The 60948-nt window shown below is 42.2% G+C and overlaps 1 protein-coding gene across 1 annotated transcript; it reads left to right on the top strand.

Annotated features, from left to right (window-relative positions):
• The first annotated feature begins 466 nt into the window (after nt 1-466).
• On the top strand, nt 467-36518 carry stk17a (serine/threonine kinase 17a). The gene is made up of 7 exons (XM_041961752.1): nt 467-648; nt 14465-14677; nt 31418-31565; nt 31877-32003; nt 32445-32493; nt 34064-34243; nt 36137-36518. Exons 1-7 carry the CDS (start codon nt 467-469, stop codon nt 36516-36518), a joined length of 1281 nt encoding a protein of 426 aa, XP_041817686.1.
• The last annotated feature ends 24430 nt before the right edge of the window (nt 36519-60948 follow it).

Raw genomic sequence — 60948 nt, 5'->3', positions numbered from 1 at the left:
TTTTTTAACAGATTATTGGTTCACTGTAGTTTTATCAAATGCATTCATGAAGTCAATCAATCCGTTGTCCGTCATGCCACAGAAAGCACCACGCTCTTGCATCGCGCCATCTAATTGGCCAGTCGGTCTGTCAATCAACGAGAGCTCCCATGGTTACTGAAAGCATAGCTCCAGAGTGGTTTGTCAGTGAGGAGCAAGTTCAGGACCGCTCACAAACGAAAAGCGCCGCACGGACCGAATAACTTCAAAATGAGCTTGTCAGTGGCGATATTTGACAGAATATTAAACTTTCCGGACGCTCCTAACACTTCCGCTGCCAAACAGTGATACTTTCCCGTCGCACGAATGTTTTTCGGAGTTGTCGCCCAGCGTTTAGTCAGCTGTGTAGTTTAATATCAGTGTGCTGCTGTTTGTAGAAGTTGTCATCTGGACTTTGGCTAGCCAACGGCTCCGATTCAACGACGCCATGATCCCCGAATGTCCACGCGCCGGGGACTCGAGGAGCCGGAGCCGCTGCCAGCACGGCCCGGCAGCCGAACCGAGCCAGGCCCGCAGCGTCGGCGGCTTGTTGTCCCAGATCAAGACCGACGTCAACAACGAGCCGTTCACCGACCACTACACCATCATCCCCGGCAAAGAGCTCGGAAGGTGAGTCCGGCTGTTGTTAACGGTTATCACCAGAAAACCAACAATGTTGGTCATGAACTTTGGTAACTGTGGTTTGTGTTAAGTACCACTCGTAAAGTAGAGCAGATTTGTGGCTCGCCTGCTCAGCCTGCTCCGGGTAGATGAACATGTTCTCGGTGCAGGAGGCGGTGGAAGTGTCTCCGCTCGCTGATGTTAACGTTAGCTGACAGGGCAGCTCGGGCACTGAGCAGGGCTGCCTCTGGCTGCTGTATCCAGAACTTACCTAATTACTTTGACTGGGCTGTAACAGCAAACAGAGATGTTTGGGATTCATTTTTTCACTATAGGACGACAAAGTCACGTGTTCCATCTAAGAAATGAAAAATCAAACCCTCTCTGTTACTTCTACCAACTCACTTCTCTTATCCTACCAGGTTTCTTAAAAGCAGTTTATGCTTTGCACAAGTGATGGATTGCTTTGATTATTATCTGCACCTGATCAGTGCATTAGTGCTGGCTGAAAACAATTTCTGAATGCAGTTTACACATTAGAAGGTGAATAAAAGTATTGTCGCAGATCAAAAACATACCAGCCCATTTGTCTTTGGCACTTGGTAAGGCAAATCCAGTCCATTGTTGGACCGGGGATCTGGCAGCCATGCAGCTTACTCTTTTGAACAGCTAGTGTTGCACAGGATTTCTTATTAGAAGGTTAATTATTAGAGGAAAAGCCCTCCATCCTGTTCGCTAAACTGATCTGGGATATAGCCTCTAACAAAGTCACAAGGCCAATCCCTTTTTGATTAGAATATGCTTTTGCCATGAGTAATCACCCGCAGAATGACTTAAGTCACATTGTCAAGTGTGAATTGGTTCTCTGTCAGCTTTTTGACAAAGCTAACAGTATTGTGCATGAGTGTGTTGACCCAGGTACAACCTTAGAGATAAGAGCTGGGTTCGGACTTGGCTGAATGAGTTACTTCAGCCACACAGTCTCCTGTTATACAGCTATATTAGCTGTACATGCTTGAGTTGTAGAGAGCCACAACAACAAAGGCTGGGTGTGTGTGTGTGTGTGTCTGCATGTGTGTGTGCGCGTGTGTGTGGCTTTGCATCGCATGACCTGACATTGTGACTGAGATTAGTTGCCGCAGAGCAACATGAAAGGTTGCATTAATCTGCATCTTCTACTCTGATCTGCAGCATTGTGGTCAGCAGATCGGCTCACATTAATTCATGTGTTCAAGTTCATGTCCACCACGGTGTTACACTGGATCAAGCCTGTTGGCTTATCATATTGTTTGATGTAAGCGCCCTCATAACTGTGGAGCCAGTAAGGATCTCTCTGTTTCTTTCTCCCTCTTATACATATTTATATGTCATAGAAATGTATCGTCCATAATTTCCAGATTTTCTTTCCATGATCTCAAATTTCGTTCAGTGGTCTCATACTTTCATTCCACATATTCTCATTCAGTTGTCTGTAATTGTGTTTAGTGGTAAGGAATGCACACATTTCAAGATTTTTGTGTCTCAGTTTCATTGCTTGTATTGGTATTGGTAACTCAGACTCCTCCTCATATAATAGGTTTTTGTACAAAATGACTGGAGTCTCCCATGACTTAAAACTTGTGTTGGAAGTGCATTAATAGCCAGCATGAACAGGAGGAACGATTACAGCAAGCAAGGTTTGATATAATCATGTGATTTGCTTAAGCGTTTATCTAACTCTCACAGTTTTAACTTTCCACCAGCTGACAGTTATTTACAGACACTTTTTTCAAACATCACCCATGAGAGAAATGAGGTAATGGGTTGTGATTCTTCTTCCACAAAACCCTCTTTGGCTGACCATAAATGTCCAGTCACCAGCATGCAGAGTGAGAATCTTCACCAGGCTACAAGCAGTTTCTTTTTTCTTCATTGGTCAACTCACAGAACACAGTTGTGAGGTAGGAGGAGCTATTTTGAGCGTCCCTGGTTCTAGAAGTAAAAGTCCCATTCATTTTTCTTATGGACGATGTTATGTGACTCACTGTTGGAGCAGTTCTATGGCTTGAATCAGTATTAAAGTCTGCTGGGCCCTGTTCTTCAGATGTGGTTTAACTAATCCAGGCTAACATGCTGTTGTCAGGCTAAAATAATCCTGCTAATTCTTATCCAGCGAATGTGATTTTTTGAATTCTGTTTGAGGGTTGATTTGTTAAGTTACTGTATCTTGAATAACGGTGTGGTCTTATTTTGAAATAAAGGCAGCATGAGGAGAGTATTGAAACTATGATCATCATTCGTATGAGTTTTGATCATGTGATTGTGGTTACATGAGGTAGGTGTGGATATACAGTCATTCATGTACACAGAAGAGGGCCCTGTTTGACACACCAGTGCAAAATATTAACTAACTTAAAAAATACAAATATCTGCTTATTTGATGAAAAGAAGAACCATCAGTAGTACAGACCTGTGGACATCTGTGGAAAAAGCTAACTACGACTCCCAGGGGGCATTTTGGCCAGAAATATCCATTCAGCAAACCTTACATTCGGCCATGTGTGCCTCTAACGATGGGTGAAAGCTGTATTAATTTTTTTTTGGCAGTGAATTAAAAAAACATTAATAATTTCATATTTAATAAATAAATTGACTGAACAGAACTGAGTTGATGTTTTTGTCAGTGTTTTTTCAAAGCAGCATTTCCTCATGTATAGTATCTCAGCTAAATGACCAGTTTTGTCACCACAGAGCATACTTCATTCCCATTGGCCAGTAGCTATGCCTGATTTTCATATAAGCTCAGGGCTCTGATGTTGTGAACTGTGTTTCAAACGAATACTCACAGCTGGAAGACTGCTGGCTTCAGCTGCTGCAGCTACAGCTTTCCCTGTAGGAGCGATAACACAGAGCTCTTACAAAATGGATTGGAATCCAATCAAACCAAACCTGTTCAGGATCTAGTCCACCTCAGAGCTCCCAGCTGAGAGGATTTCTTTTTCTCCCCTTCAGTCAACGTGTTGCTGACTGTTGCTTTCAGCAGGGACATTGTTCTGGTGGTTAATCAAAGTGTAACAGATGAAGGGGCTGCTGTTTTAGCCGTACAACTTGTGTTTATTCCCCGTCTGACTCTTGGCCAGCTCACTGGTTGAGCCTTCTGAACTCAGTGCTGGAATTCCATTCATGAGGCCTTTTCAGGTGATAGCCTCAGCCTTGAATTGGACTTTGTCTGCCATGCTCTGAGTTTTTACCTGGCCTGCAGACATCATCAGACATACAGAGGAGAATTAGTGCCACCTGGAACGTGGACCTTGCTTATTCTTTTTCTGAGTTTAGCATCAATTTTAGAAAATTCAGCATTATTTATGTATTAAGCTGAAATTGAATCAGCTGTCTTTCTTTGGAAGGTTCTGTCACATTATTCCACCCTGTGGTTTCACTGCTGGTGGAATAAACAGCTGTATAGCAGGGCCTAAAACTGAAGCAAGATCATGAAACAAGCATGCAGAACATTCTGCCGGTAGCACAGCATTCTAGCAGCGTGCAGTGCGTTTATAAAGTATGAAGTGTGATGTGCATGGTGAGCAGTTTCCGGACTGAGATGTGGATAGATGCCACCCAGCTCACATCTCTCCACCCATTTGGCCTCCTAGCATTCCTGCTCTGTGGGGAAACTCCCTGCACGTGTCGACTGAAGCACAGATTTTCCTGCTTATGGGGTGGCCCACTCAGTTTGTCAAAGGAAAGGGGCATGTTCCAGCTCCAGACAGACCTCAGTTTGTACAAGACACTTCCTCGTATTTTCCACCTTCATTCTGACTGTATCAAGACTAAATGCTTTGAACAGTTTTCTTTTTTAAAATGATAACCATTTTTAATGTCCATTCTGCATTGCTGCTGATGCTTCTGTAAATGATGAGACTTTAAATTACTTTCCCACCATCCAGGCTGCCACTGGCTGTAGTTAATTATGTTACAAAATGAAACTATTTTAGGACAGCAGCTAATTGATTAGCTATGATTAATGATTATTTTCATTTTTTTTAATAGTTAGTGTATAAAATGTAAATAAAGTGACATCTTCAAATGTCTTGTTTTGTCTGACCGGCAGTCCAAAACCCAATATTCAGTGGACTGTAATAAAAAACTGAGCAGTTGTGTTTCAGCTGTAGGCTGTCCATCACAGTTACAACTGAGTTAGCTTTATTTATGTATTTGTTCAGTTTTCATGTGTTATGCTGCTGAGTGGTGGTATTTTCAGGTGGTTGTTAGAAGCTGTAACATCTGAGATTTGGGAGTTGGCTGCTGAAAAAAACAAGCTCCACTGTGTGCTGATGTACACATCCTCATAGAAACAACAAGGAACAGGATATTATAAAAAGGATGCTGAGAATGTGTGTCGCTGCTTTTCACATTTAGGGGTTGGGGGACGCTGAGGACGAGGGAGTTTAAGGTAATACCCTCTATTACATCTCTGCAGTGGGAGTCCCAGATGGCCAGCAGCCAAGCTCCTTTAGCCACTACGACAATGGTGAAGCAGTTACTGAATTCCATATGGTTAAGACCCAAAGCTTTTTCCACGATGGGTCTTAGTGACAGAAATGGCCACTCTCTTATTAGTCCATATGGTCCTGGGCAGAGCTCTTTAGTGATTGCACATGACCACCTGTGTCATCTGGCCGGGAGGTCTCACTAGCAGTAATGGCCATGGTTACAGTGATACAGTTTTTCTACACTAAATTTGCTGCTAGCTGACATTTTCATTATTTTTAGTTTATTTTACTTCAGATGTGACTATTATGTTGTGTTTTTCACACAGAATTTTGTTCGTTCCAGGGAGGTAAACATTAAATCAACTAAGCTATGGAAAGTGAATTTGCTGCTGTAATCAAGGATGTTATTGATGTGTGAAGTGACAATACGTGGTGAGTGTATTCATATCTAAGAACAACACACATGAAACAGGTGAAATAATCACTTTCTTTTGATCAATTAGTCGATCAGTTGTTTCACCCCCACTAGTAAGGCAGCTGTACTGACATAGAAGCACAAAACCTGAACTCTTAGTTGCGTTTGTGATAACTTCATAGCTTCACTTTGTTTTCTTTATTTTTCCACTGTGCCATCATCTGCTTTTCATGACCAAGTTCAGTGGGTTTCATCGTCATCTGTGTAAAACACTGTCTATCAAGATGTTTTACAGTCTGTCGACTTTAAATAGGAAATACTGACATGGGAGATCAGTCATCACAGCTTTATCTAAAACATGTTCTTCATTATTAACTGGATGGTATGTCACCAGTTGATCGGTTTCCTTTAGAACTGCATCCAAGGGGTCACATTGCCTATGTGTTGGTGGCTTTGAGCCACTCCTGGTGTGCACACGGGGAATCTGTTGATGCCAGTAGAAGTGTTTGGCCTAGAGCCAGTGAAAGTCTTTATTTCATTAAATACATCCAGGGCTGCCTGGCAGCCCGTCACAGAGCCCAGCTATGAGACTCCAAACAGCTTCCACCGTTCACATGAGCAGACCGCACAGTTTAAAAGAGCTGGTGTACTGAAAGTACTGATCGCTAGTATTTTGTGATTAGGTTGTCCCTCAAAGATGAAGATAAGGAAGGGTTTCCTGTAGCCAACCTCCATCGTACATCAGTTATAAGTTAATGCAACATCAAGCAAAATGAACAAAGTCAGAATCATCATTTCACTGACTGCAGCATAAATTTTGCTCAATTAAAAGCTAAAATCCCACTTCCCACAACACAGAGGTCCTGGCAGATCATGGGACTTTTCTGCCACGAAGCAGCTGAAAAACAGGAGCATCCTGAGAGAAGTCATTATAGTGTACAAAAGCTCAAGGCCACTTCAGCAGGGCAGGGTTTGATCCTGGGAATTAGTAGTTCAAAAATATCTTAGCATGACAGCTGAACTAGGGAATGTCTCACAGGTTAAATATTTACAGTTATAATTAAGCTCCATATAGTTTGTATGGTAAACACTCACACTAGAACTAGGCCATGTTGAACCTATGAACAGCTGGTGCAACCTGCAGCTCACCGTTCGATGTGTTGTGTTCAAATCTCATCTGTCAGGGTCATGAAAGCAGATCTGCTTGTCCAGGGTCAGGAGATTTTTTAAATGAAAAATGTACTTTACTCCACTGGACAAGCTGAAGTTCATAAACAAAAAACTGTGTCGTCATGTTCACAGAAAGGCGATCGTATATTTCTAAATGATAATCAGTTGTATGCACTGGCTGCAAGTGTTTGTGTATAGGAAAGAATTTATTGTTCTAGTTGTTGGTTTGGGCATCATGGCTCTGGAGAGGGACGTTGTTTCATCAGTGTATGCCTTGATATGTTGATGGATTTTATTTTGCAGCCTAAATGTTGTCTTTAATTTAATAGTACTATCATCATCATAACACCATCATCATTGATCATATATGCATGTATGATAGGATGTTGTATACACTCTACACGAATATGAAAATGATTTATTGAGTAGAGCACATTAAATATAGCCACTTCAATAATATTCAGCTTTCAGCTGTTTGTTGTTTTGTTCCTTTTAATTCTGTATTCTGCATTCACAAGCAAAAGAAAAAAATGAAAAATATGAATTATTGTCATTTGTGACAGGCGACATCTGTGCCTGCAGACGTGGAAGGTCAATTTACTTCTCTGAACAAGTGAACAATTGCTTCAGAAAGTTAATGCTGAGGCCTGAGTGTGTTAGTGCACACAGAGCACTGTGAGGCTGTCTGCTGCAGCTTGGTCTTAGGCTGTAACCTCCCAAAGCCAAACACTGCTTCTATTAGCACGCTTCTTTATAGTAATAACCGTGCCATCACCTCTGGCTTGGTCTGTGTACACACACACACACACACACACACACACACACACACACACAAAAGCCATCTCTTTCAGGGTGTAGTCTGTGAATGAGGCTGCTGGCTTTGGAAATGTGCTGACGCTGCTTTAGAAAAGGCTGTGGTGGCCCAGTATGGTTTCTAAAGAGCAGGCCCAGACTCCCAAACCAAACAGCATCTATGTGCTGTTCCCAGGCAAGACCACACCTACGCCGAAACACACTGCTGCCTGGGGTCTTTGAACCAAAACGATTTCGAGAGGGATGCTAAAATAAACCAAGCGACCAATAAAAATCATGTCTTCATTCTGTCTTTTGATAACTAACTGTGCTACCACCACCCTCAGAGCAAATGAAGTCCAGTTAGAACAGAGAAATCCCTCAATGACCAGGATGAACGAGCCAATTTCTAAGAAACCACAGAACTCAGAATGTTCTATGAGCTGTTTAGGCACAACTGGAGACAAATTGATTTGTAGAAAAATGTTAATGGAAAAATTGATTTAGCAAGGGATTATGTTGGAATATACTTACTGTATAGTATGTGCCACGGTACATAATGCTAAAGTATATGACCAGAGGCCTTCTGTGTGTATGAATCAATCACACTCGTCCTCTCTCCCCTCCACTTTTTTCAGTGTAATCATCAGCCAGTTAGTATTTCTATGAAAGGTCTTCACTTTACTTTCACCATCATTTGTGGCGTGAAATGACCATGAAATTTTAAAAGATATATTCCAGACAGGAGAAGTCAGGGGATTTGATCTTCCTCCATCCTTCATCCCTTCATGAGATATCACCACAAACCTTCTCTTCACCTGATTAGACCTACATGGCAGTGGCTGGGCTGTCAGTGGTGTGTACTGTCAGTTTTTATCCCTGAAAAACATGCAATGTATTCTGTAAATTTCAGTACTCCCCCAAACTATTTGCCAAATTCAGTTTTGGAATACATTTACTTCATGTGCATCTACAACACAGAGATAAATGATTGTTAAAATGTCCAGCCAGTCGCACCAAGTGCTTAAGAGTTCAAAATTATATCAAAATTCAAATAGAAATATCATGATAAAATTAAAGAGGCCATATTATGCTTTTTCATGTTTTCCCTTTCAGTGTGTTATCTAACAAAATGCACACATGCAGTTGCATTTTGCTGTGATGTGTATATTTACTTGAAAGACATGCTCAGAAGATAATGATATAGATGTAGCAGAACTGTTCAGACTGCACAAATGAATTTTCTTGGCAACAGTGTGTAACTTTGATTAGCACCCAGCAGCAGCTAGCTTCCTCAGGCCACACAAAGACCATTACAAAGCTGTAACATTAGTGGCCTGCTGGGCAGTGAGGTCGAGGCTAATACGGATCAGATTAATGCTGGAACATGTGCGGTGGAGAAGTTTTTATTTTAAAAGCACTCATTACGGCTAGCTGGAAGCCTTCTTCTAAACAACACAACACACCTGAACATCACAAACTTTGTGCTAATGGCTTTAGCGGTGGACCAAATGATCAAATAGCGCCTGTTAGGTTAGCATAATCAGACATTTTCCACTCATTATAAACTGCACACTATTCCCCGTAAACAGATATATTTCCCTGTGCATGCTACTGAGATAATGTCATGCACTTACAAAGAACAGAATGTTAACTGATTGTGTTCCTTGGCCCCTCATACTTTGGTCTTTGCAAGCTAAGACTAAAATTTTAATGTTGTAAAAGGGCTTCGCATAAAAACGTGTACTGTATTAATGAAGACCTGGTGCAACCCAGTCCTGCCATCTGGCCCAGAATGAGGATCTGTCTCGTCTTCATCCTCTCTGTCCTCTCTCTGTCTCCTCTGCTTCTTCCTAACTGTTTTTCCTCACTTAGCATTCATTTTGTTTGTAAGTGGTCCTTCAGCAGGCACACTAACGCCACAATATCCGATGGTCGAAGTTTGTTTGAATGAATGTATTATTGGCAAATGAAAAGGAAGGGCCACAGCGCCTCAGTTGAGTAGACAGAAAGGCCTCTTTGAGAGCTGGATCTGAGGAAGGAGTCATTGGAACATAAACAACCTCCTTCAAAGTGTGTAATGAAAGGAGATCTGAAGCTGCAGTGGGCCGTCAGCGTACGGTTTGCCTTAATGGATTTTCCAGCATTCCGAGTTTCAGGAAAAAAGTACTAGTCGTTGACGCTAATGTACCTGTTTGATATCTCGATATGAAGATAAATACGTGTGATGTTATCTCAAGATAATCGGTATAAAGTATTACTAGCATTTCCACTCTCATCTTCCATGGTATCGGCCTCAGCTTACACAGTATCACACATGAAGTGGAAACTAGAAGCAAAGTAACACACTAAACTTTCCACTGGAAATGACTGTTTGACAATATCATTACACCATTAACGCAGCAATATTTACTCCATACAGTCGCCATAATTCTGTGTGCACTCACAGTTTCTAGGCTGCACAATACAGTTTTTACATTCAGGAAGCGACAACCAGAGAATTTTTGGTGTTTCTCTTTAAAAAAAAAAGGAAAAAAGACTCGATTGTCAAAGTGGTTGCCGGATCATTTTCTTTCAATCCACTGATCGACTAATTAACCAATCATCTCAGCTTTAAAATTGACACAGTACTTTTATTATGGAATAAATTGCCGGAGCACCAAACTGAAAACATGTATTCATTGTAAAACGTGTAGCTCCCAGCTGCTTCAGCCACATGACTCTCACATGAGAGCAGCTGAGGATGAAGCAGGCCGGTCCACAGCTTCAGGCCCGAGCTGCTCGTCACGCTCTGTCCCCTGACACAGGTCACAGTCTTGTTCAGGCTGTTTTCATCTCACAGCTTCTGTTCTCGCTCTTGGCTGTGGTTTCATAAAGAATGGAATGAAGTACTCATTTGCTCTTGTTGTAAATGCCAGTGAGTTCCAACTACAATTAATGTTTTCACTGCTGCTGTGGCGCAGAGCGATCACAAGACTCTTCTTTGTGTCCTTCAAGTTTTTGTTGTTTGTTTCAAGTCTGTAATTTGATTAGCTAAATCAGAATATGGTCTCCATCGAGGCAGAGGGATACATATTTTGTTGAATTGATGCAAAACATCATAAAACCAAGAACAATTAAAATGTACATTTCTGCCTTATGGTTTCTGATTTTTCTTAAAGGCATACACAGAACAGTCGTTTCACCTCTCATCCAAGAGGCCTCTTCAGTTCTGGACTAAACTGTTGCTCCGTTTGATGAAGCTCTCAGTCAGTCCTCTGCACTTACTCACGTACAGATAGACTGCATGTTTCTCACTGGAAATCATTCACTGGAATCATACGTATCAGTAGTGATAACTTCCATTGCCCTAAAAATACACTAAATACTTTTTATTAAATTCCTTTGAAGTCTTCACTACATATACAGTATGAGTCTGAATTTACATGGACGTAAATCCAATTTGAGTGCCTGGCAGAGGCATACAACAAGGCAGCAGTTCTAGTTTTAAGGCTGTATCTTAATCTAAACTAAACCTGCTGAGGACATGGAGTGGCAGGGGAGGATGTGGGTTGTGTGTGATGGTAGAAAATACTGGATTTGAATGTTGTGGCTGCTGGTCTAACAGAACAAATTAACACTTTCAAACATCACACTTTACCATGGGCATATTTCATGGCATGCCACTTAGATTTGTTTTCTGTTTGCAACAGGTGCTCTTGTGGTCACGGCAACAAGCTTTCTCCTAGAGAGAATGTCTGCTGCAAGGAGGTGGCACAGCACTGACAAGTCTATGAATGTATGGAGATCAGACATTACGTTATTAGCTCACGTGTATAGAAAACAAAAAACAAAGGGTAATCAATTACATGCAGGCGATGCATAGATGCATAGGTGTGAGCAGATTGGCTTTGCAGCCTGTGTGCTGCAGACTGTTATGGGTTATGGTTCCTGCAGCTCCCTGGGAGCTGGAGGAACCAGCAATCAGTAGGTCAGTTTTAGGAAAACAAAGTCAGTTTATAGAGGGAAAAGTATTTTGAGTATTTTTAATACATAACAGCAGGAAATATCGGAGTTGTTCTTGTATGCTTTTCAGGGAGTAAAAATAGGGGAATATGACATACTCATTTTATGTCATTCATCAAGTGAATGAAGGTAACACCATATCATAAAAATGTCAAAATACAAATGGCACAGAAATTACACAAAAACACAAAAGGTTATATTTTCTGAAGAACATCTGTGTGCGTACTTCAGAATTTTCAGAAAGGACTAACATTGTGGTGATTAGAAAAGTTGCCTGGATTGATTAAAACACTGCAGGAGATTCTGGATACTTTTGTTATTTGTTAAACACACTCTGTTCTGATTCATGGTCTACGTTCTAAACTACACAGAGTTAAATGCTGTCTGTGAGTGATCAAAAACAATTCACAAGTCCCGTCTAAGGACAGAAAAGCACCAGAGTGACTCAGCACTATGTGGGGGAAACACCACAGGCCTTATCACTCATAGACCCTAGGTGTTCTGTAATTTAACAGTAGCATCATAGATTACCAGACGCCACCCACACACCACCAGTCATTTCAAAAATGGAGCATTCACTCAGAAAGTTGTAACTGACTTTTGACTTTTATTTAAGTACATTTCCACTCAGAAAAAATGTCTTTAAAGTAACGGTACATTCACTTGACTAGTACCATTTCCACCTGTGCTGACACCAGAGCCTCTCAGTCCTGATTGAGTGGAGTCCTGACTGGTTTAATCAGTTATGTTCAGCTAATCAAGAGCTGGTGGATCAGATGTAGGTCGATCAGGCTCATGTCAGTGTGCAGGGCTTTAGTTTCCACAGCAGGACTGAGAACCACTGCCCCACCTACATAAGACCATTTAGAGAATCTGAAAAAGTGCTGCCAATCTTTAGATCACTCCTTGCATTTCAGTTTATTTTAATAACGTCACTTGTTCCTATTTTGGGCCTCGGGACAGTGCTACTTTGGCACTGAAATCAAAACCTGGATATTATCTCACTGTACTGTATAAATGTACCAAGGTCAGATTGAAGCTGCTATGTCAGTGATATTTTTTTTCAGTTATCAACTGCCTTTTTCTGTCCTAATGATGTTTCTTCTATGGCTTTCCAGATGTTTTTTTTTTTGTTACCTTTCACAGTGACACTACATTTTAAAAACCTTTCTCACTTAAAGAGTCTCTAATGTTTGGATAGTATGCAGTGGCGATCAATCAAATCAAAATGGAACAGTGGCTTTGTGCAGCAGACTTCTAAATGTATGCCTGCTGTGCTGTACTACATTTGCCTGGATGGTTAACAAGCTTTGCATTTATCGATACTTAACGCTATGAAAAAATATATATAATTGACAGATAAGGTTTCAACGTCTTCTCTTTCTTACTCCTGTCTGGTAAAAGTCAGTTAAGTGAGTAGCTTAACTTGTAAAACTGCAAAGACAAATGTTTTTTTTATTTGCTGTAGTCTTCATATCCCAAATATCTTTATGTCAAGTGACTGAATGAATCTTGGCTACGTTTGAGAAGCGTGGAGAGCAGTTTTGGCTTGTCACTGTGGGTGGGTCTTGGCTGTGGATCAGTCAGGCTCAGCCAGGACGCTGCTGCTGATTATTGGAGCATGGACTGCCAACAGTAGCCAGAGGGAAGCCATGATGTGGGCTTGTCATCTCCATCACCAGCTGCATTTCAGAGGATTTCCCCTGGGCAGCATGCACATGTGTGCACATACAGCACTGTGGTCCTCACACAGGAACACCTTCTAGCCTAAAATAGAATTGGGTCAGGCCAGACAGTTGTGATAGAAAAAGATAGGGCAACACTTTCAACGACATCCGCAGCCAGGTCCACAGCATTAACACCACACACTGAGCCCAGCTGTGAAGCTGGGTTTCAAACTGGACTCGATGCCAGCACCTGCCTTGTTAGCTGCCAAACTGGGAGTCCTGGGAGTCAGTGACATATACTGGCTAATGCTAATTTAAGATCTCCTGCTTAACATTGTAACAACAGTCTTCCAGAGTTTCTTTCCATTTGTAATTATGTGTTAAGTAATAAAGTGCTTTTCAGTAACTTTCTTGAGGCTAATTTACAGCTCTGCCAGTTAAGAGTTTTTTTAGTTTTGTCGATTTTTTTTTTTTTTGTCGCTTGATGGCAGCTCTTTAAAAGCTTGTTTTCTACATTAAAGGATAATTCCGGGTAACCCAGAAAGTTTCCAAGGAGGCAAATCAGTTCCCTTTGTTCCTCTTTATTTTAGGAATTTTATGTAGCCATGCCAGCAGCAGAACTGTAGAGATGACAGTGTTTGGTCAAGACTGAAATATCTCAATTTCATTGATTTCTGTTGGCATTCACGGTCCCCAGCGAATCAATCCTACAGACTTTGGTGTTCCTTTTTCCTCCAGCCCCACTTAAGCTTTTAGTGAAATGTCTTAATAACTTTTGGAAGGGGTTGTCTTAAAATGTCTTTCTAGTGGCATGTACAACCCCAATTCCAAGTTCTGATGCTGTCTAAAACATAACTAAAACACAATGTCATCATATACTAATCTGGATTCCGAAAGAGCTGGCACGCTGAGTAAAGCCTAAATCAAAACGGAATGCAATCATTTGCAAACATATCAAAAATCTGTCTGCAAATATTAGCATGCTAACACACTAAACTCAGATGGTACCAGTGGTGATCACACAGACGGTATAGTAAGTGGACACATCTTCCAGCTCTGGAAAGTGAAGCTAATGCAGAATTCCCATATTAAATCTGCATTCTGTCTAATAGCCAGCAGGGGCAGCGACTCTACAGGTTGCAAAAAGAAGTCCAAGCAGCAACGTGGTCTTTTATTAAAACTAGTCTTAACTCATGATGTTTGTTGTGGTACCTGTTAGCACAAAGGGAGTCGAAGGAGTCCTGCAGCTACGTTCTTACCTAAACACATGTGTATCCAATACTGATGTTTTCCTTTTGTTTCAGGGGGAAGTTCGCTGTGGTCAGAAAGTGTGTGGAGAAATGCTCAGGCCACGAGTATGCAGCAAAGTTCATGAGGAAGCGACGGAAAGGCCAGGACTGCCGGATGGAGATCATCCATGAGATCGCAGTGCTCGAGTTGGCCACAGCCAGCACCCGTGTGGTCAACCTCCACCAAGTCTATGAGATGGCTTCTGAGATGGTGCTCGTCCTGGAGTTGTGAGTATCCAACCTGCACAGGACACCGAAACACTCACAGACCCAGAAAGATGAACAAACAAAATGCTTTTGTCATTCTGAGTATTGACAAAGCTGATTCAGGGCTTTGCAGTGTGATATATATGTTGCACGTGCTACAAAAACATCAGTCTATCACATTAAACAACTTAATGTGATAAGAAATGAATGAAACGCGGCCAAATGACAGTATGGCTATGAACTGCGCAACTTTTCCTATCCAGCCATGAGTGTGTTCTTCACGTGAAAGTCCTCATATGGCCTGTCCATTTTCTCCTGTGTACTCAGTTCTGTTTGTCTGGCAACTTCCTGTTGCCATTGCTAGCTGTATTAAATACAAGTAAGAAGTTGGGTACACAGCCCACTAGACGTGTCAATAAGTCAGTAACACACATTTACATTATTTGGAATTCACATAGCCTAAAAAAAGAATATCTTTGGTGCAAAGTTAGGTCCGATGCTAACTAGCTTATGACTAGCTCATCTAGCTTACTCTGTGTTGCAGCCGCTGTTTCTATGGCGAAAATAAAATTTCATCAGTAAGATCATGCAGGTTTTGAAGTTATTAACATTATTTGCATCTGCTACAAACGATCACTAAACCAGATGATTTTATTGTGTTTCCCATGTCATGAAAAACTGCACTATGTGCAACAGCGAAACTAGCCAAATGACTCCACAGCGCTTCTGTTGAAATGTTGCATTAACACACTTGGTGATCAAAAGCAGCAGATATCAACCCACACAACGTGGAACATTCCTGCTTCACTTTTAGTCAAAGTTAAAAGACAAAACAGTGGGGTCAGAGAACTTCCTTGTTGCTGAGGTGCACAAAGTCAGTAGTCTCTGTTGCTCTGGCCACCAGCATATAGTCAGTCCCCTTTCACCAGTTCCTTATGTCTCTGTATGTGAATATTGGTTGTGACTGTGTATAATTACTGGCTCGTAGTCTTAGGTTTTGTTGCTGAGTTTTATATTTGTACAGGGTCCAGTAGGCCATAAATGTTTGTGTCCGGGTGTAACTTGTGAGAACACTGAGATTTAGTTTGCCCGTGACTAAACATAGAAAACCCACAGGACATAAACAGTGTGATGTTCTCAAAGGAGAAGTGTGAGGGGGGAATAAGCCATATAGCTGTTTTTAGTCCTGCAGAGCTTCAGGCCAAACTTTAATGCTCCACCAAACACTAGCTATTCCAACAATGTGCCTCGCCTGTATCCTTTTGTACACACACACACACACACACACACACACACACACACACAATATGGATGGATTGGGTTTCCTGTGTCCCAGGCTTATGGCTGAGAGGTGAAGGGGATGTCATACAGACTGACAGCAGTTTGATGTGTTAAATCCATCAGTAACACTGAATAATGACCAACTGGAGCACAGCTCAGTTTGACCTAGTATGTGAGATCCTCCGTCTCTCACTCACACACACACACACACATATACACGTGATATTGTATAGTTTTGACTACAGTAGCCGCACCAGTTGTCGATGATCTCATCTCTCTGGTAATGCCCGGGTCATGCTTGACCTGGTTCCCATAGTGTGTGTGTGTGTGTGTGTGTGTGTGTGTGTGTGTGTGTGTGTGTGTGTGTGTGTGTGTGTGTGTGTGTGTGTGTGTGCGTGCATGCCAGCCTGATCAAGAAGATCTCTCTCCCTTCCTCTCTCCCTCTTTCTGTCCTTGTCTCTCTCCCTCCACATGCCATATTGGATTTTGCCTGCATCCCTCACCATAGTGACACCCAGAACTGTTGAACAGTTGAGGGCAACCCACTAGATTAGATGGTATTGACACGTTCTGGATCAGTCATCTGTTGTTAATGACCTCTACACATGCATGACAAATGTCCTACAGGGCTCTTGCACTGATACAAGGGCAGATACCTCAGTGGCTTATTTCATAGCAGCAGAACATACACATGGTGGTGATACTGAAACTACATTGTTGAAATCTGCGGCCAGCTGGATTTCTGTGTTGAAAGGGATGAGTCGGACTCGTCTTAACTAACTCTCCTTGACTCTGAACAGGGCTTTGAGGTGAGAGGAGCTGCTGTTTCTGGAAGTATGAATAAATATAAATTCCCCTTTCTTTAAACCATTAATATATCAATCAGCTGATTTGTTTAACAGTCACAACAGCACATTCAACACATAATAAAGTCATGTTTCAAGCAGAACGTTGCCTTCTTCACCTGCTGTTCTTTGTCATATATGATGGTAAATAAATATCTTTCGGTTTTTGTCTGTTGGTTAGACAGAGCAAGCAATTAAAAGACATGACCTTGAACTATGAAAAATAGTAATGGACATTTAGCACTATTTTCTGATGTTTTATTAACAAAACAACTAATGGATCAAAAAAACCTGTGTTTGTGCCGGCTAGTGATTACTATCTGCTGTCTTATGCTGTGCCTGAAATTTCTGTGAGCTGGAATGAGCAAGAAACATGAAACTCGGCCCAATAACCTTCACAAGGGGCAGGGCCTAGCAGGAAAATGGCCTATGGACTAATGCAGCTTTAATTTTGGCCCATTGACCTGCCTCGTTGAACAAAGAAGGGCTGGAATGCAGAATTGCTGCTGTATTTCAGTATGTTCTTTTATCACAAAATATATTCAAAGCCAAACCATATTTGTACACTTAAATGTTAACATTGTTTTATTTTATTTTATTTTTTTTTTATTTAGTAAACCATAGTTTCGAGTTTAACTAGCGACCCCTCTGGCAGAGTTCGAGATCGAATTCTTTATTGTCATACATATCGATAAGATCAATATGAACCAAATATTGTAATCATATTTTTGCCATATTGCCTATCCCCAGTTCGAATCTGATTATGTAAACATGCTATAGGTTTATGTTAAGATCTTCAGTTTTAATTAATTCAATTTTGTTTCTGAGAAGTTGTGTTTTTCAGTTGACTATAGTTGAAGGCTCTAAATACTAGTATACCCATGAGCCTTTGCTACCGATGCTATGGAGGAGAAGCCAGTCAAATGCATGAGTCAGAGCTATAGCAAATCCCAGAAGCTTTTTGTTGCAGTTGAGAACAAAACACATCTTTAAATTCACCGAATCCATCCACTGACCCAGAATCAGATACTGAATCTAAGCTATGGACTGTAAAAGCAGTTTTCTCCACAGTTTGCACATGTAGCAGAACGTTAACTGTGAACTGATGATCTACCCAGGACAGTTTCATGCCCATCAAAGCACGGAAGTGCTCCGTCATTAACATAAAATGTTCATCTGAAAAAATTAATGCGACTTCTACTTCTGGAGCCAGTGGTGCTTGAAATAGCCCCTCCCAGTTTACAGCTCGACTGATTTCAAAGCAGTTGAGTTACTTAAAAGTTGAAATGAATGTCTATGGGTGCAGAATGGCCACCATATTTTTACTCAGAGGCAAATATTATCAAACTTGTTTTTGTTTTTTAATTGCCACAGTCTGCCTCGCCGCGCCGCTCTGGACTTGTATTCATGCCTGAGACGTGAATGGAGCAGAGAGGCTGCCAGTGTTGTGAGGATTGTAGTGTTTTACAGGATTACGTGCTGTCACCAGCACATGCCACACAGTGCAATCTGTCCTGTTAAGAAGATCCCATAAATGCCCCTTTAAATGCTCCAGTCGGGCCAATCCTCCTCCACCTCAGTCCGTAATCCCAATCCCAGCCATTGTTCAGAAAAAGGATAATCCCTAAACGACTGCTGCCCTGAATGAGGATAGTGCTCCTTGTCACAGCCACACACAGTCAACAAGCATGTCCTCTCACACATGCATGCATACACACACACAGACCAAAACATACCACCAAGCAAAGATGCTACAGAGTTTGTCTCTTAATTCATTGTAGCACTGTGTGCATGTTGTGTGCTAGGAGGTGTGTGCTAGGTCAGGTTGGATGATATGATGGAATATACCACATATGTGTGCAACAGAAGAAATGTTTCCATTGGTAGAGATTTGGCAATACCGTTTCCACCAATGGAGCTATCCCTTGAACTGTATTTACACACTGTCATTCACAGTGTATGAACGGCGTCCCTGCTGCACAGCGAGTGAGTGGCCGTGTTGATGGTTGTGTACGGAGTGTAGCTGCCTCACACTCTTTTCTGCTTGTATGTATAATGCTTTCCACTCTTGCGTTGATATTATCCATCCAAATACATGCAGTATTGATACCTATGTAAAAACAGTCATCAGTACGGATGAGTCCTCCTCCTCCATATGCTTATTTTAAACCACTTCTTAATTGAGTTTACAGAACAATTACTCCCAAGATGTATACCATAAACATGACATAAACTTACACATACCATGGCAAAGAATTTGGCCATATTTTACACCTCTTATTGCCAGGCCCTTTTCATCAGAGCTCTTTCCAGTTTCTCTTAAAAACATGAGCTACATGTTTGTCTTCACGTCAATACTGTTTCTGTTTCTTTATTCCTTAGTGGACTCTCAACAAGACAGCGTTATTGAAGGAGTCCAGTAACTACTTCAGCTCTGCCATGCAGCGGTTGCTCTTAAACGTGTCCTACTTTTCCACCGTGGTTTGGCTACAATGAGCACACATCCTTAAACCGTGGTCCAGCCTCATAAAATCCATCATGCTGTTCTCTTTTCTGCCACCAGGAGTCACAAAGGCCCTCCCTCATCACCTGTATGTGTGGATGCAGTGAGAAGTCCAAAAGCCGTATCAATGCTTGTGATTTGAAATCATACAGGGGCTGCGCTGGATAATTATTCATAGTGTGTTACAGATGTATCTCTCAGAAAATGTCCAACACAGTGCCACAAGTCCCCGAAATATTAAACATGATGTGTAAAGCTCTGAGGAGAACTACTCTGAGCTCCTATTTTAAATATCACACAGCTGCTTTCATTAACTTCTATCTGTACTTATTTTGATTTTGTCAGACCATGTCGCAGATTTGATTTTTTTTTTTTTTTTCTCACTCTGCTGACTGATACCAGAGACAGAGAGCTGTAAATAAAGTACAGTATGACGTGAATTTGGGCTTATTAAAACACAGTAGCGCCTCTACCCTGTGATCACAGACAGCAGGAGGGTTAACAGGCCAGCATACATTAGGGTACCAGACTGGCTGACTTTTGCAGTTTGAAATTAAACTGATCGATTTAATCATGTGGCATGTGATCTTCAGAGTGATCTGATGGTGCCAAGGGTCACATGTCTTTTCCCCGAGAAATAAACAATGTCCAATGCTTCCCTGGCTTTTAAATTAGATTTCAAGACATGGGTATAGTCTATATTTATGACTTTTAAAACAGCCATTCACATCACAGCAACCAGTTGTCCATAAAAATAAATTGATAAATGAATAAACAAGCTTTTCATGTAGCATGGACAGTGATAAGTTCAGTTCACCTCAGTGATATGATGATAATATGAATCACATGAATGAAGGGACGGTGTTAGATGTGAGCGATCTCTGTGTGACTACAAGAGCTCGTGGCGGCAGCATTCAGTCCATCTAACCACAGCCACCCTCCCCCTCCCCCCTCCCCTCATCCTCAGCCCGTCTTTTTATTTTCCAGTGGGCCTTTTTTTTTATATCGGAGGGAAATAGAGCAGAATGCTTTCATTCTTTCTGGGGAGGGATGTTGACAACAACTCCTTTTTTCCCTCCCCATCTTTTATTTGGCTGACAGCTGACAGATATTTCGGGCAGTGGGGCAAGTGGTGATGACGGAGGATTGAAGGATAGATGGAAGGAGGAGGGGTGGATATGAATGAGGGTCAACTTGACATAGAAAACTATTCATGCCATCATGGGAAGGAGGGAGGGAGGGAGTCATTGGTGAGGAAAACAGGCAAAGGGGCCAAAGCTTTTTTTGGACTGGAAGGGAGAGAAAGACAGAGGCGAGAATAGTGTAAATGAGAGGGTGATTTAGAGAACAGTTAAACAGAAAGAGGAAGGCGTCCAGAGAGATTGAATGAGGGTGATGAGAGTGAGCACCGTGGCCTCATTGCTGGCTGAGCTCCAGCCGGGAGTTCATTATGTCAGTTGAGCCGCACAAGCGCACGTGACCAACCAAAGCATGGCCGCTCGCCCAGAGAGAGTCATTAACCATAGGAATGACTCGATGTTTCAGATCTCACGCCGACAAACTGGTCTGTAGCTGTATAGATTCTGTTTTTGAAGTTTTCTTTGAACTGGTGTTCAGCTATGGCATGCTATTACGATAAAGTTGGTGTTGTTCTATATTCGTTTTACCGTCAGCAAGTCCCATGAAAAGACCAAAACCAACAATGTGTAGTTTTATGAAATGAGCCCACGTAGTAATATCCTTTATACAGTCATGTATTCACAAAGTGGCAGATGAACGTGTAGAGCTGATATGTGGCAACATTTCCATTTTCCCGTTTCAAGAACGTACAATGGTGAAAAGGAAACTGGCAAATGCACGTCAGTCAACAACTCTATGGCAAACACGTCAAACATGGCACAACAACAACAAAGCTTCAGCCAGGCCAAAAGAGCCTGAAAGGATTTGGAGCCCCGCTTCCGCATAACAGTCCCAGCTGATATATATATATATATATATATATATATAAGGCCATTTCCTGTGGTTGACGATGATGGATTTCAGAGGTTAGTAAACAGGCTGAAGCCAAAGTATACTATAACACTAAGACCAAACTTCAGTTGTATAGTGATAGCAGCTCTGTACCAAGAGACAAAAGCTAAAATGACACAGAGCCTCACAGAAGCAGAGTCCATCTCAACAACCACAGCTGGGTGGACCTCACAAGCTACTCAGAGCTTTAATACAGTCACAGCTCATGTTATGACCAACGAATGGGAAATGAAAAGTTTCATCCTACAGACGTGGTCGCTTCCAATCACACACTGGACTCAACATAGCTGAGGTTTTATCAACAACCATCAGGGTATTGGTGTTGTTACAGATGATGCATGAAATATGGCAGTGAGAGAGGCCGGACTGTCCCCACACAGGAAGTGTTTTGCACACACTTTAAACCTCGCTTCATCCCCACCAGAGGGGAAAATATCTAGGATTTTTGCTACAGTAGCATTACTGACACATTTTGTGTCTGTTCACCACTCAACCTTTCCCCCCCTTTTGAAACTTTATTAGCAGCACAGTAATATTCAAACAGGAACTTAACATCAAGAGCCACAAGCATATAGCGCCCCGCAATGGTTGGAGAACACCATAACACAGCTCTAAGGGCTCCCTGGCATGCACGAGCTGGGACATCATCAATAGAGACTTGAATAAAAGGGTCACTGTCTTTATAAATATATATATATATATATATATATATATATATATCAGTATCATTATCTGTATCATCTTAACAACTACATCTTAGCATCTACAACAATTATTGATGTTGATGAGGTAAAACTTTGAATATATTGTCTTTGTACTGTTCTCAATTGAGTATATGCCAAAAAGGATTAGCAAGTTATCACATTCTGTTTGATTTATGTTTTCCACATTTATGTCTTAATGTTTTTTGCAATTGGAGTTGTACAAGCAGGAATTGTGACACGGCAGCTAGATTTAAGTATTTATCTGCCACTGTGGTTGACTGATTACAACTAAATCTCCCACTCTGTTTATGATGTCAACCCATCTCATGTGTTGCCGGGACCTTTTAAAGGTCCTGCATACCCACACATTTGTCTTCAGTTATTCTGGCCATCAGATTGGTGCTTAAGTTAAAGTTAGGTGGATTGACCTATAAGTCAGGTGTTCAAAGGTCTAAAGGAGAAAAGAAAGCTTGTAATGGAACAGGTGCGTAGGCAGGAGGAGTTGTTAAGAGGGGCAAAAGCAGTTGGTCAAGCCAAACAGGGACAATGGTTGAATTGGGAAGGTGTTGAGAAGAGGAAACTTAGTTGGAGGGACCTGTGGAATATGGAGGAAGGCCGTATTAAATTTCTGATAGGGGCGACATACGATGTGTTGCCAACCCCGCAGAACCTAAGTCTCTGGGTACAGGGCGATCAATCGTGCCCACTCTGCTCAGGTACAGCAAGTTTAAAGCACATTTTGTCAGGTTGTAGAATTAGCTTATCACAAGGCCGGTATACATGGCGGCATAATCAGGTGCTGAGAAGCTTAGCCGCAGGCATTGAGGAGAGAAGGAAGCAGGTGAATTCTGGAAGTTCTAGAAAGGAGAGGTTAGATGTGCAGTTTGTTCGAGAGGGGGAGAAAAATAGAGCTGCTAAGTCAGGGAGAAAGCAGGTAGGTGGCTGCCTGGTAGGGGCTGATGATTGGCAAATGCAGGTCGACTTGGGAGGAAAGCTAGTTGTGCCCCAGGAAATAGTTTATAGTAATCTGAGGCCAGACATTGTCTTATGGTCCATGAGTAAAAAGACTGTGTTTTTTATTGAGTTAACAGTCCCTTGGGAAAATTCAGTGGAGGCAGCTTATGAAAGGAAGAAGACTAAGTATGCAGATTTAAAGACAGAATCTGAGCAGAGGGGATGGAAGACCAGGGTCTGTCCGGTTGAAGTGGGGTGTAGAGGTTTTGTTGCAGGGTCAGCTGTTTCACTGTTGAGGGAGCTGGGAGTGCATGGGCAAAATTTAAGAAAGACAGTGAGGGAGATGTCAGATGAGGCTGCTAGGTCTAGTCAGTGGATATGGATCAGGAGAAATAATAGTAGTTGGGGGGTGAAATAGGGACGGTGGGGGGCCAGAGGACATGCATGCCTATTTTCCACCCCCTACCCGAACAAGGGTCTGTATCCAATCCCTACTTTCATCTTTTGACTCTACCTCTTTATTTTCTATCCCCTACCCGAACCAGGGTTTGTATTCCCACCCCGCTTTTTCTTGGTGCAGTTGGTGAGAGGCAGGGGTAGATGATGGTAGTTTGGCAATCGGCAGTTACATGTGGCATCTAGGCCTGTGGTAGCATTGTAGCAGCTAACAATAGCTAAAGCGGTGAGAGTATGATAGTATCTTAGCAGTTAGTATTGGTAGCTAGCAATTAACATTAACAGTATAGGTGAATCTAGCTTTATTGTCTTCTTCTGTTCCTCTTAGCAGGTAGCGGTTAGCACATAACATTAGCTAAATGGTAGCATCGGAACTGTATTGTCTTCTTCTGTTCTTCCTAGCGGTTAGCATTAGCATTAGCAATAGTTAAATGGTAGCATCGGTACTGGCCACTACCTGGAGCATCTCTGGGTCAGTTGAACGTGGCGGTGCTGTTTGGATTGTGTAGGAGCAGTGTGAACTGGCACTGGGGGGGTGACTCTGGGACGCCGGAGTTCACTGCCTAACCTCCTGGAGGTGTAGTGGGACTAAGTAGGCGAAACACTGTTGAAGGGAGGTTTCCACCTGATGACCCCCAGAGACGTGTTAGGAATCACTGCTCTTTGGCAGGTATAGAGGCAGATTAGAGCTCCAAGGTTCTTCACTGAGAATGAATCCTCTTTTTGGGCACAAGTATCTTGTGTTTAAATTAACTAGCTAATAATTATTATCTTAGTTATTATTAATTTCAGTTATTGCGTGTAAGAATTTGTAATCCTGTCATGCTGTTTTTGATTTGTACTCTTCTTTAGTTTGCTAATTTAAGTGTACTTGGCACACCCCGAGCTATACTTTATGTTGCTTTGTAGGAGGGCACCATCCCCAGACCCTTGTTTTTATTTAAACTTAATAAGGTTTCGCAAACTCTCCCAGTGTTTTGGTAATTACCATTAAAGCACAATAAAAACTACAATGTAAAAAGAGATGTTTGATGTAATACTCATGTGGTGCATGTTCATAAGTACATTTCAAATCTTTGAAAAGTATTCTAGCATAGAAATATTAGTTATTACTGTGACTCTTGGATAAATGGGTCACGGGTGGGGTTTATTGGCTCTGGGCCCTCATAGCAGCTTAATTTGACCCTTAATGTAATTAATGGTGATGTCAGATTTCAGGCATTTGGACAAATATGGGTTCATTACCGAGCTGTAAGTTGCTATTTCTCTGCAGTAAATGGAGCCATTACTGTGTGGGAATCTCCACTTTGCTGGACATGAATACATCGTGAGTGCAGGATGGAGGACCACTCTGAGGCATTCACTTGACCTCACACTGACTTTGTCATTCCCCCTCTCCCTGTCATGCACATTTGTCCTTTGTCTCTGCTGTCCTTTGTGGAGAAGCTTTCCTCCGCTGATCGTTTCTGTTGTTGCATCTTGTTCCACCTTAATTGTGATGGAACAATTAGAGTTTGACTGATAAGTCTCATTTCTCCACTCATGCTCTGTGAGGCACCTCCGTAAAGGAATGTCCAGTGCTTTTATATTTGCCCACTCCTTCAATTAAAGGCTTCCTTCAGATAACAAGTATCGACCCTCCCCATTCCCCCCATTGTTTGCAGTGAGTTGTTTGTGTTTATGGTGTGTATGACGGAAACAGGTCAGATATGAAGCAGATTATTTAGGTCAGCTGACTTTCATGTTTATGTTTTTGTTTTGACCAAACCATCTGAGGTTGAGTGTAATGGGTTGCTGATCAAAGCTGAATTGATCCATTCCCACAGGGCTGCACAGACACTGATTTCATTAATTACATTAGCAACATGCCAATCAAATTCAGACTGCCCTCTGGCCTGCGTGAAGCTGACCTCTCACTGGGCTTCAAAGCTGCTGTCAGGCTTCAGGGCCAGCACGCAGGCAGCAGGCCGATCTGCTTTTGTTTGGGATCATATCAATGGAAAAATGTGTCTCTGTTTCTGCTAGAGTGGATGATCCATCTAGTGAAGGGTCTTGATCACTGGGGTCTTCATTCAAAATGTTTATTTAAAAGATTCATTTAGAAAGTTGATTTGTTGATTCCTGGCAGCCTGTTGTTACTGTGCAAGCTTTGTTTTCTCTTTCACTTTTCTTCATCTGTGTTAAACTGTCTTCCCATGAACATTGGTGCATAAAGATTTGTCTTTTTAAAAAGGCATTTGCTAATGACAGTTTTATTTCAAACATGTCTGAGCTGTTTTATTATTACTGTGCTATTGCATTGTTTATGTATCATCAAATTATCCAGCAGATATGGCAGCCATTCTCCATTATAAATTTATGAACAGCATTTAAAAACATAAACCCTGCTTCAGCCATGTAAAGCACTTTGTACCTTTCTTATGAAAAGTGTTGAATGAATGAAGTGCACTGTTACGCAACTGAATTGGAAAATCTGAATTGCAGCTTTGATTATGTTAACTGAAAGCAGCCCAGGAATTGATTTTTCGTACAGCGTGGACTTTGTCCCTCACGTGGCTACATTTTGGCTCCTGAAACACTCAAAGAGAGATCATGGTTTTGATTGAATGTAGAAAAAAAACATACTGTGTCCCGAGCTACTATCAGTACAATGTTTAACCAAGTCGACAATGTTTCTCTAACCTTGACTAAGTGCTTTGAGTTACCCTCACCATAAAAATGTTGATCAGGCTTTAGCTGTTTCAAGAGGATTTTATTGGAAAATAAATTCAAAATGTTGTCAGTGAATGTTTTGCAGATACATTCAGTATGAACATTATATGACCTTGCAGATATTATGATGAACACTTCATTATGTTGGTGAGAAAAATGCCAATGTCCAGCTGTTGCTAGTCATGAACCGCACTGACCTCCAACTTGATTAGTTGATCAATACAATATTCGCTGTTTTAAGTCACAACACAACAGTGCAGGTGTCCACCACCTATTTTTATGGCAATTCCAGACACAATCTTAAACAAAGCATTGTGTTTGAAGAGAGCACAAGAAGATGAGGTCAGTATTTAAACTTTTAGACTGTGCAGCTTTAAAGATGGTCCCACTAACACTGAATTTGTCAATGCTGGTGTGAAGTACTCCTCCTAAAGAGAGGATTAGGCAGGTTTCATAGCATGTTTGACTCACTGCTAACCTTGTGTAAAAACAGTCACACTCACACATTTATTAATATAAATGTGTATTTGTCATTAATTAAAGCCGAGCTTGTACAACAGGAAGCATTTAGACGTTGTTTTCTGTTTGTCAGACTGGATTAATGCCTGTCTGATCCTCTGAGGAATGGACTTTCATTCCAACAGTTCAATGCACGTGTGTGCGTGCGTGTGTGTGTGTGTGCGTGCGTGCGTGCGTGTGCAATAGTGACACAGATTAGAAACCAATCATTTTACATACACTTCCCCTCAGCTGACCTGATTATTAAGCGTAATTCTCGTTCTCTTGTGCTCTCTGGTTTCTGTCACTTCTTCCATTAACACACAGCTCTTTCAGTAAAGCAGCAGGGTGTGATTTCTGGATACACACACAACAAAGCGTGAATAGAAAGTGTGTGTGTGTGTGCGTGCACGTGTGTAAGAAATACTTGAAACCAGTGTTTAGCCAAACTTATTTTCAGGAAATTCAATGAGTGAGTAACCATGGAAACAAAACCCTCCAGACTAGACTGGTCCCAGTCCGGCTAATTTTCAGGTTTAGCTTGACCTCAGGCTTTTGTGGCAGTAATGTAGATCACATTGTATTTCTGACTTCAGGGCCCTTTCATATTGAGTCTATGGACTTGTCACGTTTGTGCATGCAGGGCACAGAAACGCAAGAGGTAGGACCCAAATGCAGGCCACAGAGGCAGAGCTGGTGTAGTTTAATAATTGTAAAAAGGCCATGAACAACAGATGGTGAGACAGTCAGGGTCAAAACCAGAGAGCATCCAAACAAGCAAACAAATCCAAAAAGGAGCAAGCAAGAATCCAACGTCCAATAAACCGGCAAAAGGCCAAACATGGAAGTCAGGCAAAAATAGGTTCCATGTAACAAGGTGACAGATAAACAGCCTGTAGGTTCAGATGCTCAAGAGTCAACACATAAAGCACATGGTCCTGACTTAACAATGTGACATGGAACAAAGGACATGGACCAGTACATAAAGGGTCCCAAGTCTCTTGCATCCACGTTTCCCTCACTTGTGTCTTAGTCCCTCCCACTGAGGACGCATGGAGAGATGCAAGGAAACCACGCAAGGAGAGAAGAAATGCGTTTTAGGGAAATGACACGTCCTTTTCCTCTGAAGCATCACATGAAGTCACTTCCGTGTCTGACGATGGCAGCAGCTGATCACAGCTGGATCAGCTGCCAGTCAGCTTTAACAGCTGAGACACGTTCACTGTGCTAATACCAATAAAGGCACACAGTTATCGGTGCCAGAGCCGCAGTGTTTTCTCTCTGTGGCCTGTTACCTGCTCATGAAGAGCAACCTGCATTCTTTAGTTACTGTGTACTGTGTCCTGTTCAGAGGCACAGGAGCCATTCTACTGGTGGAATATGCTTATGTTGTTTATTTCATAGTCCCATGGTTGTTCAGACCCACAATTAACAGATTTGTATCCTAACAGTGAATCACAGAACAAATAAAACCTAAAACGAGGCCCTTCCGTCAAGGCTGCTCTTGTATTGTGTATGTGAGCAGAAATAAGAGCTTTGTGACAGGCTGCGAGATGGCAGACCAGAACAACTTGCGTGCACACGAGAGCAAGGACATATCGGATAAGAGTTTTGGGATGTGCATACCTATTGTGAGTGGCTCATGATGGAATGAGTTGCAGGTGAGGAAGTGGCTGGGAAGTCCAGGCAACTGCAGAGCAGGTGAGGGAAGCAGATGAGGACAGGTGTGTGGTTGGGCGAGGCAGTCAGGTGATGAGGAAAAGAGAGAAAGTTGGAGAGCATCTAGTGGATAAGTGGAGAATAGCACTGAAGGTCCTGGGAAAACAGAAATGTGGCTGGAGAGGAGGAATGTAATCATCATTATTATTATAAGAAACATGATTTATGTAGAAGGATTTGGATTGAAAACATTGAAATCGACATATCCTTGTTAATGGCGATAGTCGTCTTATGGGCTACTCCAGTGGAGATACCATAATTTTTATGTACTTGCTTTCATTCCTTTAATATGTATGTATGTTGTATATTATTATATCATTTTTAACTTTATTTGGATCTGTAGTAACAGCGTCGTTTAATAATAATAATAATAATAATAATAATAAATAGGTCCTTTACATGGTTGAACAGGACTAAAACATTTCAGGTTGCGGCATCAGATTCAGAATAAGGACATATTTAGAAAAATCAATGAAGTTTATGAGGTCAAACATTGAATATATTGTCTTTGTGCTGTTTTTGATTGAATATAGTATAACGTATGTAAAAATGTATTCAGAAGTTGTCACAGTCTGTTTTTTTTTTTTTTTTTGCTTTACATAATGTCCCGACTGTGTGTAGCTTTGGTTCCATCAAGACTTGACAGGCACAAAAAATCACTTTCATTCACAAACACAAGCCAAATGACTGAAAACGTACTTTCACTGAGCGGTACATAGTGTGATTAAATAAGCTGGTAAATTAGGTGCAAGGAGCTATTATAATGATTAGAATAAACCCTGACAAAAAATATAGATTCATTGACTCCCTTCATATTTGTCTGAGTCTTCTGCTAAATTCAATGAAAAAGTTAACAGTGAACGCTGTTTTTCCTGTGTGAAATGACCTTGGCAAACATTCACTCACTGCACTGCAGCAGATATGAGTCAAATTAGTTTCTCCACACATTTTTTTATGTTGCCACATTTTGCTGTTGGTTATCTTTTTCTTAGGTATTCATGCAACTATGCAGACCCACACAAGCAGTTCATAACATTTCAGAAATGCCCAATGTTTTTTATTCATATTGAACTTCTGTCCCGTAGGGGCACTTCAGTGATGTCACCGGCCATTATTCAACACCATGACTCAGGGACAGAAGGAGAGATTGTGACCATATTTCTCATGTGGTCGGATGCTGAATTGGTGACACTCATCTTGGGGCGTCCACCTTGAAACTGTGCTGATTTTATAGATCTTCTGTGCTGCGGGGTTGAAGATGTGTGTGAAGCAGCCACATTTCTTCGCAGCAGCATCCTTATTTGAGTCATTGTAGTCCACCACAAGCTGATTGTTCTGCTGGTATTGAACTTCAGGTGATTGTTGCTGCACCATGGGATGAAGCTCTCCATCAGTCCTCAGTACTCCTCTGGAAAAATAGTCTCTGAGTGAAGACAGCATGTTCTCACTGGAAGTTATTCACTGGAATCATACATGTCAATATTATGAGAAATTCAGTTTTAAAAATTCAGTAGTATCTTTTATTAAATTCTTTCAAAGTGTTCTCTAGGCATTCGAGTCTGGACAAATATGGATGTAAACTGCAACTTGAGTGGTTAGCAAAGGCAAACAAAGTGGTATTTCAAATTTTTCTATAGCTGCTTCCAATGTGACTGGATGAGAAATGCTTTCATCTGAAGGTTGAAAAATAAAAGTTTCCTGCCTCATTTTTCATAGAGAAGGTTGTGTGTTAAATTTCACCAGAGTTTTCTGTCCAGAAGGGACAACAGGTGGTGGACATGAGGTCACTTGGATGAAGTATGGCAAGTCAAGGCAGGCAGATGATTTGACAGGTTGCAAACAAGCTTAACAGTTATTATTAGTTAACAGTTTATCCAGAATGTGTAAGTGACTTGGTCATTACAATGTTGTTAGTCTGGATGGGAATTATGGGCAAAACTACAGCAATAGTAAACTAAAATGATCCTTCAGTAAAGTTTGACTTGACTGCTCTGAGCACCCACTGTACAGCAGGGTCATGACCCGCTTGTAGCACAGGCTGTACTGTAGCCGGACTGAACTGTCACACCTGTGTTGTGTGTCGTGTGCAGAATGGAGGTTCTGTAGGGAGCTGTTTGACTTTCATTACCATGCATCAGGTCTAACTTCCAGACTGTTTTGCCAGTGTTTTTACTCTGTCTAGTTGGGTTAATGGCCTTTTCTTTTCACCTTGAAAAAGCCAAACACGCTCACCCCCCCCCTCTCCACCTTCCTCTGAGATAAAGCCTAATTCACCCAGCACCCTGAGGGGACGCTTTGTCTATTCCTGACTGTCCTCTCTCTTTTTTTTTCCAATCATGCACCCAGTCTAATTGGGTTTATTCATCAGAGTTTATCTCAGGTCAGAAGCCATTAAAGGGACTTTAAGGAGGGCAGTAGTTTAAGTCGTTCTGTTTTGTTTTCATTTTGCTGTTTGTTTTATAATCACAAACCTGTTTTCTCATGTGAGAGGTGGAGAGAAAGTGATCAGTCAACAGTACAAATGGCCTCATTCAAGTGAAGCTCATAATTAGGTTGCTATATTTGGAGGTGCTCTGCTATTTCTGCTGCCACCTCCTGCAAGCCATAACACACACACACACACACACACACATACACTTTGCGGCTAGATAGTGATTTATTTCCATGGCGTCTCGTGGGATTCGCCATAAAAAGCCTGACGTAGGACTAGCCTCATAATCATTTTGGTGAGGTTGTGGATGAAAGGGAGCGCAGACTGCAGTTTGGATTTCCTGCGGGTGCTCCGGTTTCCTCCCGCAGTCTAAACACAAACTCTAAATTACAGATGAATGTGTTTGCCTGTCTGTGTGTGTGAAATGGATGACATGCCTTGCACGTGCCCAACCTCTTGCCTAATGCATGTTGGGATATGCTGCTGACCTTGTATAGGTCAGATTTCAACAAAGCTGACTGATCTACGATTATTTTACAATAAAGAATTTCAAAGAGGCAAGTGAACCTGTTTACACTGTAAACTGATGAATGTTCTATGTCTCTATGTGTGTGTGTGTGTGTGCAGTGCGGCTGGAGGTGAGATCTTCAACCAGTGTGTGTCAGACCGGGAGGATGAGGCCTTCAGTGAGGAAGACGTGAAGAGGCTCATGAGGCAGATTCTGGAGGGAGTCTCCTTCCTCCACCAGAACAACATAGTCCACCTCGACCTGAAGGTTAGTGAGCACACAAGCATGGTTCTCCATTACTGCCTTTATTTAACATTGGACTGAAAACATGCCGTCAGGTCAGAGATTCAGAGTACATCACAAATGTGACTGTCAGCGGGAGCAGCAGGTGGAGACTTCAGAGAATATCATAACATTACATTTCATGTTGAGAGTGAGTCAAATCATTGTCTAACATTCTGTCATTATATGTAAACGACAGGCACTGTATATGAAGATGAAGATGAAGTGGATGAGATTAGACAGATGTAGACACATGTTTCCTGCCAACACTAACATGGGCTGTGATGTTCCACCAGCCTCAGAACATCCTGCTGACCAGCAGCTCTCCTCTGGGTGACATTAAGATTGTGGACTTTGGTCTGTCCAGGATGGTCAGCAGCCACCAGGAGCTCAGAGAGATAATGGGAACTCCGGAGTATGTTGGTGAGTGAGGAGTCAACCTCACATCTACCACCTTGCACTAATTTTTGCACTGATTGTATTCTAAATAACTAGAAGGGCCACCAAGGCCAGTAGTCTACTCTTCTTCATAGGCAAATCATTCTCATCAATGTGGTTATGTTTTGTCAACCATCTACTGGATTTTAAGGTGTATGGCATTTATTCCACCAAGGCCAAATGCCAAATCTCCCAGTGTTAACAAAAAGAAAGGATCCCTGTGATGTTGATGCACTCCAAAATGTAATGGTTTCGTCCATGGTCCATGCTAGACCTTTCCACCAAGTTTCATGAAAATCGGGCCAGTAGTTTTCCTGTAATCCTGTTGACAGACAGACAAACCAACCAACAAACAAACATACCAAACTGAAAACATAGCCTTCTTGGTGGAGGTAATAACTAATGTGTTTGTGTTCTTGCTTTCAGCTCCTGAGATTCTTAATTATGAGCCCATAAGCACAGCAACAGATATGTGGTAAGAAACAATCCTCTGCTTGTCTGATTAGATCAGGCATGTCAAACTGATTCCATAAAGGGCCGTGTGGCTGCAGGATTTCCTTCCAACCAAGGAGGAGCACACCAGGCTGGAATCAATTAATCAGCTGATCTCAGACTTCAGCTGATAACTAAGTGATCCCTTGATGTTGATTGGTTGGCCTGGTGTGCTCCTCCTTGGTTGGAACAAAAACCTGCAGCCACACGGCCCTTTATGGAATCAGTTTGACATGCCTGCATTAGATGAATAAGCACTCGTGCTCCTTTTGTCCTTCAGGGGGCGCAACTCTCGGGGCCTTGCCTCATATTTACTCAGACTCTGCTGGCAGCCCTGTGAGGTCGTACTTACGCACAGCAGTGCTGTAAAAGCTAAAAGCTAAGATTTGCATGCTAACTCAGCAAGCTCACAATGACAATGCTAACATTCAAGTGCTAAGCAGGTATAGGTATAAAATACTTGTGCTCAAAAAGAGGATTCATTCTCAGTGAAGAACCTTGGAGCTCTAATCTGCCTCTATACCTGCCAAAGAGCAGTGATTCCTAACACGTCTCTGGGGGTCATCAGGTGGAAACCTCCCTTCAACAGTGTTTCGCCTACTTAGTCCCACTACACCTCCAGGAGGTTAGGCAGTGAACTCCGGCGTCCCAGAGTCACCCCCCCTAGTGCCAGTTCACACTGCTCCGACACAATCCAAACAGCACCGCCACGTTCAACTGACCCAGAGATGCTCCAGGTAGTGGCCAGTACCGATGCTACCATTTAACTATTGCTAATGCTAATGCTAACCGCTAAGAAGAACAGAAGAAGACAATACAGTTCCATTGCTACCATTTAGCTAATGTTAAGTGCTAACCCCTACCTGCTAAGAGGAACAGAAGAAGACAATAAAGCTAGATTCACCTATACTGTTAATGTTAATTGCTAGCTACCAATACTAACTGCTAAGATACTATCATACTATCACCGCTTTAGCTATTGTTAGCTGCTACAATGCTACCACAGGCCTCGATGCCAAATGTAACTGCCGATTGCCAAACTACCATCATAGTATAATATAATGTTTACCATGTTCACCATCTCAAGCATGTCAGTCTTGCTAACAATAAATATAAAGAGCAACTGCGGCTGAGGGAATGTCATTAATTTTGCAGGTATTTTGTCATAAATCAAAATATTAGAAATGTAAATTTTGCTGTGATGATGATGACTCAAAGTCACGTGATTAAAGTTCATGCTTTGGGGACCATGAATGTCTGGACCAATGCCAGTTCAGCAGTTATTGAGTCATTTTGAACTGCAGATCTGCAAATCACAGTAGATCATGGTATTGTTTTGCTCTTTGTATTTCATTTTATTGTGTAGTTGCTCATTTTTACATTGTTGATCGCCTATACTTGCTACAAACTGTACCACTGTATACGGCTGCCATTAAGTCAAGGATGCACATTTTGTTGTGTAGAATGTCATTTTTGCATTATGGATTTAGTGTGTGCATGCGTATCAGCCTGCCCTCACCCCATCTGCACTGTGCTCCATGTTGTGTGTTTAGGAGTATTGGTGTTTTGGCCTACGTGATGCTGACAGGAATCTCTCCGTTCCTGGGCGAGGACAAGCAGGAGACGTTTCTCAACATTTCCCAGCTCAATGTGAGCTACACCGAGGAGGAGCTGCAGCAGCTGGACCGGGCCGCCCTGTCCTTCATCCAGACGCTGCTCCGCAAACAGCCACAGTCAGTCCACACCTCAGTTGTCCACACACATAAACTTATCTGGTGCTTATTTGAATGATTTAGAACAGGGGTCACCAACCTGGTGCGTCGCCCGCAGCATCCACATCAGTCGCCCGTAAGCCAGTTCTAAAAACAGCACTAATCACGAATTAGCTCTGTCTAAAATTTTATTTAATTGTGTTGCTATTCTTTTTGATTTACAGTGATGTAAATTTAAAAACGAATACATAAAAACGTAAAAAAAGTTTAATATACGAACTCTGACGTAGTATGGGTCGGAGGTCAGTCTAGTGCGCATGACAAACCAGCTTTGCTGAGATGAGCTCGTGAGCGCTGCAAAGATGAGGAGACAAACGTCTTATGATTTGATAAAAACTGTTAGTGGCTAGTAAGTGATCATTTGAAAATGAAACAATTGGATATTGCATATTGAAATGAATCTGTTTCCTACCTTGTTTAATCATTCTGAATAACTATTGTGATGGATCATATGCGATCAGTGTCTTCACATAGAATATCATTAATAATAATATAAAATTAAAGGTACACTGTGTAACTTTGTTATTTCAGAAGTGTATTATCAAAGTGGTAGCCCTTTGCATTACTCAGTGCCCTTGAAGTAGCTCTTAGTTTCAAAAAGGTTGGTGACCCCTGATTTAGAATAATAAACAGGATCGCTTTAAAGGCCAGCTGAAAGAGCGAATGACACAATCTGAACACTTCAGTTCCAGTTATCTTATCTGGCAAAGTATTACAGAGACTACACAAATAGCAAAAGTCACACAGGTACAACAAAAGTATAAATAAAGTTCTGAACTATAAACAAGAATGGAAAAGTCAGGAAATAAACCATACACTCCAGAATTTAGTTTTTTATCTGCTGGTAGTAAACCACATACAGTTCAGGTGAGGGAAACAGTGATGTAGTGATCAAATCTGTAGCTTGGCACATTATAACATTAAAATAAAGCTATTAAACACATTTGTTTATTAAACCTTTCTGTTGAACATACAGCAGAAACATGTTTGTTTTTTCTTGGTGTGTGGTGTTTGTCTTTCACTGTTGTTGGATTGTGGAAGAGTTTTCCATTTCTCAGCTACCCAGGGGGTCACTTTTACAGATGAGTCTGTTGCTGTTGTCTGAACAAATCTGAAATTTGCTCGCAGCTCATAAACCCTGTGTTGTTCAGCAGTCTGGAGCTGCAGATAAAATCATTCATGTGTGTTCACAACATCGTCAGATAAAGCAAACAGAAATAAAGTTTAATGACACAGCTGTGCTGTGAGAGCACCAACACTGATGATGGTGGAAGTTAGACGCTTTGTCATTTTCAAGTATAGCCACAAAGCATCTGTTACCACCTGCAATACAGTGTATTTATGCTTGTAAAGCCCCAGAAAACAAACTCTGCATCAGTTTGGCAGCTTTTAAAATGTTTCCAGTGGACATTAACCCACCACAGAGCTGTGACACAGCTTGTGGTCAAGTCTATATGATCCCTGTCTGGCCTATTATAGAGGGCTGTTTTTAACTCTGCTAAATATATTATAGTAAATAAAATCATATATGTATGTATATACTTTATATATACATTGAAATGTACACATTTTGATTTCATAGAAATTAATTAAATAGTGAGGCATCAAATCAAGTTTTTTTTCCTTACACTCCCTTAAAGTCTACCTACTGGTCATCTGACCCTCAGGCTGGGAGGTAGATCATTGTTGAAATTCACAGATGTTGAGGTTGTCACACATGCCTCAGTGTCCTCACATCTGATCGACTTCAGCGTCCAGTTAAAGTGATAGCTGAGCCACTTTCTGTGCAGTCAGCACAGAGCAGAGGCCCAGTGTGAGGTGTTCAGCTGTTTTCATGTGTGTGTCTGTGTTCAGGGATCGGGCCACAGCGGAGCAGTGTCTCCAACACCCCTGGCTTCTGCCCGCAGAGCCTCAGGAAACCCAGACGGTGGACGAGATCCTCCCAGTGGAGGATCGGGAGGCATCCAGCTCCACCAGCAGCTCCACCAGTAGCCCTGAACCTCCCAGCAGCACGACCACAGGTGAGGAGGAGGAGGAAGAGGAGGAGGGGGAAGGCCCGGTGACGGAGGAGCTGATAGTCATGGCTGCCTACACCCTGGGTCAGTGCCGCCAGTCCTCCACCTCCACCTCAGAGAAGGAGGCCCTGGCTGCCAAGCAGAAGGCCATCTCCAAACGCTTCAAGTTTGAGGAGCCGTTCAGTGCCCTGCAGGAGGTCCCTGGAGAGTTCATCTACTGAGCCTACCCACCACACCACAGTGCTGTCCGAGGAGGAAAACTTAGTGTTGTCACGGTAACAAACATAGACCTTCTGATTATACAAGCTCCCCTCCATATATATTCTATGTGTATGATCAGATGCTGTCCATCTGATATTATTTAAGCAGTTGGATTTTAAGTGCATTTTTGAAGTACCTTCTCACATATTTCTCCCATGATGCATCACCTTAGTTGACAGCCACCCAGTCACCTCCTAAAGCAGCTACAGTATGTTCATGTCTCGTGTGTTTCATTTGGCTTGCTGTTGTGTTTTTCCTTTGCCCCTGAGCAACTGGCCGGACGAAGTGTGACACACTGAGATATTTCCAGAAGTTCCAGTAGAGTTTGGAAATTGAACTTCAACTTTTGGTGTTGAAGAGTGAGGTCTTCTTTCTAGAGCCGCCATTGTAGACCACCTGTCACCGATCAAACAGAGACATCCATCATAGAAGAGGCAGAGAGACAGAGGCTGAGTCTGAATATCCACCCTCTGAAATGGCCCTCTATCTGCATTGTGCATGAAAAATGCACCCTGGCAGGACTGTAGATCTCCATGGATGCCACGGTTACGACCACTCTAAAAACCTTGTCATGTAATCTGAGTATTTTTCTTAACAGAGGTCACATTTTGTGTATTCACGCATTGTGTGCAATGTAAGGCCTCAATGAATAAATATATTTAACATCAACTATTTCAAGCTGTATCAAGCTTCCTCCGTAGATGGAGTCTGCCCAGTTTTCATGGAAGAAACAAGTCTGAAGGGAATAAATAGTTGTGCTTTATATCTAAAGTGTGTCTTACTTTTTTGACACATTCAGACGGAGGTCTGCTGAAGTCTCTGGTCTTCTCACTTACTTGCAGCATCAACCCGAGACAAACCCAGAGGGGCAGGGACAAGAACAGAACTCAGCTACGAGACAGAGTGATCGGCCCAGTCTCTGTGTTAGCCCTCAGAAACTCCTCCCTTACAGTCGTGGAATGGACGGCCATAAGTGTCCAATCAGCTAAACATTAAAGCCCCTGAAAATGTATTTTCAATCTTATGTTGCCACATCAAATGTTCATCACTGAATATTCATGAATAACTAAGCAACAATCAAAGTTATTATTTATGAGTTTAACGGTCATGAGCTCACCTCCTTGCTCAGGAATGTGTGGGTGTGGTTTGATCAGATTTGATTGACGGTGGCCTGCCAATATGAGCTGACAACCTCACAACTGTTGTCACATTTTTGCTTTAAGTGTTGCTAAATCCTGGCTGAGGGCAAGGACATATTATAAGAACTGGAAACTGGACTCAACAATGGCGTCCATTCATTTAAATGAAAATGACCCGCTGAGCACATGAAGCTAAAACTTTTCTAGCTTTCTGGCTCAGGTTTAGCTCTGCATCGCTCAGCCCACTGACAGCTCCCACCCACAGACACTACACACCTGAAAACCACTCTGCTGGACTCTGAGAAGGTTTTACTAACAGAAAACCTTCCTAGTTTAAAAATTCTGAATAATACCTGTTTCCAACTGAGCACCACCCACATCAGCCCAGTGAAAAGCACGCACAGAAAAATCGACAGTGCAGTGAACTGTTCTTTTAACTTCACTTCATTGGGTTCTTTTTAAATGCAATTGGGTATTTTATGTACATGTATTTTGTACATTTATTCGTGTAAGGGGAAAAAAAATCAAATGCACAACAAACAAAAAGGGATGTCACAGATATCACTGTAGATAACACTGTAACCAGTCACCAGTCATGGTTTATCTTACTGAAATAGTCTTTAAAGGTTGCCATTTCAACGAACATACTCACCTTTTTCTCTTAGTGGCTAGTGTTTATGTTTCCAATTGAACAAAATCTGTCTCGGTGCTAGCAGTGTAACAAAACCTGTTATCTTATACTGGTTATTTGACCGCTCTGTTATAACTGCTGTCACCAGAACTGGTTCTGGTTTGAGCCGCTTCCATAAAGCCTCCGACAGAGTTTGGAATATTTTAGTCCAAGAATGAACAATGCCTGCACAGCAGCGTGTGCTAATGAAGCTGGTGCTGGTCCAAGTCGACCGAGAGATGGATCTGCTGTCGAAACATCTTGGAGCGTCTCAGTTTTAATATTGCTGGTGCATATAGAAGAGGAGTGGATGTGTTCCTGGGCACCGATCTTCTTCGAATGTTACAGACCAAGCTGAAAGCAAGGCAGGCCCATATCTCCCGATGCCTTGGGATCTTTGTAAAGACTATTCCCCTTATTCTTGACTTTTCTTGTTCCAAATAAATCGAGATATTCCAGAGTCTAATTTGTCGAATATGTAAAAGATGTCTATATAAAAGATTATAGGAACGAACTATTCTAACGAAATATTCATTCTCTCCAATTTGAATTCACCCCGGTAAAGAGATGGGAAGCTTTACTAATCTGTCAAAATTCAGCATTCAGCAGTTTGGTAGCTAACCTGGTTGGCTGAGTCCTTTCAGCAACCTTGGTGTAACTCCAGCCCGGGGCTTTTTAGCTTGTCGTTCATGTGTTTGGTCTGAAAGATGTTGCTTATTGAAGTCTAGCAGAGCTGTCTGTACTTGCTGTCCACTCCATTCGGCCAGAAGTGGGTTTCCTCCACTGTTTTAACTTTGGATGGAAAATGTTGTGTTCATGTAAGACCCCATCACTCATAGTGAAAAGAAAGACAACAGTTCTGAGGTGTTTAAAACAGGTGTCACAGGTGCCCGGGCATTCTGTCCAGGTGCTAGAAATCAGAATGAAGAATTCACAAGTGGCCGTGGCATGAGACGCTGATCACCCCGAGGTGTCGGTCAGGCTCTCGTCCCAGTCCTGACACTGCAGCCTGAGCCCAGTCACACAGGTGACATCAGCCCATCTGTGAGGATGACATGATTGTGACACCATCATGTGTTGATCACAGGGCTAAAGGCATTCTGGGAAACAAGACATCACTGACTAATGTAGAAACAGATGAGGGAAGCCGACTGACTAACTCCTGATGATGTTTGCTGATGCAGAGAGTTCTGCTTTGATGGAGGAGGTCTCTCCCCAGCATGTAACAGTTGTGTATATAGCACCACAGTCCCAGTCAGCGTATATATGCATGTGTGTTGATGACTGAAGGGGTTGATTTGCAGTTGGGACTGTTTGTCGCATTTATTACAAAACAGAGACTTTTCTTACTTTTTTTTCATGATTTTTGAATTCAGAAGCCAAATCTTTGTTCATTTCAGTCCATTTCCTCGTGCGTGCTGCGTTCCTCTGAACACAAGCAGCTCCTGCTCGCTCAGCCCTGTTTGTTTGTGTCTTCTTTTGTATTTGGTGCCATGCTTGGAGAAAATATTTGATGATTTTAGCTCCTGCTGTTATTTTTATTTCAGGTGTTTCTGTTTAATATTGCAGATATCTCTGAGGAGTTTTCTAATTCTTTGTACATTATGCAAATTGATGTTGTTTTTCAGAGGTATATTCAAGAATACTGTTTAAAGAGCCATCTGACATATTCCTCTTCCACTGCTGACTGACCTTCCATGGTTCACTTCTCTCTGAAGGTCTCAGATTATTTGAAACTGTGCATGTAGACAGCGAGCACTCCACACCTCCTGTGGCTCTGTACTGTAAATTTATGTTTCTGAAACAATAGCTCTGTTACTATGGGAACAGATTTGTACATTATTGTCCCATGCTGTAAATAAACATTTCAAAAGTGAGTGGAGCGTTTTGAGTTATCATTTGTGATCAGAGCACGGAAAGGAAAAGTATGTTTTGGTCGCCATACGGGATAATCACCGAGTTATTGATTAATAGTGATCAGCAACACAGTAAACTCTGCAGGTAAACTGGGCTCACTGTGAGACACTTATTTTTTAAAGCAGGAGCCCATATTTCACACAGGGCTAACGTGTTCTTACAGTGTGCATCGCAACTATCACTTCTCTTTCTAGATTGTGGATTTCCTTGGTGTCTGCTTGTATCTCCTTATCTAGGTCTAAATTGTGCAGGGGGGTTTTTTTGTGATATTTGTACAATTTGTAAACTCTGTAAACAACAGCTCAGTTAGCACAGCAGGAACTGTGCATGGTCACGGATGTCTGTCAGGTAATTCTCACTTCGTTGCCAGGCTGGCTCTCAGACTGTACAGCGTCTGCCTCCTGTTACAAATATAATATTCTCTATGAACACTACATCACTGACTTTAGTCCATTATGGTCTAAATAAGTATTTCCACAAGACTGCCACGAAGCCGGACACATTAGCCTTTTTTAACTGCTAAAATCAGTGAAGACAATAAAAAATGTGAGCCGTCATTCGTACACCTCATTTATATGTAATCAACAATTTATAGTGGGAATTCCCCGCCTGCAGAATGTTCTTGTATCTAATCCGGATTTGTTGCCAGCTGCCAGACGAGCACAACATGTTACATCATTGTACAGTAATGCCAATTACTGCTTTTTCTCACTGTTTCCTTTAATACATATTTCATGCTTTGCCTCTTGGTGAGCTTCCATGAGTAGCTGCTGCTCACAGGGTGTGAATCATGCATGCAGCACATGTCTTCTCCATGTCAGCATCGCTAAATTTGTGATTGACCTCTTGGTCTGTTGAAGAAAGCTGCGAATGTGCATTTATTCGAATTTCTTGCACCAGGCGTCACCTTGATGCCTGACCACCGTGACAGGTACACAGCCAGGAAGCCCTGACCAGACTTCGCTTTTCTGATATCCTGGATTTCAGAATTCTGCTTTTGTGAAATAGCCCTCTGGTTCTTGAAGTGATCGGTTGTTCATCTTGGATAAAATTATGTTGGATTATAATAACAAGAATAAAGGAAATAAAAGCATTTGAGTGTCCTGGTGATTGGCTAACAGGACACTATGTTTACAGCAAGGCTGTAAGCAAGGTGGGAAGCTGTCTCAGGGCCCTCAGGCCCTCTGGGGCCCAGAGGAAGCTGTTTGTCTGCAATTATTTCATCTGATTCCGTGCGGCAATATGACAAACTCAAGCTCCACAACAATCAATAGTGAGGGCAGAAGGTCAAAAGTCCAAATCTAGCAATAATAGCCTTAATATTTCAATTGATACTGTGGCTACAAACTTTTACTGCAGCTACACCGCAGTTCATTTCAGGCTGAAGAATTAACATTCAGTTTCCCAAACAAAAACTCATTTGAAAAAAAAAAAAAGAAGTGATAATTACACCAACAGATGTTGAATTCTCAGTAACTGACTCGTAAAAATAATAATACCAGATGGTCATTTTTTTATTGGCGCCTTTAAGGAAGTGAGATTATATAATTTATTTTTCTGAAATTCACATTTCACAGCCACAAAGAGACAGACTGAGAAGTAACAAAACAGATGAAGAACTATTTGAATTAAAGAAATAAGAAAAATATCAGAGATTAAAGAATTAAAGAGGTGACTTTAAAAATCCTTATACAATATATACATTACAGTACAGCCACGATGTGTATTTAGTAGTAGTACAAGTATGATATAGGTATAAGTACTGTATGAATAATAAGTATGATACACATAATAATCTAAAGTATGTGATGTAATATATACGTGTGTAAAGTATATATAATACACACAAAGTTTACAGTAATAGTAGTACAGTAATAACAAAATACTATGAGGATATAAAATAAATAAAAACACCTTCAGCAGCCTCCAGCTGTATTCACAGCCTTCATGAGCTGAGCTGACCATGGACACCAGACCAGAACCACTCACTGCAGCCACTGGGAAGAGGTCAAAGGTCATGGACCAGTCAGTGGACGACCGGAGAAAGATCAAGGAGGACACTCACATCTGACACCAGAGAGAGAGACCAGCTTCACCCTTACACAACCACCAGCCGAGCAACTCCATCTGCTGAAGGCTGAAAACTCGACAACATTTCATGTAAGTGGGCCATGAGATGAGCTAAGAATTCTGCATCAGTGTTCTGTTATCAAGGTCAATGACTGAACTTCAGGCTCATCCAGAGCCTCATCGTTATTCTGTTTTGTTTTTTGAATGTCACTGATTGCAGCCTCAGTCTGTTTACACGTGAGGACAAGGAGGATGTCACGTTGCTACAGACCCTTCACACGCTGAGCTGCAGCATTACCTCCAGCGACCACTAGATGGCAGCAAGAGCATTTATACTACTGTTGACGGACTGTTGAGACGATGTAATCCTGATGCTTTGAATGCATGAGGTGCAAATGAATTTTACAAATCAAAAACTGTCAATATATCGTTTAGATAAACCCTCATGTGTGCTTCTCTTATTGGCTGTGTTGTCAGAGCGTGGCCATAACACAGGGTATGATAACACAGGGCGTCGACAACTGTTAAAAAAAAAGTTTCAGTTCAATGAAAACATGTCAACAGTGTACTGAAGATAGAGACAGTACTGACTAAACTGACTGGTTTCATAACTAAATACATTTGTTCATCTACCTTTTAAATCTAGAGAGTTTTGAAAAGATGTCACAAATGCTGCTGCAGTGTCATTGCTTCCACAATGTGAAAGAGGAGATGCTCAGAAAACAACGCATTTGTCTTGAAAGTAATTTATTTTTGTCCTTTGAACTTGACTTTCTCCTCAGATGCCTTTTTTTTTACTGTTGTTTTCTGACTGGCTGATGGAAACTCAACTGTATCGCTGGGAGCTGCTCTACCATGACGGACAGCTATACTGTACCTTTGTCAGTAGAAAAGACTGTTTCTCACAGGTGTGAGTCATCCGGGGATTCAACCTGGCGAACATTCATGCAGGAAGTGTGCGCGCCTTCTCTGAGAGACTTTACCGTACAACATGTACCCATATATCAGAAGGAGTGATGTCGCCAGGCAGCACAGATGCACTCAGTGTCATCATAAATCTCCCAGCAGACAGACAGACACTGGCACTTAATGCGTGTAAATGCTTTCTATAGTATCACTAAGTCAGCAGCACTATAGGTGTCAAATACAGAGTGGCTAATTAAACCTGACACCAATTACCCTCCTGTGTCATGCAGCTCTGTCTTGGCCTCTCTCACACACACACACTATTCTCAGTTAGCGGGGTGACAGTGGGCGTTAGTCAGCCTCTGTCTCCTGACGACAGTGCTCTTCATTAGCGGAAAAAGCTGCAGGAGGATCTTTAAGACCTGACAACTGAAGGCTTTCTTCACAACAGATGCTTAAATAATGCATAATGAATCCATGACTCATTTCACCTTGCAAGACAGCAGTGGGCCAAGTTGATTCAATGGCTGATTGAAGTGCACAGATATTCAAACAACCCACACTTAACAACAGATGTGCTTTAAAGCCGCTGTGTGCAGAATCGTAGGTGATTTCAGCATGTCTGCAGTTACTGATGGTTTTTGTTTGCTGAAATATGAAGCAATCCTGGTGAAAACTTGGAGTTGTTTGCTTGTTAGTGTTGTCAAGCGTTGCCTCACTTGTCAGCCATCTGTTTGCCTGTTTCACTGACCTGACTTTACCGTGTCCCCAGGTTAGATCCAAGAGAGCTGCTGCTGCGTTAATCTGCATCTATTCACTTAAGATGTTGGAGAAAAAGGTGAGACAAATAATTCAGTCATCTGAAATCATCAGTTATCATGTCTTACATAAGTAGTAAGCAAACACACTTCTTAGCACGAGGAGGACAGCAGGCTGATTTTAGATCGTTCCAGTTGTTCTCACTCAGCCAAATGGACAGTATCTGTACCTTTGACAATGTGAATGTGCTGATGTTTAGCAGGTATGTATCATGTTCACCATCTTGGTCTGGGTTGTTAGCATGCTAACATTTGCTAATTACTGCTAAATATAAAGTACAGCTGGGGCTGATGGGAATGTCATTTGATTAGTGGTCTGAGAATTGAGCCGTGTGGTACACCTTTGTTCTCACTCATCAAACTGCACTGATAGCAACCGACCACAACAGCTTGTGTTCTACCACTAGATTTACAAGATTTAAAGTAGATACTACGATACTCTATTTATACTACATTTACTAAACCAATTACATGATTTTTCATCAAATCCAATAGAATCCAGGTGTTAAAAGTAATTAGATGGTTAACAGCACAGAACGCCTCAGATCAGTCAATAAAAAGGGCGACAGAATCCTGCTTTTTATCTAATGCACTAGCAGCATCAATGCTGCTGTTTTAAAGTTAAGTGTTAAAAGTGATAAAAACGTTCTCACCTGATTGACAGACAACCTGATACTTAGGTAGACATGAAAGTTTGGAAATTGGTCCATAATTATTCAGCTCATTTGACTTGACTCCCTAAAGGCAGGATGCAGGCTGCCTTCTACAAGTCAGGGATGCTTCCTGTTCCTGTCCACAGTTGGATTAAAGGTATAAACTGGAGCTGCTAACAGTCACAGCCTTGTCTCTAACGGATCAGCCCCTGTGGACTTTATAGGATCAGTTGAACTAAGAGCATTAAACACTTCAGGAATCAGAATTCTTGACTCCTCCTTTGAGTTTCTTAAAAGGCACATGCTTGTCTGAAGTACAATTAAATGTCTAACTCCACGTTTTGATCAGGAATGGTTACGTTAAGCTGCTATAGCACACATCTGACAAAAATGCTTCTTCAGAAAAGTGTTTGGAATTTCTTTTGACAGTGATACGTGGTTTGGATCTTTGTAATTTCAGCAGTAGTCACTGAAGTCAAGAGGAAAAACACTACTAGATTTTAAATGCATGTTGCTTAAGATAATATGTCAGAGTGTGGCTTTTTCTGTATTCTTCGGATCTGATCGAGAGGGGGAGGAAAAGAGCTGTGGTTTGTCTTTGAGTGTTTGAACACACAGCAGCAGGACCCACACTGTTAGAACTGGCTGTGAAAGAGGGACACACAAAAGTCTGGATCAAGTCTTGCCGTGGGGCATATCAGAGCTATCAGCTCGATAAAATTAGTAGTCAACTGCTTTGTTCTCTTCGATTAGGGTGCACACCATCTGCTCTGTACAGGCAGGAGTTAGTCCAGAACTATTCAAAGTTTGAGATGAAGTCATGTCCTGCCACCAAACAGATGTTTTTAACCAGTGGTGGAGGCTGAGGGGTCGACTAAACTGTTCAGAGCTCTTGGAAATAGTTGGAATGGGGCCCGACTTAAGACAATGTTTTCCCAGAGAGGTCAAGGTCTGCATGTAACATGCTGGAATTTGTAGCAAATTTGTACAGTTGTTGTTCCCAACAACTTTACAGTCAGTCAGAATGAGCTCAGTCAGGTCAACTACCTTCCCACCATACCTGATCTAACATGTGGGCCACCTGGGCACGTGCCCGGAGAAGCCTGATCACAAAAGGGCCATCCATGATGGGAGATAAAAAATGAATGCTTTTTTTAAAAATGTTTGGCTCCACAGAAATGTAACACACAGCTCGATCTAGATAATGATTCAATCAGAATAAAATAGAAGTTGTTTCCGAGACAATTAAGTCTCACAATTGACTGTTGTCATGGTGAGGTGGGTGGGCATGGAGAGCAGGTGGCTTACATTACTCAGATTGCAGATCAGTTTTTCTTTAAGCACTTAAAAAAAGTGCAATTATTTTTTAGCTGACACACTACAAATTAGGTTGTATCAGTGAGGCGTGTGTGGAGGTAGAACAGCTCCCAGTTGCATTCTGGCGGAAGATGTAGACAGCTAGTTCAGGTGGATGCTGGCCTGAACCCGGCTAGCTGTTCGATATAACTTCACTATTTCCTCCAGCACAGCTTCCACTCAACAGCAGTGAAGGCGATGTTGAGCAGCCAAAGGTAAAAAGCAGTTAGACGGATCCAAATCAGTGGCATCATTCTGGGGATCATGGAGCCGCCCTCGACCACGGAGGCCCAGGTGGAGAAGCCATGAGACGGGACACTGGAGTAAGACAGAGATCTGCTGCTCAATGGAGGTTAACTCAGCCTTGATCTCTAAGGTAAACAAGAGAGTGGATATGAGGAAATATACCCTCACTTTCTCTGGGAATGATGCCAGTGAGGAGGTAATCAACCAGGGATGGAGAGCAGTAAAAAACAAAAGTCCATAAAAGTGCTAAAAGCTTAAAAACCTCAATAAGGCGATCAGCTAGCCTAGACAACCGGCTAAAAGCGAGCTTAGCCAAGCTAGCATCAGGGTAACCAGCTGACAGCCAACTTAAAGTTCTGAATAACTGAAGATCCAGACATCCAGTGTGTTAAACGATCAATTTCTGACTGAGCCTCTGGTAAACGAAACGCTGGCACATGTGCCTGCTGATACCACAGTGTTTTATGTGTAGTGAGATATCAACAGACTGATGTGTATGCTGCCCCTCTCTTGTGTTGTGATTGGTCGGATCTAGCTTTAAAATTAAAAAAAACAAATAAACAAGGGAATGTAAGAAACTCCAAGAGACTGCAACATTAGTAATTCAAGTAGATCTGAATCCTCGAGTCAAACAAGTCTGGACACTCGTGGTGGCACTCGAGGAAACGTCTGAGGGTCACTTCAGTAGGATTCGTCCACTGGGGACCATGCATGTCGCTAAAACAAACGTCATTCCATCATGTAGCCTAGTTGTGGAGAAGTTTGGACCAAAATGGTGACCGAGCGAGTACCATGGCTCTTGAGCCATGCGGCCAGCATGCTAAATATGATAAGACCGCTTCCTCTGCTGATAAAGGCTGTAAGAAGTGCAAAAATACTCACAGACACATCAATAACAAAAACACTGCTTTATACTCAGGATCACAGGTTCCAGGAATAGGTTCTGATTTGCAGCGATGTTTCAGGGTTTAGGCTGATACACCAGTTGAATTTTCACTTTTTCAGTTTCAGTGTTTGCAGGGAGGCCAGATGGGGCCAGCAGCAGAACACTGACTTACAGATACTATAACACACCGTCCACAGAGACCAGCAGGCACCCTCAGAGACAGGAAGCAAGAGTCAAAACAATAAAACCATACTGAGACTGAATCAGTCTGACAACAGACCAAACTGAAAACACAGTCACACTGCAGATGAGCCTGAAGGCCACAAATAACCCGACAACATGAGGAGGAATGGCAGGGGGCAACCAGAGAGGAGGGAGCAGAAAGAAGTGAGCAGCAGCAGATCCACAGCAGTTAGCAGTTAGCAGTTAGCGGTTAGCATGTGTGCAGACATGCTTTCACTTGCTTTTACTCTCACACACTTCTGGTCCTCTACAGTCATAATAATCTTTAATTTTATGACTCTAAATTTAGATTTTCTGCTTTCTTTACTCAACTTTCAGCCTGATTCATGTCATCAGCATGTCATCGCTGCCTTTACACGAGCACAAGTCCCTGTCATGTGTTTTGGTTGGAATCATTTTCAGTATATGATACATACTCTGGTTATTAATAACTGTATGATTATAACATTATCCAGGTTTGTGATCATCTGTACAAGAGTGTCTTTGACCCCTCCTCATCCCTGACAGTCTGTCACTTCTGTGCCGAGGTGCATGTTACCCAGCTGAGTAGATCTGCGTTTAGAAAATATAACAGACTGCTTCCTGTTTGACATGTTTCCTACAGCCTAACCTTCAGCCTGTAGAAAAAGCTCCCTGGGCGCCAGGTGAGAGTTGACCTCCAGGGGGCACCTTTCACACCTCTCCAATCTCCAGCTAAGGCCTGACTAGAAAGTGTTTTTATCATTTTTTCTGAAACCATGAAGGAAATATTCATTCTCCAGCTGCAGAGTGTCTGACCACTGCCAAAACATGCACATGACTTTTTGTAAATGAGTCATTTTATTGCTGTACTTTAATTGCCTCTTTAAACGATAATAAATCACTACTTGAGTCACAGTTGCATAACCTGTGATGATGTTGAAAATGTACGAAAACACATAAAGTATCTGACACATGCACAGTTCGACAGTTAGTGAAAGACTATCAGTTATTTATGGTCTGTTTCTCACTCACCCTGCAAACCCTGAGGCCGAAAGATGCAAATCAAACATTAACGTGAAGAAGTCCAAATCATCTGAAGTGACAAAATTATCTTCAAGGTGACATTCATCCATCATCCTGCTGCCGCTGCCGCTGCCGCTGCCACCTCCTTCCATACCAGCATCATAAATCACTTTCTTGCACAAATAGAGATTATGGAGATACCTGTTTCATTTTCTATGAAGAGTGTTCTCTCTTCCTGCTGCTTTTATCTGTGTACTTTGTTTCTTGTGTATTTTGTGTTACCCTTGTACATTAGATTATTGTCCGCTGTTTTTCCTTTTTCCTACATTAGGCCTGCACACTGATGTTATTCCTTCACGCTGATCTAACCTGCTGCATCACACAGTGAAAAAGCTGACTAACGTTCTTAAATTGTGCTGCAAATCTCTGCTCCAGCGACTGGAGTGTTTACATCCTCTGATACCCAGTAATTACTACATCAGGAGTCATTTGTCAGGGGGCACTGCTGGAAATGAAGCAGATGAAAGATTGAAGAGGTTAAGAATGAGAGTGTATCTGTGAGTGTGTGTGTGTGTTTGTGTTTTCTCCTTAGAACATTTGTCCTATTAGCACGAGTGCTGATTCTCATGCAACACAATCTCTAGGCCACATAACAAGTGGCTGCAGCAGAGCAGCACAGCCACATCTAATCAGCCCTCTTTCAGCAAAAGCATTTTAGGGAAACAAATTGAAGTGAGAAGCGAAGTGCAAACACAGGACACATTTTTAGATGTGTTTTCCTCTTGTGTGTGCGCGCTTCCTGTGTCACAATCGAATGCCAAACGTACTGCATGTTAACAGTCTGTCGAGGCTGCAGTCAGCTCATGTGATGAAAAGCTCCGTCCATGGTGCCGTCACCAAGCTGTGATTGGACAGTTGCTTGTTTTTCAGGATGAAAAGGGTGGAGAAAAAGCTCCTTGCACCTCGTTATCTCTCAAACCAATGACAGTTTTGTATTTAGTGTTGACCGGTCATCATGCTGCTGTGATACCTAAATTTCGCCGGCTGGGGATAAATAAAGTTTTATCTTATCTCTTATCTTTACTGTGTCGTGATTTATTTTAGCGTGACATGGAAAATTCACGTCATTCAGTTATAAGAGATAAAGAGCTCAATAATACTATTTCAGCAAACTATCCCTATTAGTGACACACATAAGCAAGTGTGTATGTGTGGTCTACCAAGCATATGCATGAAATGGAGGGCTGTCACTGTGGATGAAAATGCCCTCCTGTTATTAAAGGAATGCTACCTACCTTAAAACACTTGACACACGTGTCGATGCACCCTGTGTATCACGCTCCATTTGCTGCTTTTGCTGAGTTTTAAGGTGAGCGCAGAGAAACTTCTGCTCTGTAGCACACCGTCCTGCACACTGAAGCTCGAACGTCACAGTCACGTAACAGCTGGCAAAACTCATTTTTGAGTGGAGTGACTAATTTTGTCAGTGTCATCGGTTTGTTTTTGCTCTGTGGGGTAATGTATGTCATAGCCTGCAGGATCTCATGGAAACTCGTCAACAATAAAAATATGCAGGCTCCATGCTGTCAATGAAATCAAACCATCAGCACTGACACTCTCCATAAAAACCTGACCCATGTTTACCTTAATCATTTTGCACACATAGAAGATAAAACACTTTATCTTTCAGCACACATGTACCTCGCTGTATACCTGTCGACTCTCTCAGTTTCCTGTTTTTTAATGGACCTGACAGTTGTTACTGATTCATTCAAATCAATTAGACAGCAGTGTATCGTGTGCTGCTTGCAAAGATGAGGTTGAAGAAGTATAAAAAAGAAAGCCTTTATTATAATGATACAGAATACAATGAAAAGAGTTTGCTGAACAGGCTTGGTCGAATTCTTTGCATGCTGTTAGCTGATGCTGTTAGCCAGTGATATCACTGTCTATTCATGTTAGACTATCATCTGACATGAATACTCATGAAATGCTCAGCCTACTTTTGCCTCATCTTACTGTGCACTGATCACTTTAAACTGGCACAGGCAAGTGAACTACAATGAATGTAGCCCTTAACAAATACACATATTTATGAATTGATATAATTCAGTAATTCAAAGTTCTGGGATGAAGAAGGATGCTGCAGTTCAGTATGACTGCACTCAACAGAATAAATGAAGGTATAAGTCCAGGCTGCATTTAGTCCTCACATTGCTCTCTATCGGCAGCAGCAGGAATTAGTGCATCTTAATTAAGGAGGCGAAAGACTGCTGCTGACTCCAGAAATATTCAGAGAAATATTAAGCGTGAAATACTAAATGCGATCATACCAAAATGGACCACTATGTGCTCAAAGCACAGTAAGTTCAGAATGAATTACAACTGAATAAAATTAGTGCAGTTCATCCATGAAAGCAGTGGGCCAGTCAGTACCAGTTAGCCGCTACGCCACGTTAGGAAGAAATGTTTTTATTATCTAAATGTGAATATTGACAACTAAGGGAGGTAGAAATCAAAGCATTCTAACACAGTCTAAAACTGAAACTAGAACCAGAAATGAATGTATACAGAGTATAGCACAGCCTTTGTAAATTTGTTGGACACCAAAATGTACTATAAATGATTATTTATTATGATCTGGTCTCCGAATCTTTTAACCACAAATGTCTGAAATGCAGATATGTGCTCTGAATGTGCTACATACAGCGTGAGGGAGGGAAGAAACAGGCAATATGCAGAAGCTGTGGATGGTGAAATAGTGTGCGCTGCATTGAGTGGAACTTGCTCAGGTGTCATGATGTGACCTTGGTACATATTTTCAGTCATGTGATAGCAGGTGGGCACAGCAGTGACTGGGAAGGGCTCGAAGTCATCAACACGTCTTTGAGACGGGGATTACGGCCTGTGAGACAGGGGCTAATATCTTCCCCCGAGTACCTCCACCTACACATGACCACAGGTCTGTACAGTACACAAGTCACATGATGACATCGACCACACGAGGATCTGTTCATCGACCGAAACAGAGACCATGAACACAGTGAAAAGCTGGAAAATACACAGAGAGCTTTATGCAAAGCTAAGATAACCGTGTCCTGACTGCAGCTCTGTCTTTGACACACAGACGTCAGACTGATATTGATCTTCTCGTGCCACTCTTGAAAAGAAGGCAAATGAGCCTAAAGTGTGGTTATTCCTTTAAAAGTAAAACTCCACCTTAAAAATAAACCATAACCAGAAGCACAGCAGCGCAGCAAATGAACAAGTTTGATCGTTTAGACTGACACATGCTTTGAAGGGGGAACCACATGCTGTGATCTGCAGCTAACAAGTGGGCTGTGACAGACAACAGCTTTTCAGTCGGCGTGTCAGTGCTGTTTGAAGTGATGGGGGCCTTTTATGATCACACACAGTTACTGTGAGCTACATAAAATATCACCAGCTGGCTGCTATGTGGCATTGTTATTAATTGGGTTTTCTTGATTATTCAAGATGCATTTAATCCACTCTCATGATGTCACATTCATTCGTTCGCTCACTCCATCAGGCAGACATATAATCCGCAGTCTCTCCCTCAAGGGGTGCTACAAATCACAGCTGTCCATATACCACAGTGTGCCTTCCATTACTTCTCCCTGACAGTAACATCCAGCTTTACGTTCTCCTCCCCTGTCTCCTGTCACAATCTGCTGCTCTGCAACACACACACTCACACACACACAAATTCGACGTATAAAGGCTCATCTCCGACATGATGGGATGTTAATGGTAGGCACACAGGTTGCACTGCTGTCCACCACGCCCTCATAACGACACCACCAGCAGTGTTCAGACAGGTGATGGCAAACAGCGGTCCGTGGAGAGCAGTTCAGCAGCAGTTTGCTGTGCCGTGTGATTCACTGTTTGTCACATTTGACCTTCTGTGAAAATGTTGAGAGATCCACCAGCTTCACCTTGATAGGCACAACACATGCCTCAAAATGGTCCCGCATCAATGCCTGAGCGTTTCATTCAAACCAGCTGGTGCAAAGCAGATTTATTACATCTCCAGCGATGGTTAAGATTAGAGGATTTCTTTACCAGCCGCACAATATTTGGATTCTGTGTAACATGATGCATTGTCAGTCCAAAACATGTCACCTCTATCAGCTGTCACACACACTGAAGCATTGATCACAGAGCCTGACACACTTATGCTCTCATGAGTTAACAGCCATCAACAGCCCCAGCTTGTTCCTCTCATGTTATGGTAATACATGATCTGAACATTTTCCACTCACTACTGTTTTTACCCACTTTGTTAAAGACCCGACAACACTGGGAGTATTGTTTTTTAGACTCTCTCCAAACACACTGAAGAAACTGAAGAAATGCATCTTTGTCAATGTGATGTTTGTCAAGTGATGCAGAGATTTTTATTAAAGTATCGTTCATTCATTCAGCCATATTTTCTGTCACCAAACCTTTAACAAGGAAACTAATAGAAAACCTTCTGTAAAACAGAGCGTGTAAAAAGGGTGATGTTTACTTGGACACATAATATTTTAGGAGTTCCACAAGGTTGAGTATTAGTGCCTGAATACAAATACCAAGGTATCTGGTTGGAGAACAATCTAAACTTCTCCCACAGGAAAATAATTGTTGAATCATTATTTATGGTAAAGCTGCGTTAATGCGCTAATGCTCATTATGAGCAGGTGGCCTAGCTACCATTGTGTGAATGGATGAACGTAGGCTCGTGTTGTAAAGCGCTTTGACTGGTCGGTAGACTAGAAAAGTGCTATAAACATACAGTCCATTTACCATTTACCATCTTTGTATCGTTTAACAAAAAGTCAGCTGGGCTTCTCTGGCTGTAAGGCGAGACCAGAACTGTTTTTTATTCATCTATAAAGCTTTAATGCAGTCGCTTCCACCTTACATTTCATCCCTTTTGACTCTTAACTCACATACTCTTGGCACTCGCTCACAGTGAGGCTGATGCTTCACACTCCATTGATCAGATCTGAATTTGGGAAAATGTCATTTTCTTACAGTGCACCTTATACATGGAACAACCTGGAGAAGGCCTTACTCTCTCTGCCGCCACTACGGCTGTTCAAAGGCCAGTGAGAAAAAGACTCAATCCACCCAATATAGTATCATTACAACAGACATTTTCATGTCACAGTAGGAAAAGCACAGCTGTGAATAATAGATGAATGATGGCTGAGTTCTATTCAGCTGCTTCAGTTTTAAGGGCTCGTGCTGCCTGGCTGGGACACTTAAATAGAACAGAGACAGCGTTAATGTGATTAACGCCTCGGCTTTAAGCTTACAGACATATCACACTCCGTTGGGCCAGCATAAATCCGACTCTGATCACACAGACAGTCATTCTGAGCTGTTTCTGACTCTCAGGAAAATGAACACATTATTTCACAGCTGTTTTTTTTTTTGTATAGTGATTGTTTACGGGACAGCGTGTGTCAGGTGACCTTCAATCCCAACTGTGGCCACAGGACCAAAGTCACATCCAGCAGTGCTCCTGTGGCGGCGATTCAGACAGCATGTTTCCTGCTCTGTCTGACCGACCAATCAAAACGGTTGTGCTGCAGCTCTTGCTGTGTCCTCCTGTCTGCACCTGTCCGACTGTCTCCTCTGTCTCAGCTGCTTGGCTGAGCTCAGGTGCTGTCCATGGTGCTGAATCTGAAGTACCTCACTTGAGTGCCACAACTGGCATATTATGTATATGAAGCCCTTCAGGAATACACACTCTAGTTGGTTTATTAGGCAATGAAGAAAACAATACAGAGCCTATATAACAAACTGCTGCTATTATATTCAAGATATTTAATTTAGTAGGGTTTAATTCTGATTTGGTGTCCAGCAGTTGAGCTCCCTAGCCAAAGCAAAGTTAATACACCAAGGTAGCATTTTCCATTCCCATGCAAATTAAAAAAAAAAAAAAAGGTTAGATGCAGGAAATGCCTGGAGCTGGTACCCACAGACACAGAACAAAGAGAATAACTGGTGGCTCTTCTGAGGGAGACACTGCTTGTGTGCAGAAAATATCTACTTGCTGTTTGTAAATGGTCAAATACTAAGGGAGGAGACAGAGAGTAGCAGGTCCTCAATGTGTGAGTAGGAATTAGTTACCATTACATGTGTGTTAGACACATTATTCTTCTCATGGAACAAAGGATAAGTGCTGCTAGACAACTCAAGTTATTTGTGTAAGTATTAGTGCACCACTTCAACTTCCAAACTAAGAGGACAGTATGATAGCTGTCCTCTAAAGATACAACAGAGCAGTCTGTCCTTTTCATAGTGGACACTGGAAGTGTTTAATAAAGGAAAAGACACAGCATGATCACACAAAATCAAGTCAAAGAAAGCTATGATATATTTCATTATTCCTGTTGCAAATATACAAAAATATGCCAGCATGTCGAAATATTTTGAATTTCTTTAAACATTGTGTGCACGTGTGTGTGCGAGTGTGTGCGTGCGCGCAGGGCGGAGGGGGGGGGGCTGGGAAAGGGGCGTGGAATAAGCAGAACATCACAGGCTGATGCAGCTTCCCACCATGCCATTAGGCTCCCTCTGTGCGCCGTCTGGCCGTCACCCAGGTTACCTTCATCCGTCCTGTCAGCCGGAGGACTCCGGGTCGGAGCCGGATCAGATCTCGGGGTGGCTCCAGTAGCGGGATGAAACCGACATAGTGATAAAGGGGCATCTCCTCCTCGTCTTTCTGTCAGAAGCGGAGCTTGGTTTGGCTCTCCTACCGGGCGGAGATATGAGGACTTCGCTGGCCGATGTAGCCCTGACATTCTGGCTGCTTCTGGAGGTAAGCGCCGCCCGGCCGTCTCCTCGCACCGTTAAAGCTCTCTCACACACGCCTGGTTGGCAGGACCATGTTGCCCTCTGACAGGTTTTACCATGAAGAGACAAAGCGGTTTTGTCTGTCAGCAGCTGCCTGTGCTCTGCCTCCAGTGTGTGCCGCTCGGTATTGTTTTGAGAGCGTTGATCGCAAAATCCAATTCAAAATTAGCGCAATTCAGTATTCCCCCGCTTGACGCTGAGATTACACACACCATCGAGGACAAAGTGGGATGTTTATCAGATATATGGCACCTTCTGGTAACTTCGGCATGCAAGTGATCCACCTGGAAACACTTAATATCGATAAAATCTGAACTTTTAGGTTGGTTGGCGCTGTCCTCTGCCACCGTCTCGGTTGTGATTTAAAGAACATGAGAGCAGAAAGGGAACATCAGTGCTGCTGGCATGAGATGCACCCTGAGAACAGCAGCGGAGAGTCCTTCAGAGGATCAAAGCACAATGAAATGTCTGCTGGGATGTTCTGTGCAAACAGAGACGCCAGGTGGGCTGCCGAGCTACCTGTGATGCTGTCATCCTTTGTCCTTGTTGCCAGACCCCCATAACTACTCACTAGGTTACTGGGCCTGTAGGACACACACACACACACTGGTAGGCAGGAGGCTGAGTGCAGTCGTCGGCAGTGATGATCAGTGTTTCTTTGTCTCATTATGTTAAAGTGTTGCTACCTGACACAGGTTTTCATACCTTTAAGCATTTGCAGTTTTTGTGAAGCCAGTTTGGTGCGGGAGAAGTGCTCCTCTTCCCTTTTCTTTGTAACTGCTGTCATCTACTGATCACCTTCATTTCCAGCTCTGTGAATGTTCTGCATGTCGTTGCTCATTTCAGGACCATTCAGGGACAACGGGGCATGACAATAGGCTCGAATTTTATTTTACAGGGCTCTGAAGGTAGCACAGTGTGGTCACGATCCCCACTCTTCCTGACAGTCCAGCCCCGCTGACACTCATGTCTGTCCATGTATTATTAACTCTCATCATTATTATTTTATTTCCTTCAGCTGACTTAGTGAGCACATCCATTTTGAATGCGAGCAGGCAGCCTGGAGGGAATCGGGCCCTTAGACCGAGCAGTGTTTCTGCGGTGCTCTCTTTGAGAAGTGGCTCGTTTGGGTTGGGGCTGCTTACGTTGTGTTTCATTTTCAGTCGCTTTGACCAACCGAAGTACACGACACTGGGACATGACTCTTCAGTGAAAGGGGGATGATGTGTGAAATTTAGTGTCTGAGTAACAGTTCAGGTTGAGATTCTCCGAGGTGTCAAGATTGAGGACATACTCATTATCAGGCTTTTTTGGCCACAATTGGACATCAAAAAGATGCAGTCAAGGACATGATGTTGCTTATTTCTATAAAAGTCATTGCTAGAAATAAGACAGATAGGAAGTCCATTTGTTCTGTCAAATTTGATGTCGACTGTGCTCATCATCATCATCATTATAATTACACATCCAGTCTGGAGCTGCCACAACTTCAAGTCTCCTCATGTTCAGGATAATAAAAGTTGGCCAAAACACATATATTGGATTAAGAGGACTGATGGGCAAAGACTTATAAAGGCTTTCCTCATCCACTGATATTGGCTTAACAGCGATATTAGGGTCAATGACATGGGTTCCAGCTAAGATGAGAGCTGATGGATGCTCGAAGCCTCTCTGCATGAGCACACTCTACACAGATGTAAAGGAGTTTTCTTGGAAATAAGCAATAGTTACATTTACATTTCGCCAAAACACATTGTATGCATCCTCGAGCTCTAACAGACACGTTCACTGCTTTTTATTCCCCATAAAGCACTTACAAAGTCAAAGTATTTTAACATCTATCCATGTTTTTGGTGTCCATGATCAGCACAGTGATGACCCACTCATAGAAAAATAGCTCCATGGTGCTACTCTAGGTCAGAATCTGCACAGGGTGCCTTTGAATTCATACCCGCACCATCAGTGACATGAGGCAGATAATGATGACAGCTCTGCTCTGTAGCTGGAGAGCAGCGGCTGCATATCACATGACCACGTTATGAAAGCTAAACATTTTGTTAGATCTTCTGCTTGATGGTTATTCTGGGGCCGGATCTCGGTGCAGAGCAGGCTTTTACTTGAGCTGGATTTACTGTGAAAACATTTTGGACCAGTTCATTTTCATTCTTGAACAATATGTTTTCTTCCAAGGAGGGTTTGAGCGATGTGCGCTCTCCTTTGCAAAACATTTTCGTAGTGAAAGCTCAGTATAACAGTATTCATGGCCAGTTGCTCACTAGAGGATCCTGCTACTAAGAGTGGTGGGTAGAACTGGTCTGATAGTGTGAACCTCCCACGTTATTCCCCACCTTCCCTTGATTAGCTTAGCTGCTGACACCACACCGAAGGATTTCTTAAAGCAGAATGTGTGGTGAGAGTGTGTGTGCACTTCAGGTACGTGTGATGAATTCGTTGCAGGAATCCTCCTTCTTTAGGTCTAAAAGCTAATATAAAAGCGGTCTCCATCTCCCAGGGGAGCCAAGGTCGGAACAGATCGACTAGCAGTGTGACTTAGGTAGGCATAGTTCGGATTGTTGTTTAGGATCCAACACCTAAAAGAATCCTCACATATGTACAGATGAGTGGAGAATAACTGTACTTGTGCATGTAGTAAATGTTGTGGGTCCAGTGAGGGTTAAATACTCTCCACCAGGACGTATCCTTCACATTTAGGTGGAATTGCACAGTCTCTGCTCATCTCGATTCTCCTCGATCAAGCTTCAGTAAATGCTTCAGCGTAAGACGTCCAGATCTCCTGATCCTTACTCAGTCACACGTTAACAGCTGCCAAGATTTCTTTCACATTAATGGTACAGCTGTGCGTAATGACAGCTGCTCACCGTTAGTGAACCTCGCCAGCGCAGCACAGCCGGTCAAACTCTGCTTCGTCTTTGTTGCTCTGTTCATTGGCAGGTCTGATGAGTGGTGCAGCAGGCAGAGGATTGATATGCAAACAGGTGTTTAAAGGCGTGTTTACATCTGTTCTTACCCAAAAGGGGTGGAAGGCTTGTGCACTAGTCCCCAGTTCTACAAAGACTGGGAGTTGTAAAACACACATGGCTTCATCAATCTGATGAAACAAATGAGTAGGTATATTTCTGTGTTAGTGTGTAGACAGATTTGAATGCACCTGGCTCCTGGTGGCACAGTGGCAGCACGTCTGTTAACGCGAGGATCTCAAAACAGCCAAATACGCCATGGAGAAAGTTTTGTACCATTAAATCATAGCCTTTAAACGTCTTACAGGTTCATTATTCCATAAGGACACAGAACTGCATTCACTGGACTTTGCCACAAGAAGTTCAGTGCACCACAGTTTATTTATATAGCAGCTGTCAAGAACAAAGAACAGAAAAAAGAAAAAACACAATAAAGCAAATAAGAGACAGAGCAACAGACATTAAAAGCAGACAGCTGAAAACAAGAGGCAGATCATAATGATCTAATATATCATAATAATCATATAATCTAATAAAAATCTAAAAAAATAATTTAATACAGCACACAAAATCAAGGCTAGGTAAGGCATCACACCATTGGATTTAATCATGGTTGCATTTTAAAATCAAATTGTGATTGTGAAATAGACAGAAACTGAGTCTGCAGTGATCATTTCCCCGACATGATGCAAATAGTAATTATACATGTCTGAAGCATGTGTGGCAGTGGCTGTGTGATCTGTGGGCTTACTAATTAACACTGAAGTGTGTTATTCTGAGGACTGAACAGGATTTTCAGTGTTTTCAATTTAGCGTGTACGTTCGACATTTTGTGTTTGAAGGTGAGAATTCAGCACATCTGCACAGTGAAACTGCTGTGAGAGCCGAGTCTAAGCAATTAGAAAACACATAAAAAAATCCAACAGTCGCGTGAATGGAAACATTACAGGCGAGACTGCTGACTTTTACAGTTCAGCAGCTTAGTTCTTCAGTGTGATGCATGGAGATAAAAGGGATATGACTGCTACACACACACACACACACACACACACACACACACACATGTGCATTAGACTTACTTTATTGTTTCAGTGTCTTCTTCCTGGCTCTCGTCCTCTATACACTGTTTTACTATCTAATATCTATAATAGCTATAGGGACGAAGCATACAGCATGAGTCAGTGCTGGAAGAACAGCAGTTTTATAGGGCAGGTGTGTGGGTTTGGGTTGTTTCTTAATTTTATGGAAAGCAGTTGTAGTAAATGCAGTAAATGTGAAGCATTACTGGAGCGGCTCTGACTTCTTACAGTTTCTTTTAACTGTCTGTTTGTGTTAAGACGTCTCTGTGAGGTTGAACACGATATCTAACTGGACATTTTTGTGATCAGTAGTGTGGTTTAAATTGTGCTGACTTTCTGTTAAATAATTTTTCTTTTTTTTGGGGGGGGGGGTTAACAAATATGTGTTGTACCAGGCATAATCAGTCTCTTCTCTCTGTATGTATGGAGTCAGACAGAGGCATGGCCCTGCTCATTGTGGGCAAATATGCATATTGACTTCTTAAAGAGTAACAGTGACTTGTTCCAGACCTGGGTGTGGTGGGGGCTTCTGCTTGCACACTAACAGTATTGTTGTCTGGCTTTGTGCACTGAGCTTTGACTCCAGCTACAGGAGACTGTTACGTTTTCTCAGCAGTTGAATCAGAAAAGCAAACACACTCCATCCTCAGCTTTGCTGCCTAACCTTAAAAAAAAAGTCTCTTTTCTCAGCAGGCAGAGGGAAACAAACAAACGTTGGACTCTGTTTGAGTTCAGACATTTACATTCAACATAAATGCTGACTGTATATTCTTTCCTGTTTTTCATAAACATGATCAAATATCATCTGCTTATGTGACAGTTACAGCAATGATAATATGATAGAGTGTGTATCAAAAGAGTTATCAGTGGGTTTCCAGGTAGCTCACCTGGTAGAACGTGTGCCTCATGTACTGAGGCTGTGTCCTTGCTGCAGTGGCCTGGTTTTCAGTCTAACCTGTGGCCGGTTGCTGCATGTCACCCCCCCCCTTTCTCTCTCTCGCTCTCCCCTTTCTATCTCTACCTGACTCTTAACAAGAAACCACAGCAGTTGTTATTATTAGATCCAAACAGAGACAGCTGATCTCTCATCAGTCACCCAGGTACTTGTATTAGATGTAGGTGGGATTGGAAGGAAGCATGTGTTAAATTAGGCTGTTTTCAAAGCGGCCTACCATACCCTACGTACTGATTTGGCCCAGATGTAGCATGTAGTACGTAGTATGCAAACGAGCAAAATCTGCAGGATGCCAGAAATATCAGAATTAGTAGACACTAATTCATATAAAACGTTTAATAATTTATTAACCTTGCTGAGTCTGGATTTAGCTTTGTGGCTTTTGTAGTGGTATGGTGCACTTGGAACTTACATCCGAGCTGTAGGAGGTGCAGGGTTTAGTCAGTGACCACTGATTTCAGCAGCTGCAGTGTTTAGCCAGCTGTAGCTAATTGGCTGGGTCGTTGTTGGTGGTGGTGGTAGGGTTAATGTGCTCTTAGTGTCTGCAAGTGCACCATACCACCACACAAGCCACAAAGCTAAATCCAGACTCAGCAAGGTTAATAAATTATTAAACGTTTTAT

This window comes from Chelmon rostratus, chromosome 20 (genome assembly GCF_017976325.1).
Source record: "Chelmon rostratus isolate fCheRos1 chromosome 20, fCheRos1.pri, whole genome shotgun sequence".
Classification (NCBI taxonomy): domain Eukaryota; kingdom Metazoa; phylum Chordata; class Actinopteri; order Chaetodontiformes; family Chaetodontidae; genus Chelmon; species Chelmon rostratus.
The sequence above is the reverse complement of the archived record's forward strand: the minus strand, read 5'-3'. Positions and strand labels throughout refer to the sequence as shown.

What these genes read in the sequence shown, in the direction of transcription:
- stk17a (XM_041961752.1), top strand. Translation starts at nt 467, where the DNA reads ATGATCCCCGAATGTCCACGCGCCGGGGACTCGAGGAGCCGGAGCCGC. An exon ending in ATGGTGCTCGTCCTGGAGTT is followed by an intron (nt 14,678 to 31,417) that starts GTGAGTATCCAA and finishes GTGTGTGTGCAG; the next exon opens with TGCGGCTGGAGGTGAGATCT. An exon ending in TAGTCCACCTCGACCTGAAG is followed by an intron (nt 31,566 to 31,876) that starts GTTAGTGAGCAC and finishes ATGTTCCACCAG; the next exon opens with CCTCAGAACATCCTGCTGAC.